Here is a 72089-nt window from a genome sequence, read left to right as displayed (position 1 = left end):
CTGCTTGTTTGTCACTAGTCAAACTAGCAAACATTTTTCAAATGACAGTGCCCCCAGTACAAGGACCCTGTGCACCAGGCATGACTGAGCACTGCTGGTCAGACGTAAAGAGACCAGCCTCTTCCAAAGCCACTGGCAAATGCCCTGGAAACTTCGATGCTCATCCCCTCATATACAGAGAAACAATTTCTGGACATTTCATTTCAGGAAACGATCCTACATATTAAAAGCGTCTTGTGCACAAAGTTGAATTTTGCATTTAGAATAACAAAAGACAGGAAATCACCTAAATATCTTGCAGCAAAATGAGGATTAAGGAAACTATGGTGAATCTATACAGTGGAATATTATCTAGCTTCTTAAATGATGTTTGCAAAGGTTACCGGAAAATATGAAGTGTGAAACGAAAGAAGTAGGTTACATGCTGCTTCTGCTGTGCATACTATCGTATAAATGTTTTTAAAAGTCTCTGCATATAACAAAAGACAAATTAAAATTTTTTTTTTAAAGATTGACACTTGAGCTAACAACCGTTACAAATCTTCCTTTTTTTTCCTCCTACTTTTTCTCTCCAAATGCCCCCAATACGTAGTTGCATATTTCAGTTGTGGGTCCTTCTAGTTGTGGCATGTGGGACGCCGCCTCAGCATGGCCTGAGGAGCGGTGCCATGTGCACGCCCAGCGAAACCCTGGGCCACCGCAGTGGAGTGCGTGAACTTAACCACTCAGCCACAGGGACGGCCCCAGATAAATTAAAATTTTATTAGCAGTTAAGTAATAGGCTTTTTGATTGATTTAGACAGATTTTTTCCTTTTGATTTCTTAGTATTTTCCAAACTTACATAATGAATAATGGAAAGACAAACGGCTTATTTTAAGAGGGTAGGGCAGGGAGGAAAGAAGTATACAAGCTTCTTCCCAGGCTACAGACACTCCAAGATGGGAGCCTGGTCTTTTCCTGTTTTTTTTAATCAGCTCAGGGTCCAAGTAGGTGCTAAACAAATGATTGTTGAACTAAACTGAAGTAGACATTTGTAGGATATTAAAAAATGATCAGACATGTATATTACCCTCAAGATATTTAGAATCTAGTAGTAGAATTTACTAGTAGTGGAAATCTTAACATGATATTCCCAGTAGAGCCTTTGATACAGTCCAGTGTTTCTGAACTGAAGGTCATGATCTCAAGGAAGCATTCTAGAGAAGTCCATAAATATAGGGAAATGGAATTCAGGGCTGTGTGGCAGTAGCTTCTGGTGAGTGAAGCTGTTTCAAACCAATATCTCATCACGGCGCCATCTTTACAAGGCTGGCCCGTTCAGGATCTCATGGAGGTGATATGGATCTGAGGTCTCTCAAAGGACTTCTCCCAGAGAGGTCAAGTCTTTCAAAAGCCACAGGAAAGTAAACATACTAGAAAACCCTAAAGGAAATCTCTGAAAGGGCTAGGCATTCATATATGACGGCAATACTGTGGGGCCTGAAAGGGGAACAATGTGTAAGTAGTCAACCCTAAATACTCCATTTTTGTATTGTATTAGAAAGGAAATGTCATGTTGGGGAAGAACTTCCTTCATTCTAATAAGTCCCCAAAATATAGAGCACACAACAATGGTAGTTTACAGCATGTAACATAATGCAAGCTTCCAAGCTGGGAAATGCCCGCAAAAAAGACCAATGTTCCCTTTTGTGGAGAGGATACCGCAAGTCTGTTACTTTTATTACTTGAGATAGGCTCAGAAATCAGGTAGACAACAGGGACTAGAAAGGAAAAATTAACATTTTCTCTATGGTTAAAATGAAATTAATATTTTAATAAGTAACAATTTTTATTATTATGGGAAACAAACTGTCCTACTGTGGATATAAATTCTCTTCAAAAATATATGTTTTTAATGAAAAAGATATTAATCTAGTTTGATTTAGATTTTAAATCCACATGGTAAAGAAATCCCCATTGGTAGTTTCAAGCATAAAGTCATTTATGAGTGGTATATTGTTTCTCTTTACGATATATGATTTACTGGGTCATGCATTACAAGTCCACCCAGGACATACCGAGGAATTTTGGTCTTACACCTCATTGTCTGCCTTTTAGATATATTTATCTAACTCTTTGGCTATCAATTAGATATCTGAGGAGCAGTATTAAATTTTTGCCTTGTTTCATATAATTTTTATTTTTCATATTATTTTATTGTAATTTATTTTTATTTCCAATAGTGTCCAACACAAGTTAAAACACTTTAAACTGAAGAGTTGCTTATTGGCACGCTTTTATAGGCCTCTGTTATGGGCTAAATTGTCCCCACCAACTAAAAAAATTCATGTGTTCAAGTCCTAACCCCTAGTATCTCAGAATGTGACTGTATTTGCAAATGGGGTCTCTAAAGACGTAATTCAGATAAAATCAGGTCTCTAGGGTGGACCCTAACCCAACGTGACCGATGTTCTTCTAAGAAGAAGAAATTAGGACACAGACCTGTACCGAGGAAAGACTACGTGAAGACACAGGGAGAAGACAACCACTCACAAGCCACGAAGAGAGACCTTGGAAGAAATCAACCCTGAGGACACCTTGAATTCAGACTTCCTGCCTCCAGAACTGTGGGAAAAGAAATTTCTGTTGTTTAAGCCCCCCAGTGTATGGTGCTTTGTTATGACAGCCCCACCAATGTAATACAGCCTCTATCTAAAGGGCTATTATAGTAAGTCTTGTTCTTATCTCTTCTACTTAGTATAAACAGGGGGAAAAAAACTGGTTCTTAAGATATACATTCAATCATTCAACAGATCTTCATTGGGCACCTACCATGTGTCAAGCGCTGGGATACGACAGTGACAATTAGGTCTCATGGAGCTTACAGACTAGTACCAAAGGAATTCTTTTTCTGGAATTGTTCTTCGTTTCAGAAGTAGGCCTTATAAATTGAGCTACTAAAAATCTTGAGAGAGAATGAGCTAGGCAAGGATAATTGAAAAACCAAAATAATTAAAATCCTAACATTTTAATTTAACATCATTGCTGGAAGCCCTCTGTGTTGGTTGGATGTTTTGGGAAGCAGATGCTGAGACAGAGTGAGGAGTGCAAGAGGTCTAACGGAGGCTCTAGGCCATGAAAGATCAAAGGAGAGGAAGGGGGTTGGGAAGAGAAGGCCTTCAGACTGCGGTCTTGGAGAGGAAGCAGGTTTTGGAAGAAAGAGCCGCAGACTGCAGTGTAGACCCAAAAAAGTGTTGGTCAACCCAACTCGGGGCTCCAGAGGAAAGGGTGCCTGTCAGAGAAGTCTCACATTAGGCAGAAATGTCCACGCCCTGGTATTCCAACCATGTTCCGCCATTGGCTGGGGGCTGCCTGGAAAGTGCCAGCATAATGGCTTCTGCTAAAAAGCTGAGGTGGGGCCTGAAGGTGCTCACAGCTGGAGACTGTCAGCTATTTGGGCTGAAGGCAAGTTCTTTTTGGAAGGGAGTTTAGAGCAGCACCTCCATGACTGTTACAACCTTCAAAAGGTACAAGAGGAACCTGGTTTTCTAGAGAGGTGTTTTTAAAGTCAGGACAAACGAGTTCTTTACTCTTAAAGCATAGGAATGTCTCTCAGCAAGTGCTTTAATAGCCAAAGTTTTGGTCTTTAAGAAAATGCATTTTCAACACCCTATATATATAACACTAACTTACCAAATATTTACACAGTGGAAAGAAGTTTTAAACTTTAAATTTTTGTTAAAGTGTGACATGCTCTTATAGGCAAAAACAGTATTTGCCAAAAAAAAAAAGTTTTGCTTTTTAATGCAACATTAGGACATGGAATCTAAAGAAATAAAACCTTTGGAGTCATGGCTTTTATGCATTCATTCATTCCATTACTACATGCCAGGTGCTGTGCTAGGTGCTGAACACAGTGAAACGTATAAAACCCCTGCTCATACAGACCTACAGTAGGAGAGCTAAACATTAAACAAATAACCAGGACAATAAATACATATTTATGAACTGAGCTTAGTGCTCTGAAAGAAACAAAGGAAACTGACCTAAACATACTTAGACCTAGGTCAGGAAAGGAGCCCCTAAGAAGTGTTGACCACGCTGGCATCTGAAGGATGAATGTGTGTTGGAAAGGGTAAGGGATGTAGGAAATAACAGCATGAAGGACATGCGCAAAGGCCCTGGGACAGGAAAAAGTCAGCAAAACTAAGACTGTGTAGCTAGCTCTCAAAGGCCAGGGGAGAAGTGATGCCAGATGAGACTAGGGAGTCAAGACAGGGGTCAGACCTACCTGCACAGGTACATCTTCTAAGGCACATCAAGGACATTCATTTTTGCTCTAAGAGCAGTAAAAAGTGTTTCGAAGCAGGGCTGGGTAACATGATCGGGTTTGTGTTTCAAAATGATAACTCTGACTATAGTGTGGAGAAGAAATTAAAATGATGAACCTGAGTAGATTTGGGAAGACCACTCAGCCAGAGAGTATGTGGTTCAGGTGAGAGATCACGGTCCCTTTAAGCTCCATGGTGTGCATTCCAAAATGGGCACTCTGGGGAGGACACCACGGAATAGGAGACACTACTTTGTCTGTCATTGAAATGAAAAACTCATGGAAACTACAAAATAGACTCATAAAAATTCTTAATTCTTCCAAGTTTACTTGCCAAAATTTTAGTTTTCCACTGTAACTTCAAACTCAATGCATCCAAAACAGAAAAGGATCCTCCATAAACTAGATCTTGGCAAACCACGTTTTCCCATCTGCCACACTATCCTGTCGCCTCATCTTTTACTAGTGAAACCTGGATGCCATCTGTGGCACTTCCCTCTCCTTTGTCCTTGTGTCCAGTCTGTTTCTCAGTGACCAGCACAGGACAGAATTACTCCCAGATCACCCGGCTCCTTCCACCACATCCTAGAGTCCCCCTTGAGGGACAGGGCCACACCCAGGTCTCTGTCCAGAAGAACTGTGGTTCATAGAACAAAGACAACTGAACTTTGTTTTCTCATGGTATTTCACAAGGGTGGCCATTAGGTTTAAACCTCTTGTCTTTCATGAAAGCTTTCCAGACTCCTCTGTCACCATCTCCCCACATTCTTAAATCCAACAGTCCCACACCGCACAATTTACTTCTGAATCTCTGTCTTGTTCTTTAATTGGCTGCAGTTTCCCCATCAGTGAAATAAGACATTTAGACAAAATTTGTAACAAAACCAATCTTCAAACAAAATCTTATGTGGACACCCAGCATGTAAAACACAAAATTATAAATTGTTCTGGTTAAACAAGTGGTGGTAGACCTGGAAAAGCTTCCTTAGGTCCCCCTCTTCCTAGCGACCCCTGAGGCACCTCATTTGAAGAGTATAAGAAGCCTACTTTGAGAAGCATTAGACTCGAACGCCTCTAAGGTCTCCTGTCTCCTCCAGCCCTAAAATTCTAGGGCCTGTCATTTCTTAAATATCACTTGATCTAACCCTGTCCTCTTGGTTATCACTGCAGCATGGATCAGGCCTTTTTCACCTCCCGCCTGGAATACTGCAAACTGGTTTCCTTATACTTCCAGTGTACTGGGTAAATAGCGTCCTCCAAAAACTCATGTCTACCTGGAGCCTTGAAATGTAACCTTATTTAGAAATAGGGTCTTTCAAGGTGTAATTAGTTAAGACAAGGTCATATTGGAATAGGCTAGGCCATAAATCCAATATGACTGCTGTCCTTAAGGGAAGAGACACAGAGAGAGAAGAGACACAGAGAGAGAAGAGACACACAGGGAGAGTGCCATGTGACAGCAGAGGCAGGATTAGAGTGATGCTGCCACAAGCCAAGGAATTCCAAGGACTGCTGGCAACCCCCAGAAGCCAGAGAGGCAAGGAAGGATCCTCCCCTAGAGACTTGGCCCTGGGGACACCTTGGTTTCAGACTTTTGAACTTCATACCTGTGAGAGAATGAATTTCTGTTGTTTTAAGGCCTCTAGTTTATAGTAATTTGTTACAGCAGCCCTAAGAAACCAATACGTCCAGGCTCTCTCCAACTAAAATCCATTTTATGTATTTCATCCAAATACATTTTCCTTAACCTCTGCTCTCATCAGATTCCTCTACTACTTGTTTCATTTCAGGAAGTATTAGATGTATTGAGCAGTTCCTAGGTGAAAGTCACCATGATAGTGTTGAGTGTATGCAGGTGAACAATACCAACACTGCCCCTGCCCCCAGAGAACTTCCAGTCTAGTGGGGAAGACAGACATTAAACAAACAGAGCCTCCATCTATGTATAATTATGAATTGTGATGTACCATAAATGAAAAAAATAGATTGTTATGAAATACAATTGGAGAGCTGAGGAAGAGGAGGTTAAGCTGAAGCCTGCAGAATGACTAGGCTCCTGCCTGACAAAGAATAAACTCAAGGGCTTTCCCAGTAGAGACAGCACGTGAGCAGAGGCCCAGAGTGGGAAAGAGCTTGGAGCATTTGCAGAACTGAAATGGAAAGAAGGCCACTGTGGCTGAAGACTGGTGAGCAAGGAGAAAGTGACACAGGATGAGGTTGGGGAAGAAAGCAGAAACCTTGTCATAGACGGTCAACTTCAGGACTTAGAACTTTATCTTAAGAAAATGAGAAGGGACTGAGAGGTTTCAAACAGGAACGTGACATAATGCATTTAAGTTTTTAAAGCCATCTCTGGCTGAAGTCAGGAGAAGGGGTCAAAAACAAAATAAGGTGGCTAGTCAGGAGGTAATGGAGTGGGCGTGCATGAATTTAGGTTGTAGATGGATTTGAGACATATATTTTTTGGTACGATCAACAGGACTTACTGATAAAGTGGATCTGAAGAAGAAGGATGAGTATCAACAGGTTTCTGGCTCAAGAAATTAAGTGGATGAAGACACCATTTACTGAGATGGGGAAGATCAGGTAGATTAGTTAGGGGTACAGTCTAAGCTGCTATACAAAATGGTCCCTAAGCTTAGTGGCTGAAAGAATATGGAACCATTTCTCACTCACATAATAAGCCATAGGTAGAGACAAGATTGGTAGGACATCTTTGCCTCCTAAATGCAAAGTTTCTGTCTTTGGATCTAAGTTAGCTGTTCCAGCCTCAGCCCTCCCAACTGCACCCCAGCCAGCAAGGAAAGCACAGTTCTGGGTCCACCAACTGGAAGTGGCACACATCACTTCTATCAACATCTCAGTGGTGAGAGCATAGCCACGTGATCACACTTAACTGAAACGGAGGCTATGAAATGTAGCCCTTGACTGGGCCAATGTATACCAAGCTGAAATTGCAGAGTTCTTTTACTAAAGGAAGAAGAGTAGAAAGGACTTTGGCGGACAACCAGCAGCCTCAGCCACAATGAGGAGTGATCAGTGCATAAGTGGGAATGATGAATTTGTAAGTGAGAGGTTCCTGTGGGATATCTAAGTGGAGCGGTCAAGTAGGCACATGGAAATATGAGTCTGAGGAGCCCAAGGGGTAGGATGAGGCCAGATATTTGGGAGTTGTCTCCATGCAGATGGCATTTGAAATTAAAAGTCTGGATTAAATCCAGTACAGTAGATACAGAAGATGGCCAAGGACTGAACACTGAGGGCCTCCAACACTCGGAGGTTAGGTAGAGGAGGATGAGCTTGCAAAGACTGAGAAGACCAGTGAGGTAGCAGGAAGGCTAAAAAATGTGTGATCTTGTGAACACCAAGAGCAGAGGGCATTTCCAGAAGGTTGGCCCATTGTATAAATGCTAAGGAGAGGCTTATTAAGATGAGGATACAGACACTGATAATGTATCTCTACTGCTTTTTCTTCTTTCTACTTTCCTCCAGAGTCTTTAGAATCTGTTTTTAGCCTATCTGTCCAAACTTATTTCTCTCTAAGTCTCATTCTAAAATCATGTCCACATTCTCAGAGTTCCCAAACATGTCAGTGTGTTCCTACCTTTTGATCTTCGATTTGGATTGACATTTCTCCCATTACCTAGTTACCCAAGTTGTCCCCATTCTTCAAGACTCCCCACTCACAAAGCCATCTTTGGAGCCCACAATTGAACACTAAGCTGTTTTCTCATTGCATTTTATGTTCTTTTTTCTCTCTGACTCCTGAGGGTGGAGACTATATTATATTTATTCCACATCCCCAACAAGCTAATAGGGTTAGCCAGGTACCCAAACTAATGAGTATTGAACATTTATTGACTAAGGTATAACACTTTCTGGGTGCAATAATTGGGAATAGATCATCAGCATTTTAGATATAGAAGGACTTTTGGGATTTTCTGATTCAAATCTCCAATTTACATGTAAACAATCTAAAGTCAAAGAAACAGGAAAATGTTTTCTCTGTACTTAACACAGAATGCAAGTCAATATTCAATTGCTGTCCTCATCAATGAGCATCATCTTTAGAGCCCACTAATTGCATTCTTCACTAATCATCCTTTTGCTTCAGTTCCGTCTATAGTTCTCCATCAAGCATCTATGAAGCACCTGGTAAGTGTCAGGTTCTGTGATTATGAACAAGATGAAGTCTTGCCCTCGGGGACTCTGTAGACATAGAAGCTAGAGTCTGCATCAATTTCTTCCTTCCTGATGTCTAGCTATGTGCCAGTTTTCCGAGGAACACTGAAGCATATGCACAGACATAAAATAAAGCCCCATCTTGACTGATTCAGTTAATTAAAAAAACAGGCTCACCCACATGAGCTGACTTTTACCTGCCTCCCCACAACCCCTCAGCTCATATGCTGTAAATTATGCCAAATTTGTTGTAAACTGTATTGAGTAAATAAATATATTTAACATCTGGTGGTATCAAGTTCCTCTCTATCAATAGCCCTGTATGAATCTTACTGAGATATGTCAATCATCCATACGATGACTTACAGAGAAATGTTTGTTGTGCACCAGAGACGTTCTTGACCAGCTTTTCATTGTCTCAGTATTTCTTTTCAGCACTGTGGAAGGGCCATTGCAGGGCAGGTGCAGCTCAGAGATGAGAGAAAACTTGTTAAATGCCTAAAAGGTGCCAAGGAAGGGTCCAAGACTCTCCTTTTGGGAAAATCCTTATGACCACTTTAAGAAGCTATTCTAAAATTGTGTAGTGTCTGTTTTCCCTGACTCGGCTATCCGGTTCACAGAAAATATCAGGAGGCTAACAGAGTGGTAGCTCTCAAGTCCAGGATTGCCCTTACACCTAGGCCGCAGGGACCCCATGCCCTGTAGAGGGGTCCACACTGATAAGGAGTCCACGGGACTGAAAGGAAAGCCTACCAGAATCCGTGCCTCAGGTGCCCTAGGCCATGCTCTCAGCACCCAAGACCTCATTGGTTCATACCCTTGGCACCCAGGACCTCGTAAATCCATGCCCTAACAACCCTAGCCTACTGCCAGGGCCCCAAGTGACTTTTCGCTGAGCCACCCATCTGAGGGCAGACCATCTCATCAATATGTACATTCCTAGGTCCAAGGGCAGCCAAGGCACAGCTGTTTGGGGGTAGAGGTGGGGAATGGAATTTGGATGTGCCTGCTGGGGTGTCCCCAGCTCCAAGGGAGAAGAAGTCCTCAAGGCATGGGACAGAACTGGAAATGGAAAGAAAAGGGTGGCCTGTGGCCTCCATTTGCACTTTGGCCCAGATCCCCAAAGGTCAGGGGTAGGCCAGTTCAAACCCTTGTTGAAGGAACTGCATTACAAAAACTCCTCATGCTCGGTGCTGTATGACTTTACATGACTACTTCCCTGCGAGGTTGCTTCAGCAGGTGACAGCCATGGCAGAGACTCTGCCAAGGAAGGGGCATCCTGAGATTCACGCCCTCTGGTACCTCATCATCGGTGGGGGTGGAAAGGAGACAGTCTGGCATGGAAGCATTTGGGATGTGGGTTTTGGTCAAGGGCTCAAGGTTGCACACTGATCTTCACATCCATTCAGCCCTGAACAACAAGCACAAATCCAACTAGCTGGATGGATTTTTGCCTCACAGAATGTTGTTTGTATTTTTAATTGTTTTTAAATTTTTTTAATTCGAGGTTTAGAATTTGAATTAGATGTTTTAACCCTTACTTTCAAAATGAATTTACATTTTGGACAAGATGCTTATTCTGCTATACTTGGAGGTAGCGTGCATTCTTTAGCTCTTAAAGGAGGCCCTTTAATTGCTCCAGCAAAATAATAATAAGAGTTTAAAAATTATTATTATTTTTATTTAAATATATTATCTAAAAATGGCTACCTATTTTTCCTTTGTTCTTCTCCATCCTTCTCCCTCATTTCCTGTCCTCCACTGACTCCATACAAGTGGCTAGAGTGCATATGCTAATGAGTTGCCCAGGCACTTAAGGATCTTAATCCCAAATCATAAAGACCCTAAGAAGGACCTCAGCTGCCATCCATAAATTTTTATTTAAAAGCAAGATAAAAGTGGAATTAATTCAGCACAGAGCCAACACAGTGACGAGAAAAAAATTGTGTCAATTCAAAATACTTATGTGTGTCCCTACCCTTCCTGAGCTCATAACTTCTGCACATGCTTAATAGGTCATGTCATAGTTAATGCTTCTTCCTTCTAGGAACGGCTTCATAAACCCCCCTTAAATCCAGTTACTGCAGATGATCGGGGAATCGAAACACAAGGTGGCTGCCTACTTTCTCTAATTGGAATGGCTAATTCGGCCATAACAGCAGTTTCGTCCAGATGCTCAGATTGGTTCAGAGTATGGAAATCTGTAGTGAGGGGATTTACTCAGGATGCTGAACAAAGAAAGCCATCATTATCTGTGGTCAGGAAAAAGTATTCTAATTAGTGTTAATATCCTCCTGCTGAGCTTCCTGTCATCCACATTTTGATCCCCGTCCTTGGGCTTTCCAGGATCTGCTGTCCTGGCTGCGTGCAAGCAAGGGTCAGGCCACTGACACGGGCAAATGGGAAGCAGAGGCTGGGTGTACTGGCCAGAGCAAAAAGATTACCTTAAAAATGCCACTTAGGTTCACTTTCTGGAATGAGATCTTTATAAAAATTTGCTCAACAAGTGTAAGTCTAAGGCACTCAATTTCTAAACCCATAATGACAGGTCATAAGTGAATAAAAGCAGAAGAATTTGTGGAACATTGTCTTCAAACATTCGAATTGCCATGAAGGCTCGTCTGCAAATGAATCTGAAACACTCGGATACCCACTAAAGTCTGAGATTTCTCCACAATAAATTTAGGCTACAGGGGAGATTAAGCACAAGTCAGTGCTTAATAAATCCCTCCTGACAACGTCAATGACAGGAAGAGGTGCAGGTGAGCCTTCCGCTGGATTCCTTTCTTTTCACTCGCCCCCTGAAGTCAGCGCTCTGATCAGCTGATTTGAAAGCCAAATAAATGGTCCAAAAGACAGACCAAGGAAGAGACACTTGATGTGCAAGCCCCACGTGGAAAGGAAGAGTGAAAAGAAAGATAGTAGCAAACATAAATTTTCAAGGGAACCGACACACACTGTCTTAAAAATTGAGAGATTTCACCGACCCAGCTGAATCCCTCCATACGAGGTTTTCTGAGTATTGGGCAGTCCGCCAGCCACATATTTTGTGTCCCATATGACATGTGCGGCTCATGGTCAGAGTCAGGCTTGAAGAGAAGCCATGTGGGCAATTATCTGGGAGGGGTAATCTGAGCAGTGAAAAAGAAGTTTCCTTTTCCTTTTCTAGCTCCTCTTCCCTCCTCCTAAAGCAAAAATGACTATAATCTGTGGCGATGCCAAAAGTTTCTGAAATGTCTAATGGTAGGGTTCAGCACGTGCTACCCCAAAATATGGCACCTTGGCATACTGGATATTTGAAGGTGAAGGAGTTTGAGAGTGCAGCAGAAGCAGGAGGGCGACTCTGACCTTCCTCTGCCCTTCTCCCCTGAAACAAATCATAAAACCCTCAGGCGAGAGGTGCCCTCCTACCTGGAAAGGAAACAAGCATCCTTATCTCTGTAGACAAAGGGATTGCTAATTACCCTCAGGTTACCAAGCTTACCTCACACCCCTTAACCTGCCCTGTTCCTCCACAACTGTCCACTCTTCACCACAACTAATACAAAAATACTTAATGGCTTAATTGTTTCTTTGAGTCTTCATTTCTTCACAAAGGCTCCTGTGTCATGTAAAACTTACATGAAATTAATCTGTATGCTTTTCTCCTGTTCATCTGTCTTTGTCAGTTTAATTTTCAGACCCTGCCAGGGACCCTAAGAGGATCAAGGATAACTTCTCCTCCCCTGAACTATGCAAGAAAGTAATCCATTCCTTTGACTCCTAGATATTTTTTCTCAGCCCAAGAGGTGGAGGGCAACAGGTTTAAATAACACAAAGGCTTTCTGGGAAAGTCGAGGTTCATCTCTTTATTCCAGTTGATGTTTAGATGCTGGAGTCCCTGACCCTAAAGGGGAAAAGAAATCTACCACGAGTTTGGCCATTTTACAGTAAGACTCCAACCCAAGTCCAAATCTACTCATTTATTGCGCTATACTGTTTCCAAAATGGAGATGTATACTAAAATAATAATTATACTTTTTGTTCCTTACAAAACCTAGAGATAACTCACTAACAATAGTTGATGAGAAATAGGAGATAGACTTCCTTTTGTGTATGTCGCATTATAAGAATTTTTTCCAGATAAATACAATTCTGATTTTTAAGCGGAAATCTTTAAAGTGCAAGTCTCCATTGTCTTCTGTGTAATTTCTCTGTCCACTTGGATCTAAGGTAGAGGATAAACATGAGTAAATAAAGGAAATGTTTAAGGTAAATAATACCAAGAAGCCAAGATAAATATCTGAGGTAAGAGCAGGGGAAGGAAGAGAAAGGAAATCTTAGAAACTAACCTTGGTTGCTGTGGCTATTGTTGTTGATGATGCTACTGATGGTGGTGGTGATGCTTTTGTTAAAAAAAAAGTTTTTAGTTTTTATTTTTTTTGAGGAAGATTAGCCCTGAGCTAACATTTGCAGCCAATCCTCCTCTTTTTGCTGAGGAAGATTGGCCCTGAGCTAACATCCGTGCCCATCTTCCTCTAGTTTTATATATATATATATGTATATATATTTATATATACATATATATATATATATATATGTATATATGGGACGCCTACCACAGCATGGTTTGACAAGCAGTGTCATGTCCATGCCCGGGATCCAAACTGGCGAACCCCGGGCCCTCGAAGCGGAACGTGCAAACTTAACCACTACACCACTGGGCCAGCCCAGTGTTTTTTTTAATTGCTAAGGATGTATTTGTGAATACCATGAGCAATGTTTCTGCTATCAGACTCTGATCATATCCAAAGAACCAGTCTTTAGAGTCAGAAAAACTGCCACTGTACTCTTTTTAATATCATTTTGTAGTGGCTGAAAAATTCCTTTCCCTACTACCCTCCTAGGCTCTCCAGCTGGGGCACCATAAATTGAACTGACAAAGGACAAATGAACAAGAGAAGAACATACAAATTTATTTAATATGAGTTTACATGACACAACAGCCTTCATAAGGAAATGGAGACCTGAAGAAAGAGTTCAACTTCAGCATTTTTTAATAGAAGATTTGATGAAAAGTGGGAAGTTGTGGAAAAATATGATAGGACAAAAGGGTGTGATAAACTGGGGTAACTTTGCGGAGGCTGTTTGTTAGGATTCTTCTTGGTGTCTCTTTGTCTTCGGAGATAAGGATGCTCCTTTCTGCTGGGTATAGGGAGCATTCCTCTCACATGAGGGATTTATGCTTCAAGAGAGGAGAGAGAAGTTAGAGAGTCTTTCCTGCACCTGCTGTTTCTCAAATTCCTTCAGCTTAAAATATTCAAGGGGCCGTTTCCATGGCCTAGCAGCTAAGTTGAGCAGGTTCCGCTTCAGTGGCCTGGGTTCAGTTCCTGGGAGTAGGTTTTGACCTACACCATTCATTGGCAGCCATGCTCTGGTGGTGACCTGCATACAAAATAGGGGAAGATTGGCACAGATGTTAGCTCAGGGCAGATCTTCCTAAGCAAAAAAAAAAAAAAAAAAAAAAAATTCAATATGCCAAGGTGCCATATTTTGAGGCATTATGTTCTGAACTCTATCAATCCTAATAAATTGCAGCCGTATTATATTACATTTCTTTTTTAAAAAATTGTGGTAAGAACACTCAACAGGAGATCTACCCTCTCAACAAATTTTTAAGTGTACAATACAGTATTGTCAACCGTAGGCACAGTGTTGTGCAGCAGATTGCTAGAACTTAATCATCTTGCTTAACTGAAAATTTATACCTGTTGAATAGAACCCCACTGGTGGTGATTTTAATGGAGAAAATTCAAGCAAACCAAAGGCTTTCCTCATCTAAACACAGATAATTAAAAATTATTGGGGAAGGGCAATAAGGGCCTAAGAATTGAAGTAGAAGAAAAGAAATATAACACTATCTCCACGAATGTAGGGATCTTTATTTTCATCTGCCAGGCCCCAATAAGTGCTAATTTACAAAGAAAGGAATTAAGGATAATGGGGTTCAGAACATATTACTCCAAAATATAGCACCTTGGCATAGCGAATATTTTAAGCTGAAGGTGTTTGAGAAAACAGCAGAAGCAGGAAGGTCACTCTGAGCAACGCCCCTTCTCCCATAAAACAGGTCATAAAACCCTCAAGTGAGAGGTGCCCTCTCCACACGCAAAGGAAAGAAGCATCGTGCTCTCTGCAGACAAAGGGAGGCCCAGAAGAATGGGAACAAACAGGCCTTGGTAAGTTTCCCTCAGTCTACTACACTTACCTCGTACTCTTTCCCTGATCACATTTCTACACAACCGTCCACTCTTCATCAAACCTAGCATAAGAACACTCAGAGTTAACCGTTTCTTCAGGTCTTCATTTCCTTATGAAGGCTCCTGTGTCAGGTAAAACTTACACGAAATAAATTTGTATGCTTTTCTGCTGTTCATCTGTCTTGTCAGTTTAATTTTCAGACCCAGCCAGGGACCCTGAGAGGGTCAAGGAAAGCTTGTGTCCTCCCCTCCAAGGAAAACAAAGAGCAGAGGACACTTGAGCCAAGATATGTGATATCCAAGTTCTTGGCTCACGTAGCCTCACTATAAGTGACATTAATGAAATCAACTCACTCATTCAGTACATATTTATTGAGAGCCCACTATGTGCTAAGAACTGTTCTAGGCCATAGGAATGTTAACATAAGATAAGCAAGATTTCCTCCTACCCTTATGGGGCTTCTATACTGGAAAAGGGGATAGTAAATAATTAAACCAATAAGTGAACAAGATAGTTTCTGCTTATGGTAAGTGTTAGGAAGAAAATAAAAGGATAATATAAAAGAAAGTGAGTGGATAAGCAATTTAAGGTTGGGTGACATCCAGTCAATAACCCATCCATCTCTCAGTAAACATATATTGGGTGCTTAATCAGTTAGCTTTTACAGCATAACAAACTACTCCAAATTAACGACTTACAGCAATCACCATTTCTTTAGTTTGCACTTCTTTGGGTGACCTTTCAGGTTGGACCCAGCTGGACAATTCTTCTGATCTCAGCTAGACTCACTCATGCATCTGTGGTCAGCTACTGGCCATCGAGGCAGCTATACTTCTGGGGGTTGGCTGGTTGTCATTCGGGGTGGTAAGAGTGACCAAACCTTGTGGCTCTCACTCTGCAGCAGGCCAGCCTGAGCTCATTCACATGGAGGCTCTGCAGGCCCCAAGAAGGAGAGCAGAAGTGTGCAAGGCCTCTTGAAGTCCAGGCCCAGAACTGACACCATATAGCTTCTGCCCCATTGTATGGCCAAAGCAAGTCCCAAAGCCAGGAGTTGCAAAGTCATATTGCAAGGGGCAAGGATGGAGGGAGGGGAAGACTTACCGGGGTTTCTTTGCAATCTAATACAGGTGCTAAGGGCAAGCCAGGCAACTGGAACTACAGTGGTGAACAAAACAGGCATAACTCCTGTCTTCTTGGAGCTTACAGTCTATTTATCTACAGTCTGTGCTACTGAGGGAAATGCCTGCCTACAGCTCTGGGAGAATGGACCCTGACTGGTTGTTTACCTGTGGGGCCTGAATGTTGATTTCATTAATTGGCACTTGGCACCTGAGACAGGGAATTCTGCCTGCTCAACATGGGACCTATTAACACGCCTTATTGTGAGTAGAACTAATTCCTAAAATTGGATTCTAACCAAGCCATCCTCAGTCGCTTCTCTACAGAGTGCCAATCCTATTGAGCAAAGGACAGCCACAGCTCTGTCAAAATCTTCTTTTCTTTTAAGACAAAGTCATTTGCTCATTTGTTCATTGCCTCAAACTCCCTATTGCAGCTGGTGCCCTTGGACCGGAATTATTTGTCCAGAAGGTGACCTTCGCCACCATGGCTTTCTTCTGAAAAACTGCTTCCAACAAACATGCAGCAAGCTGGAGGGCCAAGAGGGCTGGCCAAGGCCTGTTGGTCGTCCACCTTCCAGATGTCAAAGCCCAGGGACAGAAGGTGATTGTCTCCAAATGGCCTCATCCTTTGGCTCTGCAGGGGAGCAGCCATGTGGCAGACACGACAGGCCCTGCTCTGCCAAGGCCGTGCAGAGCTTGCCACGGAGCCAAAACTCAGAAGAGAACCTTGTCAAATTTTGACGGAAAGGCTGAGCAAAGCTCTTCATGTGCTTTGTCTAATTTATCTTCCCGGAAAATGAGGCTGATACCACTTTATTCTTATTCCCGGATTTTTCAGAATACATGCCCTTATCTGTCTGTTCACATTAGGACCGTCATTCAACAAATTTTTATGAAATACCATGTTAAGGTTACAAGAATAAATAAGACCCAGTCCCCATTTTCAAGGCACTTGTTGGCTTGTAGAAGTGTACAATGAAGCTTCTTAAGGTCTGGGACTGCAATGATAAAATTGCTTTTTTAGAGTCACACAGAGAGAGCAGGCTCGTAAAAAAAAATGGGTGTTGCTAATTATGACGTTAATGTTTTTTGTAACTTAGAAGGAAATACCGTCTTTAAACTGCAGGTATTAATGTTGCCACTGTCATCTTTTTCTGTCAAAATTCTTCAGCCAGCAGGTGAAATGTTTGGAAGAGCCCAGGTGTACAAAGATTACTCCTTCAGAACCAGAGAAGGGGAAGAAAGTTCCATGCTAAGAAATGGAATTCTCATGGCTGAGTGAGGTTTATCCATCCCCTGCGAGAGACAGGAGAAATGAAGGCAGGCCAACATTTGTCTGCTCTGACACCTTACTCTCCACCCTACTTGGGACGAATTCACAGTCCCCACTTCCACGCCCTTGTTTGGACTATTCCCTCCTCTTTTTTGGGCTATCCAGATTCTAGCTTTACTGTAAAACTCAGCTGAGAAGACCCCTTTTCCATGAAGCCTTACCTGAGAGACCTCCATGAAGCTCGCCAAAAGTTCCATAGTATTTATCTAAAACTTTCGGTGGCATTTTCAATTTTTTTCCCCACAGAGGCTACACAATGCCAGATGCATAATGGATTCTCAATAAATATCTACTGAAAATGAAAGGGAGGGAAGGGGAGAGAGGAGATAGGAGAAAGTTCTGAGGGAGAGAGAATGAACCAACTACTGTATGCAAGGATTCCTAGGAAAGAGCCAGCACTACTCCAAAGAAGAACGAAGAAGCAGACACTCGGACTCTTTGAGGGAACTACCAAATCCCGTCCCCGGTGCCATTGCCTTTCCAAGTAAGCAGATTTGAGATCTGGCCATGGAAGGAGAAGCTTCAGCCTTTCCCTTTTGCTCCAAAATGTGTGGTGGCCCAGGGACTGGGACCAATGGGACATGCCACTGACACAAAAGAATCCAGCTTAAACAGCTGCAAACTGAACATCAATGCAACCAGCCTCACAAGCCCCCCAGTCTAATTCCAGTTAGTACCCAGGCTTGATAATTTCAAAACAATAGGGCGTTGGATCCTCAACTGCAGCACAATTTCTTCTGGGTCAAAGAACATAATGATTTCAGAAGGTCACCCCCAGAGCTGAAGCTGGAGGGAGGGGACAGTACAATGTGGAAGCTGAGAATCTGCTGAAGAGTCCCATTTTATCCCCACATCAGCTTTTTTGCATTTCTTTTGAGCAATAATACACCACAAAATAGCTGCTAGGCTCAGAGGCAGGGAGAAGTGGCAAGCTCATCCAAGACACAAGAGAATTGTCATCCAACTGGCCCCTGGCCTTGCTGCTCTGTTAAACGTTAAATCAAGGCTTCTACTTCCTGCTGTCTTTTGGTCAAGTCCGGCAGCGCCTGATAGCACTTCTCAGGTACCAAAGGCATTTCTATACTCTGTCTCGATGCAATCTGCAAAAATCACAACCTGGTTCAGTAAAACGACCTGGTAGTGTTATTGCCATTTCACAGATGGGGAACTGAGAAGCTGAGAGGTTAAATGACTGGTCCAAGGCCACAAGCAAGCAAGTAGGACCAGAACTGGGACCCAGCACCTTCAGGATGCTGTTTCTGAAGCTCTGTGTTCCATTCATCCCTCTCTCCCAAACACCCTCTCCTTCTCTCCTGGGCTCCCACAGTGCCTGCAATTACCTCTATGGCAGATTTTCAGTTTTCAGTCTGCTCTTGGTCAGACTCTGCCTTACCCGTGTTTTATCCCCGGCTCACGGCACAGCACCTGACTCATAAAAGGCATTCGATAAATTTTTGTTGAGCTAAACTGTACCAAACCTAAGACTTCAGACTCCAAACTCACAGCACTGGAATCCATTCCTGCCTAACAGTGCAATTCACTGGCTGCCAAAAGACCGATATATCCATTGAAGATTACTTGGAAAATAATAACAAATACAAAAAAATAGCTAATCTCATGACCCAGAGATAATTACAAGTTAATTTCCTCCAGGTTTTTTTCCCATGAACATATGCATTTTGCAGATTGAGATTATAAACAATTTCATATTGCACTGTAAATTTTTTTTCTCATGATCAGTTTTTTTTGGAAATCTTCATTTCCAATGGTTGTTGGAATTTTTATTCCAATATTCAAATATATTCTAATATAATATTCAAAAATATAAGTACTTGCATTTATTTAGTCTTCCTTATTTCGATTATTTAAGTTGTGTCTGACATTTTAATTGTTAGCAATAATTCTAAGATGAACATAGTTGTGACTAAATCTCTGTTCAAATTTCTGACTATTTCTTTAGGCTAAAGTTCTAAAAGTGAAATTCTTTTTAAAGTCCTTTATAAATTATTGTTACATTACTTTTCAGAAAGAGTATGACCTGAGGCTCTTTAAAGTGACATTTAATAATTAGAAATACAATGCTGAAAGACAGTTTCAGAATTCTCTACCAAAAACCAAATCACTTTATGGGTAGGAAAACCAAGGCCCGTGAATAGTTTGTCCAAAGTCATATTGATGTTGGGTTAACATCTTTGAGAGGAAATCAGCAAAAAAGTTAAGGGAAATTGACATTGTCAAGGAATAGATAGAGTCACAAAATATGGAGGAAATAGGTCTAAAACATGGGCCATGCCCAGCTGGCCAGGGGCGAAGCGTTCACTCAACAAAGCTCTCCATTCCTAGCTGTACATCCCACAAACTGTAAGTGATTCTTCCTCTGCTTGTGACTGACTCTGGACTGAATCCACTATAGTCCTAATGTCCCCACTCTGACTCCTGGTCAAATTGTTAGTCAGCAAACATTTTAAGCTAAGAAGCCTTAAATGAGCACCTACTATGTGCCAAGCATTGTGGTAGATACTGCGGACACAGTGGTGAGCAAGAGAAACAGAGGCCCTGCCCCCAAGGAGTTTGTATACCAATGTCAGAAAGACCATAAAACATAAATAAACAAGGAAATTTCAATTGCTAATAAATTCCATGAATAAATCAAATGACACAAGATATATTAGTGCATGATGGGGAGAGCTGCTGTATGTAGAGTGGTCAAGAATCACTTTTCTGAGAGATGATACTTGAGTTAAGACCCAAATGATGACAACGAACAGACATTGAAAGATCTGGAAGCAAGCAGTCTGAACCAATGGCTCTGAGCCAGGAGTAAACAGCCTAGCTAAAGGACAGAGAGAAAACCAGCACAGACGGAACAGTGGGAGCGGAAGGCAGAGGCTATCTCATGCAGGCCCTTGGATTTTATTCCAGTTGCAATGGAAAGCCATTGGAGGGCTTGAAGCCTGGGAGCTGTGTGCTATGCTTTCTGCTTTCTGGCTGTTGAGATCACCTGTGGAGGAATGTAGATACTTAAGTTAGGGAGTCCGAGGACCAGGGACCCCACAATGAGAGGTCTTATTGGGGAGGAGAAGGGACTAAAGGAGACTACCGTGTGTCTCATTTAGGTAGGAGGAGAACCAAGACAGTGTGGTCTTCCAGAAGCTCGGAGAAGAAAGTGTTTGAAGAAGGAGAGTGTGACCAACAGCATCCAATGCAGTGGAAAGGATGGACAAGGTAAGAACATTGACCATTGGCTTTGGCAAAATGTGAATCATTAATGACTCTGGAAAGAAAGAGTTCAGTGAAGTGGTTGATATGGAAAGTTTGAATAGAGTGGACTGAGGAGAGAAAGGTAGGTGGGGAAGTGGAGATAACAAGTAGAGCTGACTCTTTCAAAGAGTTTTGCAATGAAGACCAGCAGAGAAACGGGGCAGTCCCCAGCATGGAGCATGTGTCCAGGGAGGTTTTGTAGCAGTGCTGTCCAATAGATCTTTCTGCAGTGATGGGAATGCTCTGTATCTGCTATTGGGCGCTTGAAAAGTGGCTGACAGAACGGATGATTTTTAAATTTTATTTCAATTATTTGAATTTGAATAGCTGCATGTGAAGAATGGCCACTGTTTGGAGCAACACGGTTTGTAGTTGTTGTTCCTTTAAGGAGTGATATCAAAACGTGTGTATGCTGCTAGGAATCATTACATACCTAACTCAAATGGGTACCTGAGTAACTCTGAATTCTGGGTAAGCTTTCTTCCATCACCACCCCCATGTCTTTAAATCTGTTGGTGTTTGACTCACAGCTTGTCTTTTACAATAAGAAAAAAAATCCATCCCTTCTGGTCAATTCCGTGAACCATCATAGCTCCAGGTGAGTCACTCTACCCTCTCTGTGCCTCAGACTCTCCATCTAGGACTGGGGTTTGAGATGAGAATAACTCAGTTTCTGTTTTCTAAGGAAAAGGGAGATGAAGTCATTGGTGGGTCTAGCTAGAATAGCAGTATGACAGCAATTAAGAGCACAGGCTTTGGATGTAGCAAGCCATAGAGTTTCAGCTCGCAGCTCTATTACTGAATGAATAGCTATGAAACTTTAAGTAGACTGCATGAACTTCGCACGATCTCGGTTCCTACATCTGTAAAATGGGGACAATAAGAATGTAGGGTGTAGTGAAGCTCAAATGAGGTTATCTGGGCACAGCGCCTGCCTGGCATATGGTAGGCATTCAACAAATGTTACCTATGGCTGTTAATAGCAGGTATTAGAGAAGCCGGCCCTGAATGCACGATCATGCCACAGCCTAGTGCTGGTTTAAGGAAGCCAATGCCTCTGTGTATTCACTTATCATCCAAAAATCAGGTACAAGCTTATATGACACCAGGTCAGCTCAGTTTCCTACACCAGGGATCCAAAATTCAAAAAAAGCTTCTCTAACTTGCAGCGTGTGGCTCCTTCCTGGAAGCGGGTGCAAGGACAGGAGGGTTCGGAAGACTTCTCCAACAAACATTACCCACAACGTGACTTGCTATTTTCCCCAGACCCTTATCTACCAGTGCTGCCCACTTCACCAAAGTGACTTCCTGATCATTCTGAGCCCAGCTGCCAGGCCAGTCGTCATCTGTTCAGAACTTCAAATGAATGTTCCTAGACCCGCCTACTTGCTCCACCTCATGCTGCAAGATAAGTGTCCCCTGGCTCCTGATAAAGGCTTTGAAGAACATCTTGCCTGTTAACAAACAGCTTTTGACTGTGCCTGAGTTTGATCTTTAGTTTGTCCTTATTCATCAGACCTCTTTAAATGGGTTCTTTCACACTCCTCAGATTAGCCTAAAGGAAATCCCATGAAACAATGGGTCCAATTCTCTCTGGGTGCAAGGGGTGGGCTGTCAAAAGAACACAGAGGGCTTCCTGCGGGGCTGTAAGTGGAAAGAGGGGTTGGTGATGTTGCCAACACTAGTGAAAAGTGAATTAATATAGCTTCAAAAGCCATGACGTAGTACGGAAAAGCAGAAACACAGCACACAGCCCTTTGGCCCAGAAGGACAATCTTCACTCACTTTCAGAGAAAGCTTGTTTCCCTCAGACACAGGCAGCTTCTTCCTGGGAAAGCCCAGAGTCATCATCAGTGTCCAGAACACCAGGCAGAACAGGAATCCAGCCAGTGTGATTTGGAGGGGTAGAGAATACACTGCTCCCCAAAGCTGATGTCTTTCTGAAATGATTCTGTAGAGATATTTTTTTCTTTTGAGAAATTGGCATTCACTGACCTACAGGGACTACGGCCACCTTTCCCACCTTATCAGCTAGTGCACAGCCCAGGCTGGCTCATTAGAATCCATCCCTCTGGACATTGATTAGCCCAGTAAAGAAGACGACTTATGCAGGACCAATCAGAGTTCCAGAAAGAGAGACAGACAGACAAACAGAGTATCTCCATCTCTTTCTCCCTCAAGTGTCAAGTAATCAGAGTCTATCTTTGCTGACACACTGAGTTAGGAATAAAGAAAGACATAGCCCTAAAGACAGAATTTGAGCCCTTGACTGCAGCCATACCTGAATGCCTTAAGTTTTATCCACCTCCTTGGACTTCATAACTATGTCAGCCAATAAATGATCTTTTTGGCTTATGCTAGTTTGAATTCATATTCTGATACTTGCAACTGACAGGACAAAAAGCTAAGATAATAGCATCCAAGTTTCCCTAAGAATTTGTAAACAGAGGTAGACATGATGAAAGCAGTGTTTCAGGAATATTTGTTTGACAATAACTTTCAAGATAAATTAGAGTATAGGCACCAGGTTGGGGGACTGTCGCCACAATCTAGGCATTGGGATTTTTTATTTCAAGCAGTGGAAGTCAACTTTAGGTGATTAGGTAGAAAAGGAGTTTGTGTAAAAGAATAAGAGACCCAGGCCCCACAACTTGGTCAAGCCATTTCTAATACTATGAAGATGACCTCAGTCACAAAGATGTTTTCTTGTTCTTGGAAGTATCCAAATCACTATTATTTCAATGGGCATTAAAACGTATTTGAACAAAACACTTTGTATAGACATATTCATGACATACAAGTCATACTGAAAATAACTAATTATTTATACCAGATAAGTGACAAGAACCACATTATTTTACTCAAGTACCATAAACGTCATTTACATAAGGCAAAGTAGAATTGGTAAGAAGACTGGAGAATCACACTTGAAGTTAAACGTCTAGGAATAATGCCCACTTTATTGCAGAACTGGTCTGATGTGTTGATCATGGCTGCTACCAAGCACCAGGCATTTTAGTTTGCCTTGCCATTTTTGTGCCATTTCTGAGCAACTTTTGAGCCTGGAGCTCAAATTTATGCCAGTCTCCACTGCTGCCAGCCGCATTATGACTTCTGAACCAGGAGCTCACATGGCCTCTGCCACTGTTGCTGGCATGGTCTCCTTTCCTCACTAGTTTGTGAGTCAAAGCCTGGCCCCATTATGGCCAATTGGTCAAGTGTTGTGGACTGAAATGCATCCCCCTAAAATTCATATGTTGCAGCCTAACCTTCCATGTGACTGTATTTGGAGACAGGGCCTTTAAAAAGGTAATTAAGGTTAAATGAAGTTATAAAGGTGGGGCCCTAATCCAATATGGCTGATGTCCTTATAAGAAGAGAAAGAGATATCAGGGATGAGCACACACAGAGAAAAGACCATGTGAGCTCACAGTGAGAAGGCGGCCATCTGTAAGCCAAGGAGAGAGGCCTCAGGAGAAACCAAACCTGCCAACACCTTGATATTGGACTTCCAGCCTCCAGAACTCTGAGAAAATAAATTTCTGTTGTTAAAGCACCCAGTCTGTGGTATTTTGTCATGGCAACCCTTTGTATTCTGAAAAAGGCCTCCTTAGGGAATTCTAGTATATTTCCCACTTTAAGAAATACTTTTTAGGGTCTGGCCCAGTGGCATAGTGGTTAAGTTCACACACTCCACTTCAGCGGCCTGGGATTTGAAGGTTCAGATCCTGGGTGCAGACCTACACACCACTCATCAAGTCATGCTGAGGTGGAGTCTCACATACAAAAGAGAGGAAGATTGACACAGACGTTAGCTCAGCGACAATCTTCCCGAAGCAAAAAGAGGAAGATTGGCAACAGATGTTGGCTCAGGGCCAATCTTCCTCACTAAAATTTAAAAAAAAAGAATTACTTTTTAAAATTAATTCCCTACCTGATTTATCCCTTATGTATTCCTCTATAAAATGTTCTGGAGGAATCCATGGCCAGTGGACCTACTAATATAACTTACCCAGCTTGGGAAATAAGCAAGTGTTTTCATTGTTCCTCCAATCTCTGGGTTATGATTGATAGCAATACCTTCTGTTTCTATCATGCTTTTTTTTTAATTGTGGTAAAAAACATGTGACATAAAATTTATGATCTTAAACATTTTTAAATGTACAGTTCAATGGTGTTAAGTATATTCACATTGTAAAACAGATCTCCAGAACTTTTTCATCTTGCAAATCTGAAACTCTATATCTATTGAACAATAACTCCATTTCCCCACTCCTCCCAACCCCTGGTAACCACCATTCTACTTTCTGTTTCTATGAATTTGACTACTTTAGATATTTCATATAAGTCGAATCACACAGTATTTGTCTTTTTGTGACTGGTTTATTTTACTTAGCATAATCTCTTTAAGGTTCATCCATATTGTGGGATGTGACAAGATTTCCTAACCTTTTAAGACTGACTAATATTCTGTTGTATGTATACCACATTTGGTTTACCCATTCATCCATTAGTGGACACTTGGGTTACTTCCACCTCTTGGTTATTGTGATTAATGTTGCTATGAACATGCACATGTAAGTATCTCCTCAAGACCCTGCTTTCAAATTTCTGGATAAATACCCAGAAGTGGGATTGCTGGCTCAAGTGGCAGTTCTATTTTTAATTTTTTGAGAGTGAGATCAAGATGGTGGAGTAGGAAGATCCTGAGCTCACCTCCTCCCACAGACACACCACAACTATAACTACATTTAGAACAACTATGGCTGAGAATGACCTGAAGACTAGCAGAACAGATTTTCCACAACTAAGCATATAAAGAAAAAGCCACATCTAGACTTGTAGGAGGAACAGTGACGCAGTCTAGTCAAGACCCACTCCCCCAGCACAGTGACCCACAAGCAGGAGGGAAATCACAGCCATGGAGATTCTCCGGGATGAGCAAGGGGCCCAAGCCCCACACTGGGCTCCCAGCCCTAGGGACCTGCACTGGGCAGACAAGGCCCTATAATGTCTAGCTTTGAAACTCAGCAGGGCTTACATCCAGGGGAGCCCTTTGAAGGGCTGTAGGGAACCAGAACTCCACTCTTAAAGGGCACAGGAATAAACTCACTCACTCTGAGTCCCAGTGCAGTTTGAAGAGTGCTGGGTTATACATGAAGGAGATTCATTGACTAATTTTGGGGCATGTACCAAAGAGGCAAGGATCTGTTGGAACTTTCTCTTGGGACAGAAATGCCGGTGGGTGCCATATTGTTGTTACTCTTCTTCTAACTAGCTGGCCTGGGTCTGGTGGGCACCATTTCTAACACTCTCCATCTACCTTGCTAGCACTGCTCACCTTGCCCCCAGCATCCCGCTGTAGACCTACCCCAGTGGCTCCCACCCTGCCCCACCTAGTGAGCAGCCCCCATTGGTACTGGAGCCCCTCCGATGTGGCTCCAAGCCCAGGGGGCCAGCCCTGCACACCAGCATGCCTGTAGTTTTGGCCCAGGCACAACAGGAGGGTACCCACAGCCTACAAAGGGGACACACCTGGAGCACTTGGCTCTGGTGACCAGGAGGGATTGCACTACTAGGCCCCACAGGAGGCCTTCTACATAAGGCCACCTCTTTGAGACCAGGAGATGTAGCTGATCATCTAATACATAGAAACAAAAACAGAGTTACTCAAAATGAGGAGACAAAGGAATATGTTCCAAATGGAAGAATAAGACAAAACCTCAGAAAAAGACCTAAACAAAATGGAGATAAGCAATCCATCACAAAAAGAGTTTAAAGTAATGGTCATAAAGATACTCACCAAACTCAGGGGAAGAATGGATGAATGCAGTGAGAACTTCAACGAAGAAACAGAAAATATAAAAATGAACCAACCAGAGCTGAAGAATACAATAACTGAAATGAATAAGACACTAGAGTGAATCAACAGCAGATTAGATGACACAGAAGAATGAATCAGTGGTCTGGATAACAAGGTAGTGGAAATCACCCAATTGGAACAGCAAAAAGAAAAAAAATGTAAAAAAATGAAGATAGCTTAAGGGACCCCTGGGACAACATCAAGGGTACAAACATTCACATTATACGGACTCCAGAAGAGAGAAAGGGACAGAAAACCTACTTGAAAAAACAATGGCTGAAAACTTCTCTAACCTGATGAAGGAAACAGACATCTAAGTCCAGAAAGCACAGAGAGTTCCCAAAAAGATGAACCCAAAGAGACCCACACCAAGACACATTATCATTTAACTTTTTGAGAAACCTCCATCCATCTTTCATAGCGGTTGCGCCATTTTATCTATTATGCTTTAAACTCCTCAAAGCACTTTTATATTAATAGTTTTGTCCTCACAACCCTATGAAGTAGGTAGAATGTGGATTATTATCCACATCTTGTACATGAAGTAGTTGAGGCATAAAGAGGGTAAAAGACTTGTATAATATGACAGCTATTTTATGACAAGTTGGCTTCCTAATCCAGCGCACTTTCGATTGACCAGAACATTCAATCAGAGGTAGGGGGTAGGTATGGACCCATAAGGGTGCTGAATCTAAGGGAGGACTTTTTCAAATTTAACCCCACTCTTTTCCTAAATCAATGGAAAACAATTCCTTTTTATGAGAGCTGTTACTGATAGGCATGTATTGTGCATGTGAATGGTACAGAAGTGGTGGAAAAAATGCAAATAACTCTGTCTCTCAGTGACTCTGCCTTGCTTTGCATACGTTTATTCATTTCTCACCCAAATGCTCCTCTAAGGAAAAAGCATCTGCCTGAGGATTGAAACAGAGCTAACAGTTCTCAATGAGGGCATTTGGAAATGTGGGAATGATTAGTTTGGTTCCCTGGCATTTGGTGAGCAGGGCCTGGAACACTGAAAGTCCTGCAGCACAAGATAGACCTACATACAGAAAAACAGTCCCTTCCAAAATGCCAGTGGTGCCCACTTTGAGAAACACAGACTCAAGATGAGATCAGTGGTGACGTCAAGGTGGAGGTTTAGGGGCTTTAGCTTCAACAGTTCTTCAAGCCACTACAAATAATTGTATAATCTGAGTGACAACAGTGTCCTTGCTACAGAAGCACAGCTTCAAGCCAGGTCCCCTAGTCACCCCTATTCTAACAGCTCTCCACCCCTAAGCCTTCCCACAAAGAAATTCTAGAGATGCCACTGAGCATGCTCGGTTCTCGATACCCAGAAGTTCTGGAACATCATTTTCACCAAGTTGTGATTTCCCTTTAAACATAAACAAAAATAAGAATTATAAAGGAGCAGTTAAAAACAAGAACTACTTAACTTAAACCCACCTGCTCTTCCCATGGAAACACGAGATTCCCTGTTTCAAGTCGTCTTTTAGACTGAAGGAATCCCATTCCTGCCGGCTTTCTCCTCGGCAGAGACGCTTTCACAAAGAAAAGGCCTCTGAAGATGTGAGTTTTGCAAATAACAAAAATTTTGAAAAGATAGTAGAGCCTTTTTCTGAAATGTCTGTTCCTGGGCCTGGAGCTGGTGTTTGCCCCACACTTCCTCCAACCTTCACTGCAGAGTCACCCAAAGTGACCGTACAGTGCCTCTAACCCGCACAATGGCGGCTCTAGGCATCCTGGAGCCTCTAATCTTGAACAGATCTAACTCAGAAGAGGAAAGAAAGGCAAGAGGAGCAAGGTGCTTTCATGCTCATTAGCATTTCCAATTTCCTCTTTCCCTGCTCCTCCTCCTCCCTGAAATGGGGCACAATGCACTAATTCTTTGTGATTGATCCTGGCCTGTAGATAACAGGGTGTACTTTCTTGCTTTCATATTCCCTTGTCTGTCATACAAAGCAATCTAAAATGCTGCCTACAAGGAGAGCCAGCATAAATCTGAAAAACTTAACTGTCCACGGAGAGAGTGTTTGTAGAGCTTTATTTCAAGTTATGACTTTTTTTCCTCCTGTTTTCATAAAGGGGGGGTGGGGAGAGGTGGATCTGATTACTTCAGCCCTCCTCTTTCAGAATCACAGTTAGAGAAGAATGTGAGTCATTTGGAAACGAGCACTCAGCCCCGTTCCTATCACTCTCTGGAAGCTACAGACATTTTCACGGCACGTACACGGATGATCAATTTCTAAGCACATCTTTGTTTTTCCTAAATAGCCGCATTATTTGTCTGATGTTGAAAATGGCATCTGTACTGTATGTGATTTCCATACTCACTTGGCACCATCAACTGCCTTTGATGACACTCAGGATTTTTTCTTTTTTGTCTTCTTCTCTCCAGCTGCAAGGCCCAGATGTCAGGTTCAGGAATGCGTTTTCTCTGGCAGAGATATCTAGCTTCTCTCTGCGGTCCCTAAGTTGGTCACTATTGTGAAACTGCCAGCAAAATAGCACAAGATCACACGAAAGACGGGATTCAGATGTTTCTGTGAAAAATAAAAACAGAGTCTGAAACTGAGAGGAAAAACACATTCCTTGTGCCTCTAATTATAAGCCAGGCAAGTGGCAGGCTGTGCCTGAGCAAATTGCGATTTCCCCCATTTATCGGCTGCTCATCCATTTTCTCCTCTTGACAGTTTTTTATCTCCCCAGTCTCCATCTGAAATCAGCAGCTGGGTACGATGAAGGTTTTGCCTAAGTTAATCAAACCTAGGGCAGTGACAGGGTCAGACCCTATGTAAAATAGATGAACAAGGAAAAGGAAAAAAAGAAAGAAAGGAAGGAAAGAAGAAGGGAGGGAGGGAGATAGACTAAAGGAATTGGTAAGGTGAGCCAAGGATAAGGGCCAGACGACCACCCAGAACTACTCTGCCCAGGAGGCAATTTGTGGCAGCATTCATGTTACCTGGGTGTTGGGATGCCGCAAATAGCTTTTCTTCTTTAAGCAACCTTTGCAAATATAAATGGAGATCAAGCTACAACCTGCCCTCTATTATCCCAGCCTGGCTTACACTGAGTCTAGCTTCAAAGACATCTTGAATGAGGCAGAAACGCAAAGAATCGTAGCCCAAAGCACCACATACCAGTGAGGGCTGTGTTAGACCAGGAGGCGAAGAGAATCTTAAGCCATAGGGGAGCCTTGTGGTGTCTAATTATTTTTTTCCTTTCGAAGCAGCTGCCCTGGGCCGAGCAGTTGTGTGCAGGGCAGAGTTTAGAAGCTTCCCACGGTCGAGTTAGTCTACGGACTGTCCACCAGCTGCCCCTTGCTCGCCGCCTCAGACACTCTCAACAGTTCAAAGGAGTTTGCTGAAACTTCATTAGCAAGAGTCTGTCTCCCAGGCCAAAATTCAAGTTATCCAGTGCTTTTAGATGTACAAAGTCGTGTTGCACCTTAACAGAATTTGGCTTCATGAATTCACCCATCCACAGGATGCACCATGCCATGTGTGGCTCTACCATTTCACGGTGTGGCCCATGTGGATCCAGATCACGTCTCTGTTTAAGGGAGGTCCACTCAACTGCAGTCTGATTCTTCTGCTTCCCTCCACAGGCTAGCTCCCAGGGCCATCCCTGCTCCTGGAGCTCAGGGCAGTCTAAGTGCAGTACGGATGTGAGACTTTCTCCAGCCTCCATCTTTGAATCTAGAGAACGGAGTGAATGCTTGGGAATGTCAGCCAACTGGAGTAAAGCAACACCTGCAGATTCCTCTGGGAGTTTACACCCAGCCGTGGCTTCTCCATCTCCCTCATGCTCACTGATTCAATTCTAGGCTTATTTTGATTCAACGTGGGCCCAAAGGGCAAGACAGTTACAAGGATTTTGAAGGCTGGTCATATACTCTAGAGCACAGATGATGCAGCACACCTATATTAACTCTGCAGCGAAAAGTGGACATGGTGAATTTGTGGAAAGAAGGTGCGTTCATATCACAGGGCATAAATAAGAGCATGAACTCTACAGTAAATGTAGTCTTTTTTTAAAAATCACAAAACTTGAGAATCACTGGATTTTTAAGGGAATTTTCAGAGAAAGTATGACTTTATCCAAATGTGGGTTACTGCTGCTTCTCTGGATCACGGCCCTTAGGTCAAATGAAACACCACTGTCAAGGCCACTCAAACGCAGAGTAGGATGATGATGTCCTTTCTAGCCAGTGTGCTTCCCAAGCCTCCCTATCACCTGCCTTCTCCCCACCTCTGGCCCTCAGCTAGATTTCCCCTGCTCACTGCTTCAGCCAGACTGGCCTCCCCTCTTGCCTTGTTACTGGCTAATTCTGAGTTAGCTTCAAAGACATCTTGAATGTTTCTCTCTATCCTGTGAGCACAGCAAGCTCTTCAGTAACACAGAAGATTTAGATGTCTCCCCAAAAGGCAAAATGCACCTCAGTCTTGTACCCAGCCTCTCACGTAAACTGCATCTTGGACCCCTGGTTACACGCATACTCCAGAAGACTTTCCAATCTGATTCTTCTCGTTCACACGCTGTCTCCCTTCCCCACCATCACCTGCCTTATCTCCACCAGGCATTTTGACACAATCTTTTGCTTCCACACTGGTATTGAAGAGAAGCTGAGGGTGCTTACAGGTCAGTGCCTCTTGCTCTGTTGTATTCCCTCCAGCTGGGTCCCATGTCACACAGCTGGTGCCTGAGCTGTAGCCGGCATCTGTGGAACAGGCAGCCTGGCGGCCTCAAACAGGGCTCCCCTAGTTCAGCACATACATCAGTGCTGGGTGGTGAGTGGAGTCTACCCAGCTTGGGGCATCTGGTTGACAGTACCTGAAGGGCTTCTTTTACTTGAGATTTAAGAAGCCACAAAATGAATGTGATGCGAAGGAAGAAAATGAATGAGCTACACGTAGGTTGTTTAACAACCTACTGTCCTAGGTAATTTTTTCATACATCTCATGAGTTAGAGAAAATTCCATTTATGGTCCTCTTGTCAGGAAGACCATGTGGGTGCTCGGGATAAATATTTTATTTGCTCCATTGAATTGGGGGTGGAACCCCTAAGGCACCTTCTCTGGCAGCAATAGGTGTTCCCTAAACTGCCCTTCAGAGAGGGCCTTTGTTTTGCAGACTGAGGAGGTATACAAGTTGGGGACTGAACTGAGCTTTCTGGTGAAAAAGGTGAAAGAGATGGAGAAGGAGAAGGGGATTTGGGCAATCAAATTTGTCTGGGGACCACATCTGCAGTTGTTTGCTGTGTATTGCACAATAGAAATTACCTCTGTTTTCCCTATGAAATCTTCCATAGGCTTTCCTTAAAAATCACAAAGTGCAAATATAATTAGACTTTTTGGTGTGGAAATGGTACAGGCACCAGGTCTGCCTACCAGATCCTGCAGCACCAAGTGCATGTAAATGAGTGGGACCCTGTATACCCCAACCATGGGTATGCCACAGAGGGGATCCAGTTTATCCGCTTTGTGCTTTCATGCTAATCTTCTTGATCAGACTCCAGGGCTCTCGAGGACTCTGTGTTTTTTGTTTTCTGGTGATTATAATGCAAGAACTTTCTCAATTTACCAGCAAATTTTCTCTGCTCTAGCTGCTGTTGCTGTCGCAGCTGGCAGCTTTTCACAGTCTCAGCACATTTGTGTGTTCTGCATCATGTCCTAGTCGGCTCAGTTTTGGGATGCCTGCTCTGGGATGTGCTTTGTGTCCAGTTTTGACCACTTACCCTTGAAAATGGCTGTCAGATTTCCTGGTTCTCCAAGTGACTCCTCACCTTTAGACATAGGGTCACAGGGCCATGACCTCACAGATCACACCTTGCTGCCACTTCACTACATGCCCACAGGTCACCCATTCATTCACTTTAAAAACATTTATTGAGCACCTTCTTTGTGCCTGGCACTTTTTTAGTTCCTGCTTCCATGGGGCTTACAATCTAGTGAGAGAAAAAGACTATCAACAAACAGATAGACAATGTGTGCTGGACAGTCTCTCTTTGCTACTCCAGATCCACTCCCCACCCTCCTCCACCTTGCTCTGTGCCCCAAGAGGCGGACTTCTATCTATTGCATTGCTTGGGCTTCCTTGACATCTGGCTTCTGGGTGGGTTTGGCCAATGTGTGGCACCAGCAGGAGATGGAAGGTCAGAAGAAAAAGAAGGTGTTTACTCCCCTGGTCCTCCCTCTACCAGGTGGTGACTTGGCAGCAACTATGTTCCTCTACCTAGGGCCACGTGTCCTGATGGAAGGCCTCTCCACCATGGCTATAGCTCTCTGTGGGTTCCAGTATCAGCTTCCTTCCCTTGTCCCTTCAGGGTCGTCATGCTTTCCTTAAAATAGCTTCCCACTATGGACAAACCCTGGATACTTAACCATTTCCATTGTCCCTTCAGGGTCACCACACTTTCCTTAAAATAGCTTCCCACCATGGCCAAATGCTGGATGCTTAACCATCCCTGGTTGGTTCTCTTAACTCTCCCCACATCCTTGAAAATAGTTCTTTCATTAAATTACCCCAAGGAAAGTGTCATCTGTTTCCTACCAGGATCCTGTTCTATATAAACGTCAAATGATAAGAGTTATAAAATATATATATATATATAGGGGCCGGCCCGGTAGTGCAGTGGTTAAGTGTGGACGTTCCACTTCGGTGGCCCAGGGTTTGCTAGTTCGGATCCCGAGTGTGGACCTACACACCGCTTATCAAACCATGCTGTGGCAGGCGTCCCACATGTAAAATAGAGGGAGATAGGTATGGATGTTAGCTCAGGGCCAGTCTTCCTCAGCAAAAAGAGGAGGCTTGGCAGCAGTTAGCTCAGGGCTAATCTTCCTCAAAAATAAATAAATAAATAAATAAATTTTATATATATATATCTATATATGTAAAGCAGGGTAAAGGATAGAGAGTGAGAGGGAATGAGGGGAGGAGGGTTAATTAGTATAGAGTGGGCCGTAGTCAGGGAAATAATCTCTGAAAAGGTGATGTTTGAGCACGAAGGAAGTAGGGAGTAAGGCATATGGATGTCAGGGGAGGAGCCCTCCTGGCAGAGGCAACAACAAATGCAAAGGCCTGAGGAGGGGGTTTCTTAGAGTGGTTAAAGGGCTATAGAGGTCCAGGTGCCCAGAGTGGAGTGAGGATGAAGGCAGGGATAGGACATGAGAGCAGAGAGGTGGCAGAGGGCCAGACTAGTTAGGGCGTTGTTATGGGCTGGATGCTTGTGTCCCCCAAAAATCCACATGTTGATGGTATTAGGAGGTGGAGCTTGAAGTAGGCGATGAGCGTGGAGCCCTCATGAACGGGATTAGTGCCCTTATAAAAGAGACCCCAAAAAGCTCCCTTGCTCCTTCCACTGTGTGAGGAGAAGTCAGTAGTCTGTAACGAGCCCTCACCAGAACTCGGCCGTTCTGGCACCCTGATCTCGGGCTTCCAGCCTCCAGGACTGTGAGAAATAAACTTCTGTTGTTTATAAGCCACCTAGTCTGCGGTACTTTGTGTTAGCAGCCCGAATGGACTGAGACAGCCTTATAGATCACGGTAAGGACTTTAGAGTTTCTTCTGAAAGAAATGGGAAGCCATGGGAGAGTTTGAGCAGAAAAATAACATGATCTGACTTACTTTTAAGAGGATCACTCTCATTGCTGTGTGGAGTGTACACCGTAGAGGGTGAAAGTGAAAGCAGGGAACAGCATTAATGGGCAATTCCAGCTGTCTATGCAAGAGACAATTATGGCTTGGATTGCAATATGAAGGCAGTAAAATGTCAGAAGTTTGTTTTTGTAAATGTTAATTTGAGATGCTTATTCTATATCCAAGTGGAGACGACAAGTAGGCAATAGATTTTCAGCTCTGGAGTTTGGAGGAGAGGTCAGGACTGGAGTTATAAATTAGGGAATTATCAGTATATACATGGCATTTAAAGTCATGGACCTGGATGAGATCACCTTGAGTGACTGTCAATGTGGATGAAGACGTCCAAGTGCTGAGCAGAAGGTCCTACCATCATTTAGAGTTCAGAGGATGCAACAAATGTGCCTGAATGAGGTGGGAGGGGATTCAGAGAGTGGCCCCAATGGCTACGTGAAGAAAGAGTTTCAAAAAAGAGGGAGTAATCAACTGTGGTGACGTCCACATGAGAGTTGACCACTGGATTTAGCGATGCGGAGCTCATTGGTGACCTTGAAGGGAATAGTTTTGGCAGGGTTGTGTGGATGAAGACCAGTTTAAATGGGTTCAAGAGATAGAAAGGGAGGAAAGGAAATGGAGTCAAGGATGAAATATAACTCTTTTGAATATTTTGCTATAGTAAGAATCAGAAAACCGAGGATGCAGCTGGAAGGGAACATGGGGTCAAGGAAGGCTTTGCTATGTTTTGATTTGCAGGCTGATGGGAATGATCCAGTAGAGAGGGAAAAAACTAATAATGTGGGAAAGAGAAAGAGGCCAGTCATGCAGGAGAGAGGAGTTAGCCTTAGATAGGAGCACAGTCAGTTCATTCCGGCCTACCAGAGGGAAGACAGGGAAGATGGACACGGATAGAGACGGGTAGGTAGTTAAGGTGGTGGAAGCTCTCTTTCAATTCCTTCTATTTTCTTAGTAAGAAATAAGAAGCAAGGTCATCAGCTGAGAACAAGGAAGGAGGAGGTGGTATTGATGGTTTAGGAGAGAGAAGGTGTAAAATGGACATCTAAGAGAATAGAGAGTGAGTTGACTGGAAATTTATCACTGGGCAACACTAAGTGTCCCCTTGAGGTTTGTGGTCATACGGACCAGTGACCTCTTGCTGACCATACATCTTTGTGGTCTGACCAACCCTCGCATATGGCTCCATGTTCCATCTTCAGTATGCCCTGACCCTTGGGAAGCACTCATCCCCCTGCTCTCATCTCTCGGCATATTGAAAGGCCATCTTCCCAGCACTGTGGCTTTGGAAAGGATGGCTTTCAGGCAAGGTGCCACTGGGAAGACTGTCCCCCTGAAGACACCATCAGAGCCTTCTCTATTCTTCCTATTTCTCTCATTCAAACTGTCTGATCCGGGAGACAGGGATTAACGCTGTAACTCTGCTTTCACCCGCCTAGGCATTGTGTTAGGTGCTTCAGGAATATAAAACTAATAGGGATCCTGCCTGCATTCAATGAATGCATAATCTGCTGGGGGAGCAGTGATTTGTACACAAGTACCTGTGTACAATAGCTAAGCCCACTTGACCGTGAGCACTTCCAGGGCTGTAGCTGCACTAACTAGAGTAGGGGTATGTGATTCAGATCAGATGCTACAGGGGATCAGAAATGCAAGAGATGAGGAAGGGTTTAGAGACTCGGGAAGTGTGTACTGGGGCAAGAGGACTTACGCACAGTCATTAGGCATGCAAATCGTCTTGTGGGCTTTCCAATGTGTGCAGTGGAATACGTTAATAAGTTCAATTTCCCCCAGTGCTGAAGCTCTGCTCTATGCCTTTGAACTGACACACCCTGTCAAAATATGTGGAAATTGAGTACCCTGAGTTCAGACCTCCCATGGAGAATCTGAAGGGAAGAAAGAAAGAAGGACTCACCTGTTGGCTGCCACCACCTCGCTCCCTCCCAGACAGCAGGATGCAGAAGCCTTGGCCCATACTTCTCAGCAAATTTCCTTTTCAAGATGTCTTTACCCTCAGTGTTTGTTTCAACCAGTTTGCCCACATTGGGGGTGGGGGAGAGGCGTCAATGGAGAGATACACTCCCTCCCTCCCGGGATGGCCTCCTTCCAGTTCCTGGGAATCTGGGATTGCACATCATCTCTTTTCTGGATGCCTACGGTTAGGGAAGGAATTAGCTCATTTTGCCAGTTTGAATTAATAAACTGGAGGTGTGCTGTTTGTCTCATAGCTGTCGTGCAGCTGAGTGACAGATCTACGCCTTTGTCTGATGCTGAGGCTCCGTAAGAAACACCACATATTCTTGCTGAACTCTGATGGAAAGATAAGCACCACAAACAATTAAATTTTAGATTGTACCTGTCATTCACTATACCTTTCCAGTGCTTCACAGTGATAAGAAACCCGCCTAACATCTGGCATCCCAAAGATCTTAAAACAAGGTTAGTTCGTTTCATAACCCTAAAGAGGTGCAGAAACTGCATTACAGCAAGTAATAGAAATACTGGTCCAGAGTACCATTGGAACATCATAGAGAATAAAATGACTAGCTAAGAGAAGAAAAGAAAATCAATGTTGTTTGGGCTTAAAGGGCAAACTGCAGGAATATCTAAAATCAGCAACCTCAAGGACACAGAGCAACAGAAAAGAAAAATAAATCTAGGGTAAACAAATTCAGACCATAGAGGGGCTTATTTCCTGACTGACATCAAAAGTTGATTGTCCTTTGCCACAACAAGTGAGACAAATGACACCCCCTTCGCCCAGCACCCCGTTTTCTAACCCCAGCATCCTGGCGTTCTCAGGATGACATCTGTTAATGGCCAAAGCTAGTTACAAGTCTTTAGTAAAAAGCAAACAAGAGTTTTGCTCTGGGAAACCCAGGAAGAGACTTCCTCACTAGTCAAGCCTGTGTCAGAGTGGGAGGAAAAGGGTGGTTTTCTGAGAGAAGAGACCTGTCTGTGCTGCTTGAGAGGAAGGTGGGGACACCACCAGCCTTGAACAGGGCTTGGCCGGGAACACCGCTTGCTTAGGCAGAGCTGGGAGGCAGACCTGGGAGCCGATGGGGTCTTTGGATGAGCTGGGAGTTGAGCCGGTGTGTGGTGGGGGCAGAGCACTGCAGGAGGCTCTGCCTGGTCTGGGAGTAGAACAAGGACAAGGATGGGACTGAATGCGGAAAACCATCTCTGAGCTAGAGAGAGGGGCTAACCACTCCTGAGTATTTGTCATCCATACCCTCACTTGGCAACTCAACTCTGGGTGGTTATTTAACATCATTTATAGTCAATATCACCCCAACTAGATGGTCATATTCTTGAGGGAAAGCTTTTTAAGTTAAGCATTTAATCTCTATAGCAACCTCTGAGATAAGTACTATGACCGGCTCTATTTTGCATGGGAGGACACTGAGGCAGAGAGAGAGATGGATAAGCAACTAATCCAGGATGACACAGTTAGTGAGGGATTCCTTACATTTTTATTGAATAAAAGATTAAATCAATGAAAAGCCATGCATAGATTTTCAAAAATATTCTTTTCAACTTTCTCAAGCAAGTTTAAGATGCCATTGGGAAGTCATAATTAAAGTATTGGAAGCAAACTGTTTGAAGAGAGCAACTCAAAGTGGGTGCATTGAGATAGCAAAACAGTCAAAAGGTGGTCTGTAATTAGTGTATTTGATCGTAAAAAGCACAACAGTGAAGCCTGTTATCTAAAGCAAGAGATAAAAGACAATGCAGAGTTAAAGATAACAAATTTCAACAGTCAGGGATTTAAGTTCTCTGGAAATCACAGCTGTTTTTTGTATATGCCAACCAACTGGAACTCATCACAGGACTCATTGAAAGCCCACAAGGTCCTGGCCAGGCTTACAATAGCCTGCAGAAGCCTCTTTCAGGGCCTTACATTTGAAAAAAGGATTCACCATGAGAAGTCAAGAGGAAACTGACATGGTAAGTGTGAAAGGACAGGCTTTACAGCATAGTTTCATACACCCTAACATTTCCACCAGGGAGCACAGCCCCTGGCCACTCCGTACAACAAGCAGGATACAGGGACATCAATAAGTCTATATGCACTGAAAGGCTACTATCAATTTTTATATTTATAATGAAGGGTGCATCTGCATTGGCAATGGTCCTTCAGTCAGTCAACAAGCACTTGGGAGGACCTACTATGTGCTGGGCTCACTGCTAGTTACAAGTTTGCCAGCATAGAGAGCTGTCCCTAGAGTCTGTGGAACTCAAGGGCCCTCATTCCTCTATAGAAACCAACAAACTTGAGTTGCATGTTGACTCAAGTCAGCATCAGGCTGGAAGCCAGCTGGGCTAACAAGTCATCTGGCCAGCTCGTATCCAATCAACAAGCTGCCTCCTTGTTTGTCTTCTCATCACCAAGGTAACCGAGTGAGGCCTTGACCTGGCTGCCAAATGCCCCCATTCCCAGCCCTCTGCCCGTTTGGTGTCATTTTCCTCATCTCCCAGCTTGACTGCTTTGCTTCCCCCACAACACTTCTACCCACTGCTCTCCCTAGTGTTGATACTCATACCAACCAAGGCTGCTCTGGAAGTTTCGTTTTTACTAGGTTTCAGATCTCTGCTGCGTCAGTGGGGAGCGGGTGCAGACATTTTACCTTCAGAGTGAAGCCCTGCAAATAGTTGCTACCAAGTGGGTTGGCTGAGATGAAAGGAAAAATGGGGTTAGTATTTACCGAAACTGGTCAGACTGAAGTGGAAATCCCCAAAGAGAAAGATGCAAAACACTCTACTGTTTCTAGTTTGGATGGAGAGATTTGTGGAACCAAAGTGGGAGTGGGGGGCGGAATATGGTGCAAAATTGGTTATATGGCAAGAGAAAATGAGCTAGGGGCTACATATCTTTAGATGAAGGATAAAAATTTTCAAATATGCAGAAAATAATCTAATAGTGCCCAGATTAAACAAAAGTTAACATTATGCCTTTTGGCTTCAACTCCTTTGTGTCTTTTTTTTAAGATTTTTTTTTTATTTTTCCTTTTTCTCCCCAAAGCCTCCCGTACATAGTTGTGTATTTTTAGTTGTGGGTCCTTCTAGTTGTGGCATGTGGGATGCCACCTCAGCGTGGCCTGACGAGCGGTGCCATGTCCACGGCCAGGATCCGAACCAGCAAGACCCTGGGCCGCCGAAGCGGAGGTCACAAACTTAACCCCTCGGCCACAGCACCGGCCCCCAACTCCTTTGTTTTAAGAAATAAGATGTCACAGATCTAATTGAAGCCCCCTTTGTAATCCTTCTGACCTCATTTTTCCCCCTCCCCAAAGTGCAGATAATTTTCGAAAACAAGGAAAGCTACTGAGTCGTCGTACTGGGATCATTTTTTATAGACTTTCATTGGTTTTTCCTTCATGTTAAGAATAATAAAGCTTTGTTAAACAACTACTAGTTTGTTAAAAATGTATGTAAAACAAGGCAAATTCTATTTCTTATATACCTCACCACGCTCAAATGATCCAGACCTGGATCACGTGACATTTCTTCAAGAAAGTGGCTCATTTTACAGCCTTAAAGAAATGGAGATTTAGCATGTCTTCTCCTAAATATCGCCTATTAGGCCCTGGAAAAGAATTTGTCCCTCTGGGCCCCATTTCTGAAACTCACCTCTTTCAAAATACACATGGCCGGTATCACTTCTGCTAGCTAGCTAACTAGCACCTCCCTCTAAGAACATCTCTCCATGTATGCAATATAAACCAACAGTCATTAGTCTAAGCACTTTATGTATATTGAGTCACTTAATCTTCACAACAACCCACTGAGGTAGATACAGTCATTATCCCCATTTTACAGATGAGAAAACTCATTTGAGACATGTACAAGACTTGATGTACTTCTGCAAAGGAACATTGTGGTTGTCATGAGCTCCTGTGTGCAGAGTAAACTGTAACCCTTGTCCAATTTTATGTTATTGTACTATGTAATTACTGGGTCTTTAATAGCCTAAGGCTTCAATCCATCCAGTCATTGTGTCAATGCTTAGTAGTTTGTAGCTACTCCCTTGACTTTCTTCAAATACAGCATTTTCATTTCTTCATGGAGAACTCACTAGAAGACAAATGTCTCATTGGACACAGATCGCCCATTTTGCATCCAGCAATGTGTTAGCCATCCAGCTTCTTGAGCCTAAGGAAAGGCCGGGACTCCAGGGAGGATCAATCAGAGGCACTCAGCAGTAGCAGCAGGATGCCAGTCATAAACAGATGCAGGGGGAGCAGGAAAGATGGCGCCCCTTCAGCCACAGTGCCTCTCTTCTGCCTTCTGACCATCTTTCCTTCCCCTGATGGCCTGGCCAAACTGTACTCATTCTTCAAGGCCCAGCTTCATCCTACATCTGCAGTGAAGCCCTCCTGGACACCTGCAGCCCAAGCTGGTCCCTCATCGCATTGACCCTTAATGTTGTGTAGCGGGTTCCTGTGCTTCCTCTCTCTCTTTTTCTTTCTCTCTCTTTCTTTCTTTAACTGGCCAAGGAGGAGACTGGATGGAGAAAGGAAGGTTATGATCATGGCAGCTCTACCAATCCACCCCTTGGAGGCAGATGGTGTTGCATGGGGATTGTATGACTACACAGCAATCTTCCAGCCATGAGAGGGGCAATAGTCCCTCCTTCAGCTCCAAAGAAAAGCAATATGGACATGTCAGGGATCTTCAAATGCCTTCTTACCGTGGTTTACAAGAGGTTCAGTAGGACGGGCTATTAGATCGTATCTGGTAAGAGGAATTAAACATAAGACAAAGGTAGCAGGGTGAGGGGATTAAGAGCATGGACTCTGGAGCCGAATTGCCAGGGATCAAATCCCAGCTCTACCATTTACTAGCTAAGTGACCTTCAGCAAGGTATTTAACCCCTCTATGCCTCTGTTTGTTAATCTGGAAAACCAGGGTGATAATAATAACATCTATCCCATAAGGTTGCTATGAGCTTTAAATGTACTGATATTCATAAAGCACTTACAACAGTGCCTCATACAAAATGGCACCACACAAGTGTTTGCTACTATTTTTTGTGTCTCTATCCTCTCTTGTAATGTTTTCTTTTCTATTAAAATAGTACTTTCCTTCAGACTGCTTATCTTAGAGTATTGCATATCATGCTTTGGGTCTAACAGGCCTCCTTAATGTATATCAATTATTTTTGCAAAAATGATCTGCAGAAATGCCTTTCAGCCTGGCCTAATGGAAGAGTCTGGCAGACCTGAGTTCAAATGCCAGTGCTATTCGCTAGCATTTCTAAGTCTCAATTTCTTTATCTCTAAAAGGGAGCTAATAATATTTTCTTCATATTATTGTTATAAAAATTAGAAATAATTCTGGATAATAATCAATTAGCGTATAGTAGACATTCAATTAATGATGGCAATTTTCATCATCATTGTCATTATCATGAATTGTGTTTCTCTCATGTTCCATAGAGTACTTAGCATACTGCCAGAACTTGTTTTTAAGAGGTAGTTATTACTTATATTCTTGAGGTTTTTAATTTTTCTACAAAAGAATTCTCTTATACAAGCTAACATGGGCTCCGTAAACATATTATCACGTAATTCTAATGCTTCCTACCAATTAACAATGATATGCTAAAGAAATGTAAAAATAATTCTCTAAACCACTTTATTGAGGTATGATTGATATATAAAAAGCTGTATATATTTTAACACATACAAGTCTATGAGTTTGGTAACAGGTATACACCCGTGAAACCATCACTACAATCTATGTCATAAATATATCCACCACCTCCCAAAGTTTCCTCCTGCCTTCTCTAAAAACAATTTTTTGCATCCTGTTTATATTTGAAACAAATCCCCAGGTTTTATTATAATACACGCACTGAAACATGATTGTAGAACTATTTTCAAAAAAGAATGTCTTGGCTTCAGTACTATCCTAAAAATGGTTATCATATTATAGTCCATGGTAGGCATCACTATTTTTAAGGAGAAACCAAGTCCCAAAGGAATACAGTGGGAGCTTGCTCAGGATCTACATTGCCTACAGAAAACAGTGTGGAGAAATAGCAATTACTCAAAATCTTTTTGAAGCTACAAGGGATTTGTTCCTTTGAAATCACTTTCAGCAATTAAAAAAAATTTTAGAAAAAAAATAATGAAGGGCTTTAGCCTTATTCAGAAGACTCAACAGCATCACGGCATGATAGCGCTGTAAGGAATCATCCTAAAGATCATTTTAGGACCGTTGCCCCACTTTACGGATTAGGAACTCAGGCCCAGAGAGGTGATGAAAGTGGCTCAGGACCAGTCATTCTTCACTTCTCTCGCCACTGGTCCACTCTGGGCCAGAGTTCTTACATTTGTACTAAACTCAAGAGCTACTGCATTTCTTCTTTGACTGAAAATTTAGATAAATGTGCGAACTGATAAACATGCACCCAAAGGGAGAGGATTTATGCCTCTCTGTGGGTGTGAGATTAGCAAAAAAATAAATAAACAAATAAGGCAGCATGGTTGAGACATACTCTTTCAACATAATTTTGTTTCACCAATGACTTTGACTATTCCATCCATTGTTTTCAAATTATGATCTAAAAACTATCTACTCAAAAACACATTTTTTGGTGAGGCCTGAAAGGCTTTGATTACTCAAACATACAAACTCACCAGAAGGCACACCCAGAGTATTCACATCAGGTCAGGTGAATTACGAGAAGAACGCCCAGAGAAGAGTTGTATTAGTCACCCTGATATATATGGTTATAATGTATGTCTATGGAAAGCCCCATTGTTCACAGCAACTCAAATAGAGCAAAACCTTCACAGATGCTGAGGTAAAAACTCTGTTCTCAAGCAGACCTATACTGTCCCTCTTGATGCTACTGAGAACTCTGCCTGTCAGAGGAAACCAGACAGCACTCCATGTGGGAAGCTCAAAAATGACTTTGAACAGGTGCTTCCGCAGTCTCTTTTCAATTCCATTTTCTTGGACTTCGTAAAGGGCTATCAGATACCAGGATTAGAGATACAATGCAAATACAAAACCATTTTTCTTTCCCCCATTGTCCTGATGTAACTTTCTTCACTGGAATTCCATCTGTATATGAAAGCAAACTTTACCTCAAGTTATGTAAAAATTATTTGGGGAGGGGAGTTGTCGAGGCTGAAGTTCTTTTATAGGATGGAGAGAGTGACTCAGTAAATTCTTGTTGTATTCCTGCTCACACAGCCTCCTAGGTCTTCCAGGCATAGAGAAAGGAAATGCAGATCAGCCCCCCCAAGGCACTCCAGCTTCCCCAGTGTATTTTCCTCTGGATTATTTTCTAAGTATATAAATGTAGGTTATTTTGAAATCTTAATTCCTTACTTCTTTTTCTCCTATTAATTAACTTTGTTGTTATTTCAATGCTCTTTAGCACCTCTACTAGAGAACACAGGAAAGAAAAGGAAACTCATCTATAATTAGACAATACTGAGAAAATATTTGATTCAGTCGATACTGGAGGAGAAAGAACTGTAGAACAAAGTGTCTTTAGAGATATCACTTTATAGTAGTTAAGATGCCTCCAGATGCGATTTTGGCTGCAAGAAGGAGAAAACCCGACTTTGTTTAAGAGCTAAATTTGACTTTGTTTAAGAACTAAAGATGTGATTACTTCATATAATAATAAGTCCACGGGTAAGGAGTTCAAAGGTTGGTGAAACGGCTCAGTAGTATGACTAAGGGCCCAGCCTCTTACTGTCTCTAGGCCACACCATCCTCAGAGTGTTGGCTTTTCATCCTCACACTTGTTTAGACGTGGAGGCAAGATGGTCATCACAATTCCAGCTGCTTTCAAGGCAGGAAGCAGAAGGCAGGGAACAGGCTTTCTTCCCGTGTTGCCACCACTTTATCTAGGACAATAATCCTTCCCAAAATCCCTTCTGCAGACTGTCCCTTGGGTCACATGAGCCAGGCCTAGCTGCAAAGGGAGGCTGAGTAAAGTCATATTTCATTTCCAGTCTCTATTCTGTACTGAGAAGTAGGCAGGGAAGAGGGGATTGAAATGACTACAGGATTAGCCAATCAATAGTATCTGCCACTGGTGAAAACTGTCTTCCGTGTCAAATAAGAAAATTGAGGCCAAGAGAATTTAAGGAAGTTACATTTAATGTTTGTCAAGCAACCAGGGTATGCTGGACCCACAACTAGTTGGTAACAAAGCCAAAGCTAACAGCTGGGTCTACCTAACTTCCAGCTCGATGCATGCATTTTAGATCATACTGCAGCCTGTTCAATTGCAGAAGAGAGGAGGGTACACACTGGGGAGAAAAGCAAGCAAGATTTCTGCATTCGATAGATGAAATTACTAGAAAAAAGGGGGAGTATTATTTGATTCTTCTTGAATAGCACAGACACAAACATCTTTCTACTAGATATTAGCACTGGTAAAAAGATGCATCAGGGAGGAAATTTTGAAACTACTGGCTAGTAGTAATATGTAGGCATCTATGATCTAGTGGTCTAATGGTTAAGATTCAGCATTCTCACTACCACTGCCCAGGTTCATTTCCCAGTCAGGGAACCACACCACTCAACTCTCCGTTGTCATACTATGGTGGCTGTGTGTTGCTGAAAGCTATGCCACCAGTATTTCAAATACCAGCAGGGTCACCCATGGTGGACAGGTTTTAGCAGAACTTCCAGACTAAGACAAACTAGGAAGAAGGACCTGGCCATCCACTTCCGAAAACATTGGCCATGAAAACGCTGTGAATAACAGTGGAGCATTGTCTGATAGAGTACCAGAAGGTGACAGAATGACGCAAAAAGATCAGAAAGGGCTCCTCTCTGCTGTACACAGGGTCGCTAGGAGTCAGAATTGACTTGATGGCACTAGCAAATGATCCCTGCACATTAATGACCACTGTCAATGCTGACGCACCCTTAAGATTTGGAGGAATTAGATGTAAATTTCTTCTATATTAGGTACCCACAAGGAATTGAGAATCTACCATCCAAAAGACTAAAAATAGAAATATGAAAAAATTGCACTGTTTTGGAAACTTTTATCATCCCTGAGTTCATGAATGAAGAAACTGAAGCTAAGCAAATTTCAATGACTTGTTAAGTCTCAAGGAGCCTCAATGACAAAGCACAGATCAGTGATCAGTGAAATATTTGTGTGATCTTAGGGAGTAGATCTTAAGCCATACATTTAAGTAGAATAAATATTTTATTTTTCTGAGGCATGTCAGCTCTGTCTAAATTCCCAGACAACTTAGGCAAAGGCAGGGACGTCAACCTCAGTCACCTTTGAAATTCATCCCAAAGTTGACACTATTTCCTGAATGACCTAGATAACCATAGCTATGATCCTATTCCTTATGGTCCTACAAATAACTTTACATAGAGACTTCTAATGACAACCATAAATTGCTTAACTTATAACTTATATATGGAAATGAGAGTTTCAAAATTATACTCGGGTATGAATATTAAGAACCTCACATTACCAACACAAGCTCTGTTCTGAATAAATGCATCAAAGGCACTGACACTGGCCCCTTGGACTATGAGTATCCTTAGATACTCCAGTAGAAGAGTGGGAACGGAATCACCAGGCTGGCTGAGGGGCCGGGAGGTGAAGAGGACCAAGTCTAGGCCAGACCAGGCTGGGGCAGGCGCAAATAGGGGATCACTCCCTCTGCTCAGATCCCAGGAGTTCCCAAGATATCTTGTGTGACTAAAAGCAACCACATTAGCAAAGGCATTGAGGAATGGCCTTCTACTCTGTAGAAGGTTTGTTCTTACCTTGGGCAGGGCTCAGAGGGAAGGGGGATTTCACTGTTTTCACCCTGTCCCCTGACTAAGGCATGGCTCTGCTCTAAACAAGCCCAGTCCTTTGGAGAAAGACAGAGGCCTCATTGTTATATTCAGGGGAAATCCACATTAGATTTAGTATGGTGGCTCATGTAACGAATTATGACACCACGTAATTCTTGCATGTGAAGAAGCTGCAGGAAAATATGAATTTTTAACCATGTTCTTGTCCTATTGTATACAAATGTTTTTTGTTTCCTAATTCAGTTTATTTTTGTGACCGCTCTAGAGAGATACTTAATGCTAGAGACAGAAGAGGCTCTAGGGGTGATCTGCTTAGACCCCATCCTTGGACAGAACAGAAAAAGATACCCTAACAGTGATAAAAAAAAAAAAAAAAGCAGCCAAGCCAGAATTATAACCCAGGGCCCCTAACTCTCAGTCCAACCTTCTTTGATTCTCTGATGTAAGAGATAAATTGCTTCCTTCTCTTCTGTGGCTGTATCTTGGACCACCTACAGTGAGGGAATGGGTCCCTTCCCAGACTCCAGAATGTATCTTACTGTGAACAAACAGTTTTATATATAGCAAATGGTAAAGGTGAAATCATACTATACTTCAAGTGCATTGAGGCATTTTGTGGGCTTACCAGGAAACTTAATTATTACTTACTATTGCTATGGAAAAAATATATTTAGGGTTCCAAATAACCAACTTGCACATGCAATTTTGGAATAAAGACAGTTCATAAATAGCCTGAGACTGTGACCCCAGTCGTATAGTTCTTGGAAATTTTTGCATTGTCTCCGTGATCACAGATACCCCATGACTATGAGATGACTGCGGTGGTTGGTACGGAGTTCCCCAAGCATTTTCACTGGGGTCTCTCCCACCTAGGCCCTTCCAAGTATCAGAATGGCTGCATCTCCAACAGCTGAGGCAAGAGGTCCTTCCTGAAGATGGATCTGCGGCACGTCTCCATGTCTATCACAGAGATTCACTGAGATACACACTGCTGGTGTGGTGAACACAGAGATACATCACCCAGGTCCCCTCTCAAAGAGGGACTCACCACCTAGCTGCGAGGAGTGTGACCAATGACAGTCGGCCTCCTTCTGTCAGCTCCTTCAGGGCCAGCCTCAGCCAGAGAAAGCCACTTTACCCAGGACTGTGCCTTCCTGGCATAGTCTGCATCTAGTGACTGAGTGAGGCTGTGGGATAAGGGCCAGAGGCTTTAGTTCAACATGGGAAATGCACACAGGCAATACTCTCTCCAGAGCCCCCCAGGGGGTTGGCCAAGATTCTTTTGGGCTTGCATTGTGGTTCAACATTTTCTTCTGCCCAATTCTGTTACCTCCCTTTCCTTTGACAGGTGTTTGTTTGTTTGTCTTATAAAAGACTTTATTTTTTAGAATAGTTTTTGATGTACAGAAAAATGGAGAAGACAATACAAAGAGCTCCCATATACCTCACACCCAGTTTCCCCATTACTAACATCTTATATTAGTATAATACTTTTGTTACAATTAATGAACCAATATTGATACATTACTATTAACTAAAGTCCATGGCTTATTTAGATTTCCTCATTTTTTACCTAATATCCTTGTTCTGTTTCAGGATCACATCCAGGATACCATATTATATTTAGATGTTATGACTCTTTAGGCTTCTCTCCTTTTACAGGTTTTGGTCTGAATAAACATCTCACATGCCAAATTCGATTTTATCATCTGCTTCCAGAGAACCTAGTCTGTGATAGCTAGTTGCCCATCCAACAGCGATTCTCCCTTCTTGCCAAAAGCATTCCAATTTCTTATGGGCAGCAATGGGCCCAGCCTCAGGACATGAATCACAGTGGGTCTAATCCAATAGGAAATCCAAATCTAGTTTGCTGGTGACTGACCCGGGGTGGGCATATGACCCAGTCTTGACCAATGAAACACAGGGAGACATCTGCCAAGGGCTTTCTGGGAAGACTCTTTTCCCTGCTAAAAGAAAAATTATCATAAGAGTTCAAGGAGAAAGGGTCCTTTTTTGCCCACTTCTCTCCCTATCTGCTGAAGGCACTGTCCTGTGAAGCCCGGAACTGCAGTGACCTCAGGCAACAAGGCAGTGCAGGAGGGCAAAGGCTCCTGGATCTTTCACGGCATCATGAAGCTGCAGAACCAACCGTGGAACTGGAATTCTTGTAACGTAAATAATAAATGCCCTTAAGTTTAAGACACTGCCAGTTGAGTTTTCTCTTCCTTGCAGCTGAGAGCATTTCTAACATGCACTCCCTCAGGCCGGCACAAGAAAAGGGTTTATTCAAAGGATCCACGTGGCTAACAGGGAGAGAGAATCTCATAACACTTTTATAATAGTTCCAGGCCTCGCAGACCCTGAACTGAACAGTTCTAAATCCAAGGCAGGACCCCTCACTTACAATTTTAGTGGTCTTCACTCCAGTGTTTGACTCCATGTATCTTTTCTCTGCCTCACATCTTCTGCTTCCTCACAAATACAGGCCACTTAAGGCATCTTAAGTCTCACTTAATTTGATGACCTTTCAGCTTCAGCTCCTTCTAGAAATTCTGAGTATATCTCTGTTGAAATCCTTCAAGGAGAGAATATAATTGACCCAGCACATCTTTTTCTGCCAGGCCATACCACAGGGCACTGGCCAGTCTACAGATTGTTTTTGGCACAAGTATCCTGTCTTGGTCCAATCAATTATACTCGGAAGAACAAGGTCACATGGTACAAAACCAAGGCACACAGAGCTGCCCGTTCATCAGGACTGTGCCTGGGACAGTGAGTGGGTCAGGCTCAGTGACACATAGTGTCTAGAACAGCAGCAGGTGGGAGCAGAAAGGTGGAGATATCAATGCCCTGCACTCTTTCCCCTCCTCTCTGTTCCTCTCCCACCAAATTAGTCCGGTTCTAAGACTTTTTGTCTGTTTATTACTGGAAACATTCCTGTCTCACACAAATAAAAGACAAGACATCTCCAAACGAACTTTGGTTACTGTTGCTAGAGAGAGAAAGGAAAGAAAGAAGGAACGAAGGAAGGAAAGGAAGAAAGAATGAACAGAGCCAGAGGCTACTGTCTTTGACAGGCACAGACAGGTGTTGATGACAAAGACTTGGCACATTAGCAAGAGAGGGAGACAGAAAGCAAAGCCATGGAGGAGTGAGGTCCAAGCCAGCTCCCAACTCAGCCCAGAACCAATGGGAAACAGAGATGGTTTCATGGAAGACAGAAGTTTTAATGGGTGACATAAACTACACTAATCCAACAGGCTCCTGTGGTACTATCCCGCCCCATGGAAAGCATTCCATGGACTCAGCCATACCCTGGGTCATAACATTCTTCCCACAGAAGTGTCATCTCCTTTCCCTGACTTTGGCATTATGATACATTTTTACTGTGCATCTCATCAGAAAGGCCTAGGTTAATTTTATTTCCAAAACGGCAAAAGTACCTAATTTACCCCTGGGAATAAGACAAGCAATAGGAAAATTAGCCCAATGTATCTAAAAGCAGCAAGCGAAACTATGAAGATGGATTTTACTCCATGACTACCAGAGTTTTCTTGCAAGCATTTGCTTTGCAGAAACCTTGGCTTTCATTCCTCTTTTGATTTCTTTAAGCTGGTCTTTGAACACCACACAGTAGGTAGTTGGCCCTTTTGATGTTTGGCACTGGCATAAAAAGGATGAGTTATTTAATTTTCTGCAAAGGCGACCAAGCCTGTTCTGTATGTAAAAAGGCAAGCCGTTCAGGCATATGTGACTATGCAGGAGTGAAAGCTTTTCTTCTTTGAAGGTTCAAAGGTAACATGACAACTGAATTCCAATGAATTGTGCATCAGACCCTGAAATGTAAAAACTAAGGTAGGCAACTTGAAGTGCAAGGTTAAAGCAATTATCAGGAAAATTACAAGGAACTGAAGGACTGCTCATGGTGAAAAAACATTTTTTTTCTTTTTCCTCTCCAATTACCTAGGTCGGCTGTCTTCTTACCAAATAGAACGTTGGCAATCCAAAGGAAAATGCAAAAGGAACTTCAGTGGACTATGTCCAGAAAAGCAAGATGAATTAGAAATCCGGCTTGATTATGCAGATAGGTTAGAAAACAGGCTAGTAGAAAAGGTTCGTTTAGCCTGAATGGTCCAGATTGGTCACTTGTACGGAATTGAGTCGATGTGTTGTGATAGGAGTTTTTAATTTGTGTATAAACAAGGCCCAGGGGGTATGCAAACAGCACTCAACAGATTAATTGAATGCCTATATGAGCTAGACTGTGTGCTAAAGTGCCAGGGATACAGAAACAAAAAAGATAAACATTTACCAAAACTATTCCATGAAAAAAATCTAAAAAGGATAAAATGGAAGTAAATTAAAATAGATGTCCATAGAGTTTATGGGTTTGGAGGATGATTAAACACTTTGAGTTTCATGAACTTTCCAAAGCCTCCAGCTTACTTGAATCCAATCCAATCTCCTTAACATGGAACTGAAGACCTGCTACAATTTGGCTTCAAATACTTTTCTATTCTTATCCCCTATCAAGCCTCTCCAGCCCCACAACATACACCTTAGGGTCAACTCAACTGTTTTCAAATGTGCCATAACTCTATGGTTTCAGTCAAGCCATTCTCTCAGGCTGGAATATTCTCTTCTCCTGCATGCTTCATATCCCCCATTCTTCCTGCCACCATTCCTTCTGCCCTACCACATCTGACTGTTGAAACCCACTCTCTTTAGCCTAACTAAATGCTAAAGCCTCCATGAAGAACATCACTGATTCCTCTTGGTCACAATTGCCATGCACTCTTCTGAGCTCCTATTACATTTTGTTTGCGCCTCTTGTTTGGTGGACATTGTTTATACTTGGCATTATAGTCAACATGTCTACATCCTCTACTAGATTATTTTTCTGAAGGGAGTCAGGTCTTACTCATTTCCATAGTCCTGATAGATTTACACAGAGTAAGTACTCAACACATGTTCATTAATGTGTTGAACCAAGTTGAAGAAGGACAAGTAAGATGCATGAATGTGTTCTCATTACATAAACATAGCCAATATCTAAAGTTTGGATAGCCTATGAAAATTCACTTATGCTTTTTTTATTATCTTTTGTTTCCTATATCAGCACATTGCTTTTTCCATGGGTTTCCCCTTCAGACTTCTGCAATTCTTGATATTTCTCATTTTTAAAACTTATTTTTGTTCTGAACCACTCTTCCTTTGTATCTCTATCTGTACCAGGAAGTTAGGCCATTTCAGGAAAGCATGGACCAGTACATGCTGACAGAACTTCCTTATCATCAGAACATGCTCCTGCCCAGACACGTCAAGGAAATGTATATTCTGGAGGAACATTCACAACACTGTCAGCTGGAGGAAGTTTCTTTTTTCCAGAGCATGTCAGTCAGTACATGAGGAGAGGCATGTGGACAGACCAACTTCAAATAAGGAGCTTCTCATTTGCAACCAAAATTAATTAGATGCCTGGGCTAACTTTAGCTGATTCTTCCAAAGACTAAAAGAAGAAAACAAAGTCTAGGGAGAGGATTGTTTTATGTCAAGAACTATAAGAATTGAGGACAGTCAGAAGAGTAAGGAAAAAGGGCAGCAGGGAAGGTGTCCCTTACATGAATCGAGTTCCTTCTGGCTTCGTGGACTCTTGAGGTTTCGAGGAAAAGAGTGGTCAACATTATTAATGACAGTTCAGAGACAGAGTCACTCACTCAATCAGTCATTTAGTGAATATTTGTTGAGTGTCTGCTATGTGACAGGGCTGTTCAGAGGACTGAGCAGGGCAGACATGGTCTCTGCCTTCAAGGAGATTTCAGCCTAGTGAGGAGGGCAGATCTTAAATGAACAACTGCACAATTAATCGTGGGAAGTGTTACTATGGAAAAGTGTATGGTGCTATGAGAATTGTATAATGGGGGTGTGTAATCTAGTCTGGGTGGTCAAGGAAGGCCATTCTGTGGAAACGACATTTAAGGGCCCAGAAAGATAAGTGGATGTCTGCCACGTAACAAAGTGAAGAGAATTTATTTCAGGCAGAGAGAAGGTGAACATAGACACATTCAGGCCTAGAAGTCAAAATAAGAAGGTAGACTTGAGGGACAAGGAAAGTGGGGTGTGGATTTATACAAGGTGGGGACCCATCCCTGACTGCCCCCACTATCAAGGCCTCCCTATTATGTGTTCTTACAGCACCCTGTCTCTATCCTCCAGAGTTCATAATTGTGTGTTTACACAAGAAAGAGAGATTAATATCAGTCTCCATTACCAAACTGTAAGATCCATGAGGATAAGAACCATTTTATGTTTTATTCACTATTGTAAGCCAAGCACCAGCCACAAACCTAGAGCATCATAAGCACTGAATAAATAGTTGCAAAATTAATGAATGAATGACCAAGTGAATAAATAATTGGTATAGGATTAAAAACACTGCACAGTGTTGGGTTCCAATTCTGGTTTCACCATTAACTCTCTATTGATCTGGGATATTTCATTTAACCTCTTTGGGACCCGTTTTTCTCCATGATCAAAATTAAAATGTTGAACGAGATTATCTCTAAACTCTTTTCCAGTTCAAAATTCAAATGTGTTCTATTCCCACATATTTTTGTTCCGTTTCTTGTTTTCGGGTTTCCCCTGAATAGTGTATTTTCCCCATTGCTTATTATTTGCCTGCAGGTGCTGCCATATAAACTTAGAATTTGCAAGTTTATCAGACCCTGGGGAGTGGAAGCAAATCCTGAAGAGCTGGGCTATCCTCCACCCAAAATCAGGTGGGTTATCAAAAAGACTCATATCAAGCTGATCACTTTACCAAGAGGTTCCCAGCCAAGCAGCCTTCGATTTGCTTTTACTACATACACACTAAGATAAAGCTAGCTAAAAAAAAAAAATTCAAAACTCTTTTCATTTATATTTTTGGCTCTTCCAGTAAAACAGATTATCTCAAACTAATTAACCATCAGAGGGGTACAATTACCCCTTGTACATCTTGCAGTGAAGCACATACTCACACACACACATACATACACAGGAAGGATTTCCAGCAAGATGCATTTTTTCCTGAAAAATTCTTAGAATTAACCTGATGCTATTTCAACGGTTTATTAACATGTGGTCTTTAAAATGCCTGTCTTAAAAACAAACGTGTACAACATATTATTTATTTTTGTATTTGAAAAATATCCCAGTTAATAACATAAAGTATTCCTAATGGCAAGAGTTAAAATAGCTGATGTTTTCACTCTACTGATCATAACAGAAGGAGAAAAAGGAAGTGCCTAGTTGTCATAATATCAAAAATGTAGATTTACACTATTTTAAATACCTAATCAACTCTATCACTCTTTACGTAAATAAAGTTTTCTGCAGCAGGTAACAAAATTATTTTAAAAATTGGTTTGGAGTCCTCTGAAACATTGTTCCTATTTCTCTGAGTGTTTCTACCCATGAAACTCAAGACATAAATCTGTGGCCGGCCTGGTGGCATAGTGGTTAAGTTTGCATGCTCCACTTTTGTGGCCCAGGGTTTGCTGGTTCAGATCCTAGGCACAGACCTACACACCACTCATCAAGCCATGCTGTGGTGGCATCCCACACAGAAGAACTAGAAGGACTTACAACTAGGATATGCAACTATGTACTGAGGTTTGGGGGAGAAAAAAGAAGAAAGGAGGAAGATTGGCAACAGATGTTAGCTCAGGGCCAATCTTCCTTATAAAAAAAAAAAAGGATGTAAATCTACTGCAGTTCACACAAAGGACACATAACATCTAATTGTCCACCTGAAGGGGTACAGCCAAAGTCAGGAGCCTGTCAGGAAAGCAGAGGAGAGTATATCAGATCTGATCTTCAAGTCTGCCTCTTACTTTTTCTGCCTCAAGCACTTGTTCTTTATACAAGTAAAACCCACCTTATTTACCTCAGGATGATCATATTATGAATGGAGAAAGTAATGGCTTTTTTGCTATTTGCAAAGACTGAAGACAAGCCTTGGCTGGATATTCAAATAATACAATAACGGAGAGTGATCAGGTGGGACTCTTACCAATTTTGTGAGAAGTGGTAATGAGCCAAAGCTTAATAACAATGTGCCAAAAAGGATGATGTCTTAGCAAAAATTAATGGCATCCATCCTAGTAGAATTCCTCTGTTTAGTCTAGAGGCAGATTTGTGAAAGCTTGAGCAATTTTCTTCTTGCCAAAAAAACTGGCTTTGCTATCCAATTGTTTTCTCACAAAAAAGGACTTTTATTTTTTATCAAGATAGTTTATTTATATTGATATTTCATATGTTACATACTTCATATATTACATATTTCTCTTTTAATCTTAATTACAGACATATCTTTGTAAAACAGTTTTATTGAGATATAAATCACAAACCATACAATTCACCCACTTAAAATGCACAATTCGATGGCTTTTAGCATATTCCAAGTCTTGCATCAATTACCACAATCAATTTTAGAACACATTTATTACCCCAAAATGAAACCCCCACCCTTTAGCCATCACCCCACAATCTTCCTATCCCCTCGAGCTCTGCGCAACCACCAATCTACTTTCTGTCACTATAGATTTGTCTATTCTGGACATTTCATATAAATGGGATCATACAATCTGCGGTCTTTTGTGACCAGCTTCTTTCACTCAGTATATGTTTTTAAGGATCATCCACATTAGAGCAGGAATCACTACTTTATTTCTTCTTATTGAAGAAAAACATTCCATTCTTGGGATAGACCACATTTTATTTATCCACTTATCTGTTGATAGGCATTTGGGTTGTTTCCATTTTGGTGATATTATGAATAATGTTGCTATGAACATTCATATACAAGTTTTGGGGAGGACATATGTTTCATTTCTCTTAGATCTGTTTACAGCTAGGAGGGGAATTAGTAGATCATATGGTTACTCTATGTTTAACCATTCGAGAAACTGCCAGACTTTTCACCAAAGCAGCTGCACCATTTTACATTCCCACCAGAAGTATATGAGAGTTTCAATTTCTCTACATCCTTGTCAATACTTGTTATTATCAGTCTTTTTGATTACAGCCATCACAGTGGGTATGAAGTGGTATCTCATAGTGGTTTTGATTTGCATTTCCCTAATGACTAATTATGTTGAACATCTTTTCATGCACTTATTGGCCATTTGTATATCTTCTTTGGAGAAATATCTATTTAGATCCTTTGCCCACTTTTTAATTAGGTTGTCTTTTTATTATTGAATTGTAATAGATATACAGTTTTTTAATGTAACCTCAATACATAAAAATCACAAACAATTCAATAAATATATGTTTATCACCTGCTATGTGTAGTTTAGGGTAGTGTCACGTGCAGAAAGCAAGAAAAAGGTACATCAAGAAGCTTACAATTACTAAGGGGAAGAGTGAGACAAATCCACTACTAGAGGAAAATCATACCAGGTTAGAAAATCAGAAAGGCCTTCATGGGAAAGTTGATGTTTGTAATGGGTCTTTTAAAAGAGGGAGAATTTCTATAGACAGAGAGATAAGGGAGGGCATTTCAGGCAGAGAGAATAGCATGAGAAGGGGCACAGGGGCACTGGTATTCAAAGCTCGATAGGAGAGCAGCAAGCAGTTGTTTGGCTAGAGAATGGAATGAGTAAAAGGCTAGATGATGAGGCTGGAAGAGGTTAGTTGGGAATATATTTTGGAGGCTTAAATACCAAGTTGAGAAGTCTGTGTTCAAATTTCTAAATCAATGGTTCTCAACTGGGAGCAATTTTGGCCCTTAGGGGATATTTGGCAATGTCTGGAGACATTTTTGGGTGTCACAACTAATGGCAATGTTATTAGCAGATAGAGGCCAGGGATGGTGGTAAATATCCTCCAATGCACTCCAGCTTCCTACAACGAAGAATTACTGGCCCCACTATAATTACCCCAACTTATTGCTTTGAGGATTTTCAAGCTGCAGCACACAGAGAATGACCCAAAGCAGAGCCCAGTGACTCCCCCATCCCCACTGAGTTGAAGAGATGGAGCTGAAACTCTAGGGAGATCAAGACAGCTATATTTCATAATATAAAATGTAGAGAGGAGAGAACTGAACAGAGAGAGCATTCTAGAGATGTGCAGAGGGGCCCCCTTGAGAATTCAGCTGAGTACTGATAAGCAGATGCATGTAAGAAAGCTACCCAAGCTCAAGCCAGGGGAAAAAGCCACCTGAAAGGATTAGAGGGAACAATGCCTAGTGTTCATATAGTGTAGAGATTAGTGCCTGTTACCACCAGCTAGACTGGAAAACCTCATGATTCACACTATTCCTACCCAACAAGGTAAAATCACAATGTCTGGCACCCAGTCAAAAGTTACATGTAAAGAAGCAGAAAAATGCAACCCATGATGAGGAGAAAAAAATCAATCAATTGAAACACAGATGTTGGAATTAGCAGACAACAACATTAAAATAAATATTTTAACTGTTTTCCATATTGCATAAAGTTAAGTAGAGTAACGGAAGATATACATTAAAAGAATAAATAAAGCTTCTAGAGATGAAAACTACAATGTTTGAAATAAAAATGTGTGAAGTGAAAATATACCGGATGGGATCAACAACTGAGTAGACATGACAGAACAAAAGATTAGTCAACTTGAAGACAGCAATAGAAACTACCCAAGATGAAATGCAAAGATAAAAAGAATCCAAAAAGAAAGAAAAGGGAACAAATGAGCTGTGGGACAACTTCAAGGGGCATAATATACATGTAATTGGAATCCCTGAAATGATTTACAGGGATAGAAAAAAAATATTTGAAGAGCTAACAGACAAAATTTTTCTAAATTTGATGAAAAACTTTAAAACCCCAGATCCAAGACTCTCAACAAACCCCAAGCACAAGAAACAAACAAAACTATACCAAGTTGTGGTTAGTTGGTATAGTTTTGGTTAGTTGGTATAGATACATGATAATCAAATTGCTCAAAACCAGCGATGAAGAGACAAATCATAAAAGCAGCCAGAGGAAAAAAAAGACCCATTAGATACAGAGGAGCAAAGATAAGAATGGCAGCAGATTTTTCATTAGAAACAATGCAAGTGAGAAGACAGTGGAGAAACATCTTTAATGAAATGAAACAAAAGACTATCAGCCTAGCATTCTATACCCTGGGAAAATATCTCTCTGAACAAAGGCAAAATAAATTTTTTTTCAAACATAAAAAAGCTGAAAGAATTCATTACCAATTGCCCATGAGGTGGTACAGCGTTATCTGAAAGCGGACTTAGATTAGTTTCAAATGTATATTACAAACTCTAGGGCAACTGCTAAAAAAATTCTTTAAAGAAGTATAATTAATGTGCTTAGAGAGGAGAAGAAATGGAATCATATTAAATGCTGAATTAAAACCAGAGAAGGCAGAAAAAGGGAAAGATAAAGGGGATGGAAAAAGATATACCATACTAATGCTAATCAAAAGAAAACTGGAGTAATTATATTAGTTTCAGATAAAGCAGACTGCAGAACAAGGACCAGTTTCAGGAATAAAGAAAGGCATGACACAATAATAAAGGGGTCAATTCTCCAAGGAGATATAAGACTCCTTAATATGTACACATTGAACAGCAGAGCATCACAATACACAAGGCGAAAACTCACAGAACTGCAAGAAGAAATAGACAAATATTATAGTCGGAGACTTCAACACCCGTCTTTCAGTAACTGATAGATAGATCCAGCAGGCAGAAAATCAGTAAGAATATAGTTGAACTAAACAGTACCATCAATCTACTGGATCTAATTAACATTTATAGCAGAATACACATTCTTCTTAAGGTCACATGGAATATTCACAAAGACAGACCATATTCTAGGCCATAACACACACCTAAACAAATTTAAAAGAATAGAAATCATATAAAGTATGTTCTCAGACCACAATTAAACTAGAAACTAGGAATTAAACTAGAAATTAATAAGAGATAGCTGGAAAATTCTAAAATATTTGGAGATTAAAGAAGATACTTCTAAAAAGACTCATCATTCCAAGCATTTGTGATGTGTAGAACTGGAACTCTCACACGCTACTGAGGGGAATGTAAAATAGTACAGGCACACACATTTAATGATGTTTTTGTCAACAACAGACCATATATATGACAGTAGTCCCCTAAGATTAGTACCACATAGCCTAGGTACGTAGTAGGCTATACCATCTATTTGTGTAAGTACACTCTATGATCTTCGCACAATGAGGAAATCTCCTAATGACGAATTTCTCAGAATGTATTCCCGTTGTTAAGCAATGCATGACTGCACAACCACCTTGGAAAATAGTTTCAGTTTCTTAAAAAGCTATATAGACCTACTCCATGATCTAGACATTCCATTCCTAAATATTTACCCAAGTGAAATGAAAGCATATATCTATATAAAGACTTATACATGAATATTCATAGCAGCTTTATTTGTAATTGCCACAAACTAGAAACAATCTGAATATCCTTCAATAGGTGTATGGATAAACCATTATAGCATAGCCATACAATGAAACACTCCTCCACAATAAAGAGGAACGAACTACTGATAATGCTATACTCTGGGTGAATTGCAAAGTTAATTCCTGAGTCAAAGAAGCCAGACAAAACAAGAGTACATATTGTATGGTTACTTTACATAAAATTCTAGAAAATGCAAACTAATCTATAGTGACAGAAAGCAAATCAGTAGTTGCCTGGGGATCCTGGCAAAGGTGGAGGGTAGTGTTTACATGAGGAAACTTTTGGGAGTAATGAATACGGAATATGTTCATTACCTTGATTGTGGAAGAGATTACATGGGTGTATATGTATGTCAAAATTTATCAAATTGTATACTCAAATATGTGTAGTTTATTGTATTAAACAAAGAAAGCTGTCTTTCAGATGTATATACTGCAAAGATTGAGGGAAAATGGAATTTATATAATATAAATATTTCTTTTGCCCTGAACCAGATTAAGGCATTTTCCAATCTAAGGGTCTTTTACTGGTTAGCTCAGTTGGCTACCACAGAGTGATAAACTAAGTTTGTGCAGCCCATGTCATTTTGTTTTGTTCCATGAATTGTTCTTTTGGCAAATATGTGCTTGGTTATGAGGGTAACAAGGTGAGAGTACACAGAGAGAAAAGCCTCAGAATAAAGGATGGTAGGTCAGGAACACTATCTTCTTATGTGAAAGACAGCACACCATATTTCTACAAGAAGGTATTTATATCTACAGTTTTACCAAGCATCTCCTTGCAAATGTCAGCTCCTAGAACAGAACACACATTATTTATGAGCGCATCATAGAGCATCTGGGACTTAGACTATTTGATGAGAATGAGGATGTTCCAGCCAATCTTGATTTTGCTCTAAAAATCTACTTAATTTTGCAGCTGCTTAAAACAAGTGTGGCCTTCTAGGGCTCTAAAAAAGGCAAATGAGCAAATATAACCCATTCTCTTAGACATTGTCTGAATATCATGGGGTTGACTTTGTGTGACTAGGTTTTTAGATTCTGGGCACGTGGACCTTTATTTATTTTCATGGCAAACTTAAGCACCTTTGCGGTTTTCCCTGGCGATCTATTGATGACCTCTTCAGTTACGGGATTCTTAACCAAAGGGCAGTTTACCCAGTGTTTAACTTGCTTTAGCCCGTCATCTCTAGATATCATTAACTTAATCATACTTTAAGCCTATTCTACTACATTGAGAAGAAAGAGAGGAAGATTAATACATTTTTTAAATGCTTAGTAAGTTAGGTGAAGATATTAAATGAAGCAATGCTTCTAAAAGTTTTTGTTTTTACAGATAACATGAATAGCTTTTCTCCAATGAACCTGCTTCTTCAGTCACTCTTCCATGAGTTGGTTTTTCTTTCTGGGACCTTCGAAATGAGTGTCCATTGAGAGGTACAATTAGATATGTAGAGCATATGTGTAAGACAGTAAACACTCTTCACTCTGAACATGAATCTAACATACTGTCGGACCTCTCATATGGACCTTAGCAGAATGTACTCAACATCATTATTTTCTTTCTATGTAGAGATCCTTTCTCCCCGACAAAGGTGTGAGTTAACTGAAGACAAAGATTGTATCTGCCTCTTTGAGTCTCAATATTGAATATATCTAACTTTTAATCATGTTACTTTAAAAAAATCTTCTTCAAAGTCTAAATATAAAAGGGCAGTAGAATTTGAGCAGATTACATCTGAAATCAACATGTATGGAGCGCTACCCTTGATACCTGGTACTGTGCTAGACCTGAGTGAAGTACAAGGATACGTCAAGTCATCACAGAAGTCGAATGAGATCAGACTGAAGAGGACCCCCTGTTCAAGGCCAAGGGGCTTGGACAGGATAAAGAACCATTAAAGGTCTTTAAGCAGAAGGAGGACAAGACGGAAGACAGTTTTTACGAAGATTGGTCTGAAGGAATTACACAAGATGAATAAATTCAGGGCAAACTAAAGGCAAAAAGACTAACCAATAGGGTAGTTATGGACTGAAGTTGTTCAGCTGTGGGAATAAGACTGAAAGGAGTGAAAGCAGTCCCGGGAGAAAGGAAGACAACCACGGGCAGAAGGCTTGATAATGGAACCACAACATCGATTAGATGACTCCTAAGGATTTGTCTCTATTATTTTTATTCTTTGCTTATATATCTCCCTTCTTCCAAAATAGAATTTCAGGGAGTTTACAAAACTTCATACAGGATAACATAAGATTTAAAATAAGCTGATCACGAAATTGGAACAAAGGAATAGCTATGGTTAGAAAATAAGATAAAGCCAAGAGTACGGTTGTCATACAAAATGCATGCTGTGAGGAGAACACGATCTCGTACTTGAATCACTGTGTAAATAGGATAAACGACAAACCATTTCTCAGGATAAGTCCAATAGTCCCTGATACCAAGAACAGAGAGAAATTTCTCTCCATGGTCTGCAGACAAAAGATATTGTACTCTCTGGTGAACAATAACTGTCCTCAACAATATTCTTAGAGTAAATACATCCAGTAATGTAGGCAGTTGGCATAACACCAGGAGAAAAAGTAAAAATTAGTGAGACTAATGGAAATGAGAGGCTCCAAAACAACAGGATCCATTTTTGGCTGGTCCAACTTAATTTGGGGATAGATTTTTTTTTAAATCTCTGGACATCATGGTCCTCAAAATGTGATCTATATACTGTCAATATAAACTAGGGTCGTTCATTAAAATATGTAGATTCCTGGGCCTCCCCCAAGATGTAATGAATCAGAATCTTTGGGGAAGGGGCCTCAGGAATTTAGTTTTATAAAAAGCTTCTCAAGCAATTCTGATGCACACTGATGTTTGAGAAACTTTTACTACAGCCAAGTTTTTCAGGCTATGGGTAGACTCATTATGGGGTATTAAACAAATTCAGTGAGTCAAGATGAGAATTTTTATTTATATACTTATTTTTCCTGAAGAAGGTTGGCCCTGAGCTAACATCTGTTGCCAATATTCTTCTATTTCACTTGAGGACAATTAGCCCTGAGCTAACATCTATGCCAATCTTTCTTCACTTTATATGTGGGCTGCTGCCACGGCATGGCTGATGAGTGGTATAGGTCCATGACCAGGATCTGAACCCACGAACCCAGGCCACTGAAGTGAAGCGTGCTGAACTTAACCACTACATCACAGGGCCAGCCCCAAGATGAGCATTTTTAAAGATGAAATACAAAACAGAGTATTTCAGAATATATCAGAGTGCCCCAAGTTGTAAGGATATGGAATTAGAGTAAGTATTCTTTAGGGTAAATTTTGTGAATACATACGTATTATTATATGAAATAGATATAATTTAACATAATAAATTTAAAGATATGTTTGTATGTGTATATATATATATATAAAACCTAGTGACTATGATATATATATATGACATCACGATACATAAGCATTTATCTTATGGTCACTGTGTATTTTTTCCCATGAAAACCACTAGCTAGAGAAAGTCTTCAGACATCCTTCCCTTTGGCTGGTTTTCTCCACTCAGTTTTCCTTAAGCTCTGAGCCGCAGTGAGTCTGAACGCATACCCATGAGAAGAACCCTGTAGCCAGCGGCATCTGTCCTAAACTGTCAGCCCAGCTGGGACAGGAGTGAGTTACATTTGTGAGCAGGGGAGAAGTTAGACAAGAACCAGAAATTAAATAGAAGGCCAGACACCTCAAGGAACTCCCTGAAGACCTCCCCAAGAGTGCCCTCAAGACATAATTTGGGGTCTACCTAACACAGATGTGGAGTGAGCAGGGCTGGGTTTATCTCTGCAGCTGAACTGTTCTTTTTCTATCTGACCACTTTCCCTTTCTCTTCCAAAGTACGCCCTCCCCCCTCTACTCGGGAAAGATCTGATCTTTGTGAATCTAGGGCCTTTGAGTTGAGGCCTCTGTTCCCTGCCTTCTCCACCTAAGAAATACCCATATTTCAAGACCAAGCTGAAGTTCCACCTTCTTGGTGGAAAGTTTTGAAAACACAGATAAGTACAAAGAAAAAATTTTAACAAAAGCCAAATGAAAATCAGGGTTCCCTTCTCTGAATTTCTACATTTATTTATTCATTATCATGATTTATCTTTTATGACTTCATGCATTCACTCTAAACAAATGTCTATTAAGCACCTATTATGTGTCAGGTTCTGCGATTGTAAGAAATTTATATGGCTTTGAACTCTCCACAGTGCTCAGGCAAATGACTTGTATATATTCAGTACTCAACATACACTGTTGACTAACTGGCTATTAAGATGAATTTTTGCTTCCTACTTAGGTTTTTCTTTTTCCTTTTTCATTTTTTTAATAAAAAACTAAATAATAATAGATGCACAGAAAGAACATGAAAGTTTGCAGCAAACTGAATGGCAGGTAACTTTACTCATTTTCTCACACTTTTACAATACAGGGCTGCTCTTGTGTAGATATGGCCTTCTTAAATCATATTTAACCAAATTAAAACAACTTATCAGGAATGTATCTGAATACATTCCAAGCATCACTTATCCTAAAAAAGCAAGTCAATTGAATGCATAATTAATTCTTTCATTTGTTTCAATATGATCCATCTGAGATACTTAAATGAATACCTATAAACTCACATCTCCCTAGGAATATCTCAAACCAAAAGCTAAGAATGACTTGGTCCTTTCTCAGTTAAACAAGCTTTAGGAGTGAAAATATTGCCTGTATGCATTTTTAAGCAATCAAAATATCTCCATAGATAAAAAAACTTTTACTGAATTTCTGTGGTTGAATAGTTTGAAACTATTAGGAAGCTGGATCCATTAACACTCCTACAATAATACTTTTGAAATACATAATAATATATACTAACTTCAGAAAATTTTGAAAACATAGATAAGCACAAAGAAAACACTTATAACAACTCATCTGTATCCCCACCACCTATGAATAAGCACTTGGAATGTATCCTCCTAGGTCTGACTTAAGAAGTCTTTCGTTTATTAATTATTTATGTAAAATCTTTGGATTTACTAGCCCTAGGGCTGGGACTTTGTCATCCAGCCTTAGACATAGTAGTAGAATCAGATAGAAGAAAATAATGTGGAACAGGCAGTCTTTTCAGAGAAAATTCATTATGCATCTTTCTTAATGCAGCTATTAAAATGAGGGAGGAAAACTTAACAAAAGGTAATTTTATCACCAGGACAAGATATGCTATTATTGCCTTAATAACCAAATTACTCCGAGATATTACTTTCACTCAAGAATGTTATATGCTTAATAAGAAGTGCCAGGACGGGATGTGCTTGGCATTTTCACACTCGTTTATTGCAGTACCTCAGAGCATTACAGAATGTTCAATTGAAGTGTAATTTCCCAGCTAAGTTACAGCTCTGCAAAGAGTTAGGAAACTCAAACCCTAGATTTTGTCCCAGAGATTTTGAAGTTTAATGTTATTATGACTATCTCACATGCCAAGGTAAGCCCAACAGTGTTAAATTACACTCATGAGAATAGAGTGAAACTACAATCACTAACTTACAACAAAAAAAACCCCACAGATCTAAACTGCTGCTTTAAAAGAGACATAACTAATGTCAGTATTGGAAAGATGAAGCAACTTGATCCCTACATACTAACGTCAATATGTCAATGCACATTCGACCGTAATGACAATATAAAAAACGGAAGAAGGTCAGAATATCTAAGCGTGATGTCAAAGTCTACACCACATTAAATTTGCTCAAAGACCAAAGACATTGTAACTACCAATCTTAACTGCATTCTGCTAAGTTTAATCACAATTGAACCCATAATTTATTTCCGGGATCTCTAAGACATCCCTGGCTAGTACTCTGGAATTTTTTACCTAACACTTCAGGGATTGAAATATTTTAAGATTCTAAGCCTATAATAGCATATTCATAGATAATTATATGCTGTGGGATGTATAATACGATTCCCTGATCTTTTGATAACACTGGGACCCGTTGAATGAGAGCCTGAGTGAAAGCAGTAATTCAAAATTTCCTTCCTTTGTGATTTTTTGGTCTAAATCTCACCATTACTTTTTCATTGTTTAGACCTTATTGTATTAAAAGGCAGGGCAGGCCCGATAAGAGCAAAGGAAAGGCTTAACACAGTTTGGAGAAGGGAGCATGGATTTCCTCCAGATTCAGCACAGAGACCCACCCTAGGGGCTGGGAACCATGGGAATTTCCTACTGAAGGATGTACCAGTCTACAGCTTAATTTTCCCCATAAGATTAATGGGACCTGGAATACGGAACATTCTCCGAGTCTGGGTAAAATCAAGTAACACAAGCGAGAAGTTTAAGTGAATTTCTCTTTTTTATGAATACCAGTATATTGTCAAGGAGACCCACATATTACACAAAGGGAGAAAAAATGTTTCTCCTGCAACTCCTATGAACTGTGAAGAATTGAAATTATATGCTTGAGGACAGAAACAGCACAAAGCCGCAGAAGAAAAAGAACTTGAAAGCTACTTCTAAAACCAATGAATGTCACATATTATGCTCACAGGATATCCTATCCAAAAGGATTTGCTTCTTTCAACCATCCTGCAACTCACAGCTGTGACTGTCACATTCTTGAGATGAAGCTGTGCTCCATGTCCACTTAAGCCTGATATGCTATGAAAGCTGCCAACCACAAATATGCAGCCACTGGAGCATCCTGCCCTCCCATCACTACCATAGACACTTTGGATACTGCTTGATTTATGAAAGTGATAAGTGATTCTACCAGAGCAGTGGTTCTCAACAGGGGCTGGTTTTACCTCTCAGGGGACATTTGGCAATGTCTGGAAACATTTTTGACTGGTCTCAACTCGGAGGGCGGGAGTGGGTGTTGCTACTGGCAGTCCATGGGTAGAGGCCAGAGATGCTGCTAAACATCCTACAGCACACAGAATAGCCCTTCCACAGGAAAGAATCGTCTTGCCCAAAATGTCAATAGAGCCTATGCTGAGATACTCTGAACTCGAATTTTATTTTTTGCACAACTGCTCCATGGAAATGGGCATGGATGTGTAAGGGTGAAATGGGAATGTATTTATTTGTTCCTTTATTTCTCCACCCCTCAAAACCCTCTTCTCTACCTTTATATAACTGGGCACCATTCTGCTTTCACCTAAATCTATGGCTTCTTACTGAAAGACACCAAGGGTCACTTTTAGCACAAAACAAATGTTTCTCTCTTCCAGGAGCCGAATGGTCAGTGCTAACTTTTCAAGTGTCTTCAACTATTTTGATGAATTGAGGTTCTTCTCTAGCTCATGAAGGAAAACAACGCAGATAATGGTCTCTGCAGCTGTTGGTAAGTTTGCATGTTGAGTATTTTTTGTCTAGATTAGCTGCCCTGGCTACATTCATTCATGCACTTGACCCAGCAAAATGCCTCATTCCTAAAATAGGGTAGTCAAAGAAACCAGATGAACCTGGAAGGAAACATGAAACCATGGGAAAGAAGATAAGGCTGACCACCCAATCATCTCATTTTCAGAAGAATCAAAGTCTTGCAATGCCAAGGCCACCTGCTAAAGTCCAGAAAAAGAAACATTGGAAGAAGACAGAAATGCTGATGAGGATGCAATGATAGGCCAAACTAGAAATAGAGGTTGGGAGGCCAGGGGAGACCATATTTCTATTCCCATAACTACCTCATAACCATCCCCCCAAATAGAGGTATTGCCTGCCTTCTGTTAAAAGCACCAAAGGATAACCCAAATCTTCCTTGTTATACATCACAGAGCTCACAGCCTTATTCTAATCAAAAGGAAGACAGCTCTGCTTCCAGGAATGTCTGAGTCTGTAAGCAGAGTGGCCTAAGTGACCTAATAAGCCCTTATCTGCTATTGCCCTTTGACATAGAACACATTTTTATTCCACATTTCTGTGTTACAGAGAATACAATGTGAGGGAAAAGGCCAAGCCTGTTATATATACCCTTATTGGAGGAATGGACTTGAACTTATAATTCAGCAGAGTGACATAAAGGAGGATCCCTTGCTCAAAATAAGTTTTCCACTGTCTACCACAAGGCCTGAAAGTCCACCATTAGCCAGTCATTCCTCTTTGCTGCTTACACTCCAGCTACATGAGAGTGTGGTTTTTCACACTTCAGGATTCTGTTTCCTGTCCCCATTCCCTTTATCATGCTATTCCTCACCCTCAGCCCTACCTTTGTTTTCCCTTTCTTTAAGATTAGGCTCAGGTGTCATTTTTAGAGAACTTCCCTTTTGACCCTACCCTCACCCCTTTTCTGTGCTTCCATAATAACCAGTTCATATCAGCATCACTGTACTTAAGACATTTTCACATCTATTCACATTTCCAGTGGATCTCAAATGTTTAGTGAGAAAAATATTCACTTGAGGAATTTGCTAAAAATGCAGAGTCCCTTTCCCTGTACAGAGATTTTGAGTCAGTGAGTGTGGAGTAGGCCCAGGAGATTGCGTTTGTAAATAAACCTTCCCTGGTGATCCTGACACTGGTGTCCACCAACAACACTGGAGAACTCGGCCTTGTCTGCACCCAGAGTCCCTTGACACTGGAGGCTAGGAGCCATCTTTAATTCATCTTCATATCTCCAGCCCCAATCCAGGGCCAATCCATAGCACAGGGAAAGTCCAGGCTTGAAAAGAGTTGTTGAATAAATGAGTCCTGAAACATCCCTGGTTGAAAAAACAAAGTCTTAATGTGTTGTAGGTGAGAGTGTGAGTTCAGGAAAGGAAATTAGAAGAGAGGGGCGATGGAAAATGCCTGAAATCTCATTTCCAGTTGCTTCACACTTTGCCGAGAAACACTATTACAGGTTTTTCCTTCACTTTCAGCATTAGGTGCATTACTGAGCTCTCCTCTGCCCACCATGCATGGTGTTACACCAGTCAGCTACCCGTGGACTTTGATATCATCTTCACACTGCATCCCTACCCTTCTAGGATCGCAGTCAGGAAGAGGGCATGCTTTATGTTAAACGCTCTCCTGTACTTTTTCATCACCCAGTCTTAACTGGTAGTGCCCAGCCGAAGACAGAATGTTTTAGAACTCAATTTGAAAGAAAGTCAGGAGAGGGTCTTGTAATATCACAACACTTTTAGCAAATATAAAGAATATTCTGTACTTGTACAACTAGTAAAATCAGGAAAGGAAAACATATCCTGGTTTGTAAAGCAAAGCCTCGTGTGTGCTCTATTTGGTATAGATGTTAGCCAGATTAGGAAAGAAAAAAGGAGCGTGTGTGCACATAAGTGGGTGTGCAGTTAAAAATGAGCTAGCCAAGAATTTTCTAGTTTCCTATTAGAGCAAAATGGTTTTGATTCTTTGTCCCGGTGTCTCCCATCCTGGTTCAGTGGGAGTTCAAAATACTACTTGTCCAACCCTCAGGGTCAAAGAGTTCCGCTATTTTCTTTTCAGGCTGTTTGATGTTAGTGGCTTGATTACCAATATAGTGATGTAGCAAAGAGTTTCATTTCAGGAGGTCTTAGTACCACATGTCAAGAAATACGAAGAAAAACATGCTTTATGTCTCCAATACACACACACAGACACACACATGCTACAAACACTGATTTTTCCCTCTCCCCATAACAAACCCCTTTCCAAACATTCCATCTAAAAAGCTTTCCATTTAAATATTTTTTAACAAACTTTTTACTTTGGAATAACCTTAGATTTACAAAGAAGTTGCAAAGAAAGCACAGAGAGTTCTCCTATACACTTAATCAATTTCTCCCTATGTTTACATCTTACATAACCTTGGTCCTTTGTCTAAACCAGGGGATGACAAACTACAGCAGCCTACAGACCAAATCTGGCCTCCTGCCTGTTTTTGTAGGGCCTAGAATCAAAGAAGGAGTTTTATATGTTTAAATGGTTGAAAAAAATCCAAAGAAGAATAATATTTCATGACACATAAAAAGCATGTGAAATTCAAAATTCAGTGTCCATAAACAAAATTTGATAGGAACACAGTCACGCCCATTCCTTTACGTATTGTCTGCCGACCTTTACCACTATTATGGTAGAGCTGAATAGTTGCAACAGAGACCATGGAGTCCACAAAGCCCAAAGTCTTTACTTTTCGGTCTTTAACTGAAAAATTTGCTGACTCCCAGTCTAAAGTAAGAAATTAACATTGTTACATTACTATTTGCTAAGCTACAGACTGTATATCACTAGTTTTTCCACTAATGTTTCACGATGCAATCCAAGATACCACATTGCACTTAGCAAACAGTTTTGTATGGTGAGCATCTGTCTATTTCTCCACCAGGTGCATGATCCAACTTTGGAAAATATTCCTGCCTAACAAATGAATTTCAGCTGGTCACTTGAACAGGATTTGTTTTTGTTGTTTGTATGGGGCTGTTTACATGTTTTACACAATAGCCAGACAGTTTAATATAACATCTGGCCTAGGAATGCCGTGAACTTGAAGATGGAGGAAGAGCTATATTTGTTCAAGCAGTCCACGCGCTGGGCCAAGGCAGGGTACCAACTCAGGCCCTTCAGAAAAGGGGACTCCCGATGTCTCCCATCATACGATGTGAGGCCTTCCCATGGTCCCACGCAATCCCTGCCCCAGCTCCCTGTCCTTTGTTTCCTCTTCCCCTAGCCTGGCCTGTGAACAGCGCGGCTCTCCCTTTCACCCGGCTGCGCGGCTTTCAATGGGCTCGGCAGGCACAGGCGGGCAGCGTCCGGTTGCCGGGCAACGTCCCGAAAGGCAGCACACGTTGCCGCCAGGGCCGAGACACATCCGCACCAGCCCGTCTGCGCCGCGAGCCTACGGCCTGATTTCTCCCCCTCCATTGTTGTAGCTAACACAAAAGGCTACAACTCCAGTGTGGTCAAGGGGCCTGCGCTGAATTACGCGCCAGGCCATTCTTTGGGCCAGAGCCTTTGTGGGTTGGGATGCATCCCCTCTCCGTGCCAGAACTCCGGGCTGTCACACGCAGGCTGAAGCGCTTCGCAAGCGTGGGCGAGTTGTCTCCCTCCCTCCCTTCGTTACATCCACCCACCTACCGCCTTTGTTCCTTTCAGCTGGCGGCCAGGCCCTCGTTTGCCTTTTGGCTGGTATGAGATCACCCCGGCGGCGGTCTTGGGCATTCCTCCCCACTCGTTTCCTTCTCTCTCAAGTTGAGCGCCGCATATAAAATCCCAGGCCTATTCGGTCATCTTTTCTTATCTCCTTCTCAACCATCCCCCGCTCTCCCCATCCCTCTCTCTCAAGTTTCTAAGGCTGCTGTTGCCATGGAACTCAAACAATTTAAGAGATGAAGGGAGCTTTTCTATGGTGTCTGCCAAACTCCCCAAACTTCAGAGGCTGAAGTCAGCGCAGAGTCCTTGGGATTTCCCAGGGCCCCCATGTCCTCCAGTCTGAAGAGTATTACGTTTAATTCACCACCCTCTATTCCCTAACCCAGTGTTCAACATCATATTGGGATTCGGGGAAATTCGGTGGTGAATTGGGAAGAGAAATGTTAAACGTTAAGTCATGCTTAGGAGCAGTTACATGTAAAGCTGAAAGGGGTCTCCCTCCAAAGGAAAACATCCTAAGACATGAGTCTGTTTTTCTTCAACAGTGTTAAATGGACAGTGTAACAATGACTTGCTGAGGGAGACGTGCATGAAGGTAACACTAAGCTGCCTGGCTTTTTTTTTACTATTATCAATGTGAAATGCCTGTTGTTCAGCTAGAGTTCCCAAGTGTGGGCTCCACCCACAGCGCCATCCGCAGGCCAGGGGTGGAGGCGCAGGCACTTGCCTTAGATCTCAGCGCAGTGCCAGCGTGGGAATCCAGGTGTAGCTTGCACCTGCAGCCTCCTGCCATCTCTGTATTTCTCTCGTTATTTCTGCCCCCTTTCCCATAATATTCTGTTAAAACCCAGGCACAATGTAATAAGGTAGGCCATGAGAGGGATTCCAACTATAGTTATAACTTATTTTTAATACAGAATTCATATTATGGAGGTGGAAGGGAGAAAGCAAAAGTCTATATGCCTTTAATCTATTTTAACTTTTTCACTTGGTCAATGTCAAACTCCAGTTACCATAAGTAAATCAAGCAGGGGGTGATGTGTGAATATTTGTCAAGACTATGTAGCACAAACACTAACCCATCAGAACAGATGCCCTAGCAATAAGCATATACCCTGGCCAGTAGCCTGCATGGGTGGGAACCAGCTGATCACTACTGCTGACACCCACTGGGATCACAGCTCCATGCTAGGCAATTGAGTAAAGAGTGGGGGGAGTTCTAAAATGCAAAACATTGTCTTTTCCTCACAGTATTTATTATTTCCTTTTAAAAAAAATGAAACTAGCATATATGAAATGATGCCAGGTGATAGAAGACAATAAAATTAACTATTCCTAGCTTGGAATTTTTCTCAGTAATAATAATAGCTAAACTTTACAAAACCTTATGAAATTATTGGTACAATTATTGTCCTCATTTTACATATATGGAAAGTTAATCATTAGGGACTTCTTCCAGCTTTTATATATGTAGGAGAGACAGAAAAAGAAGAGGGAGGCACTTATTAGTCGCCGGCAGCATTTCTTGTATGGTTCCAGGCAGGATAGGTCATGCATACAGATGACCACACTTTAGAAACCTGGATTTAGTAGCTATGTCTAGGGACAAACAGGAGAGAGAAAATGCTTCAGTCAAGGGCACTCAGTAGCAGAAGTTTGGAAGAATCAAGGTCAAAGATTGCAGGAAGGAAACTAGGGTGTTAGTGGTAAAGTAGCTTCAGTTACCTAGCAAACACAGGATAAGTACGTTTTGAAGGAAAAGAGAATAGGGATGTCAGGGGTGTGGGGGAGCTCTGGGAGGAAGGGCCCCAAGCCTCAACCACAGGCTAGAGGTCACAGTTGTGTAACAGGGCCTTCAAGACAAGTAGATGAAGAAAAGAAAGAAGTGATGTAAGAGGGCGCTTGGGAAAGAACCTTAGCCACTGATTTACGTGAGGGAGATGAGACGAAGGAGTGAAAAGTGGTGGAGGTTTCAAATTTGGAGAAGTTTGTTATAATCAATAGCTCTCGAGTGGGCTCCAAGAGTTAACTCAGTAATCGATAGTGCCTAACGCACCCCAAAGTGGTTTATTGACAGAAAATCTGAACCAATAAATAAATATTAAATTACTCTACATTATGTAAAACAGTGCTAGGCTTTAGTAGAAGCTAATTGAATATTTATTGATTGACGGCTTAAATAAATTGAGGAACCAAGATATGTGCAAATCTCAAACTTCTCTTGAATGTGTTTTTGAGTTTCTGTGCCTGTGACTATCTGAAGGCCCCCAAGGCATGGAGGTGCAATGGAAAGGACCAGAAGACAGGCTCTGCCTCTAGCTTGGATGTAACACCTTAAAAAGGTCATTTAGCTCCTCTGTACTTGGCTGTCCTTGCCTGTTAAATGCTGAGATTGAACTAAATAAAGTATAAAAATACAAAATTTACAAATGTATATCCACCCAAAGCATTTGAAGAAAAATAAACGAAGCATTTTGCACTAAGCAGAGCTTGACCGTTTTCTCCAAAGGTAATAGAAATGCATCTCACTGAATGTTAAAGGAGATAATCATGGTATTTCTAGGCTCTTTTCCTATAAGAATCCTGGCAATTTTCACACGGTTAAAGGGACTTTCTCATCACTTTTGATTCCCATGATTTCACACTCATGGAAATTTCCTCAGACCAGCAGTTTCTTTGGCAACTTCATGCTCGCGATCATCTTAGTATCAATAGGAGTTACGCAGACATGTCAGCAGGAGAATAAGCCTCTTCTGG

At 41.7% G+C, this 72089-nt stretch overlaps 1 long non-coding RNA gene across 1 annotated transcript; it reads right to left on the bottom strand.

Annotated features, from left to right (window-relative positions):
* Nucleotides 1–13422: 13422 nt before the first annotated feature.
* On the bottom strand, nt 13423–69522 carry LOC111768888 (uncharacterized). The gene is made up of 3 exons (XR_011428188.1): nt 69318–69522; nt 28648–28856; nt 13423–13916 (listed from the first exon to the last, which is right to left on the bottom strand). It is a non-coding gene; the product is annotated as an uncharacterized lncRNA (long non-coding RNA).
* Between the last annotated feature and the right edge of the window lie 2567 nt (nt 69523–72089).

Source organism: Equus caballus, chromosome 18 (genome assembly GCF_041296265.1).
Source record: "Equus caballus isolate H_3958 breed thoroughbred chromosome 18, TB-T2T, whole genome shotgun sequence".
Taxonomy (NCBI): Eukaryota; Metazoa; Chordata; class Mammalia; order Perissodactyla; family Equidae; genus Equus; species Equus caballus.
This window is presented reverse-complemented; position numbering and strand designations above follow the sequence as displayed.